This window comes from Lactuca saligna, chromosome 4 (assembly GCF_052625555.1).
Source record: "Lactuca saligna cultivar CGN05327 chromosome 4, ASM5262555v1, whole genome shotgun sequence".
In the NCBI taxonomy this organism is placed as follows: Eukaryota; Viridiplantae; Streptophyta; class Magnoliopsida; order Asterales; family Asteraceae; genus Lactuca; species Lactuca saligna.
This window is the reverse complement of record NC_136420.1, coordinates 200,331,394-200,403,482: the sequence shown is the minus strand read 5'-3', so window position 1 is coordinate 200,403,482 and position 72,089 is coordinate 200,331,394. Positions and strand designations below refer to the sequence as shown.

Sequence of the window (72,089 nt, the reverse complement as noted above, 5' to 3'; positions counted from 1 at the left end):
ATCTCTTTTGTCATATAAACGAATGCATCCTTTTTCAAGCTTTATGACAGCAGAGGCTGTATTTTCGTCAAACACCCAGTAAAACATAGATCGTAAAGATCCATCTGGATGATTCTGAAGTATAGGAATCTGTTTTACTTGATTGGTAGCAGGCCACATCATAGATTGAACAGGTTGATTGGTCTTGGGATCAAGTACACTTGGGTATAATTTAATAATCGACTCTGCAGTCTTCATTGAAGGAAAACCCTTAAGCACTTAATCTTCCAAGAAATGCTTGAATTGTGTAGCCTTGGGATTTTGAGAGGGATTTTCAAAAGGAGCCTTTGATAGTTCAGAAAGATCAAACCTGGTCTAAGAATGGAAGTCATGAGCATCTTTATATAGTTCTGTGTTGCCACTCTTCCATCTTACGATCCACATGTTTAAAGTGTCGTGGAAGCCCCATGAGATAATCCCCGACCTATCACCATATACATCTCTAAAGCGTTTTTCTTCAAGATATTTAACAGTGATTTTAGGTTGATCCCCAGGAGCATTTTGATCCGAGCTCCTTTTGAACAAGAGTTGACCTTTCTTAGCTGCTTTGGCCAATCTGGCATGCTTCAGAGCTACGGCATTGGGAGCTTGAACTAGCTCCACTTCAAAACGAACCACAACACGAGATGATTGAGTAGATTATGGAACAATAGGATGAGCTTGAGTGTGCAGATGAATCCTTGATTCATCAACAGATGTCTTGAACTTGTCACCAAGTTCCTCTTCCAGCTTTTTCTTCAAATCAAAGTAGCTTGAAGTGAGGAGATTAAAGTGAGTTTGGAGATCAGAAATTTTTTTAGTCTTTAAGGTCTCGTCCTCTTCTATTTGAAGAACTTGAGTCTTTAGCTTGGCATTTTCATTCAAAAGATCAGTTACTTCTATGTCGAGCACAATGTTCCTTTGATCAAGCACGTTTATTTTCTTCTGAAGCTCAACAATGGTGGGATTGTCTTCTCTTGAGTGACCTTCTCTAAAAGAAATTTCTTTAGCTCTGGGACAAGGCACTGAACCTTGTTCCTAAGTCAAATGCATGGCGAGCCTCACAGAGGCAGCATCATGATCTGGCTTGGGAGGAGAGACCTGTAGGAGCTGAAGAGCCACCAGCTTCAAACGTGGTGGTAGGTCCTTCAAAAATAGGTTTAGATGAGACAATGGCAGGAGTAGTTATCGATGGTGTTGGAAGGCCTGAAGATAGATCTGGAATAAGAATTATCTGTCTAGGATTGCGTCTTCTTCTTTTCAAGGGTGGTAGAATGGTCTGAGTTGTTGCATAATCACTTTCAACCGGATCAGTAGCTAGAGGAACACTAGAAAGGGGAGGAATCCTTGAAACTATCTCAACTGGAATGGAAGTTTCAGCCATTTGTTTGGATGCAGGAGGCGTTGTTTCGAGAACATCTTCGGTGTCCCGTATCTTCGTTGCTAAGTGAGCAACATCATAGATATTGTCAAGGAACGAGTCAAGGTTTTTATTCGACAAGAGGTCTTCATTGCTTCCAAAACATGTTCTTCAAAACATGTTCTTCTACCACAAGAGCATTCGCTGTAGCCCCTTTACTATAATCACTTTGAACTGGAACGGAAATCAAAACATGTTCTTCTACCACAAGAGCATCAGGAACTGTTGTTTCTTCTTTTTCTCTGTGATCTAACACAGTGATAACATCATCTTCTGAAATCACCCTCTCTGAATACGTAGGCTGAGAGGATACTTTTTCAGATGATCTGTGAGACTCAGATGCTTCATTTAGTTCAGCAAACTTTCCAGATTTCACAAGCAGAAACTTTCCTTAGAAGCAACCTTTCCCTTGCAATTCTGCTTGATCAGTCCAACCGTGTGAGGACCAAGAGATTTCATATCTAGCGTTTCTCCTTCTTTGAGAAAATCTGGTAACTGTATATCAATAAACATCTGGATAAACCTGGGATACATCAAAAACATATCCCGTGTCGTTGCATTGATGTTCACCACGAATTCGTCGAAGATAAACTTCGAGAAATTGAAGTCTATCCTTGCAACAAGTGATGCAATGGCTCCAGTGTTCCTCTGTGAGATCTCATCAGCACCAGACCTTCTGCAAGAAATGCAGCTCACAAAGATGTGAGCCAGAAATCTCCAGTAGGGTGGCAGAAGCTTCTTCACGGTAGGAGGAAACTTGCCTTCATAACCCATCTTTTTAAGAACCTTTTGGGCGTCTTCAATCCCAATCTCAATAGGAAAACCAGGTTGACCATCAATCAACAAAGCTTCTCTGATGATTTGTTCAGTTATTTAATTCTTGTATACCTTCACATTTGCTTCAATAGTAACTGCTCCATCATTATCCCTTTTCACCTTGGCAGTCATCTAGAATTGCCTGATGATGTTCTGATAGATGACAGGATTCACTGTGATAGCAGAAGCCAAACAACATTCCCTCAGCCTATGGGTCATCAACTTGAACTCTTCGTGTGCAACAGGAGGATCTGCCAATACGATAGCCAAATGGTGCATGTTTGCGAATTTCAGGTTAGCCATTTGATCTGCACTAAAACAGTCCAAATAAGAAAACAAAGATATTTAAACAATTAAAATTTTATAGTTTTATTAATTAAACAATTTAATTTTAGCCCCCAAAAAATATTTTGACCAAATGGAGTTTACGGTCAAACTGGGGTTTACGACTGTAAACCCGTGACCGTGAACTCATGGTCGGAAACAGAGTTTACGGCCGTAAGCTCCTTGGTCGTAAGTTCTAGCCGCAAGCTCCGAAAACTGTTTTTCTTCGATTGAAGCCCCAAATCCATCGATTTGTTCAATTAAACACATATTCATGGTCAATTTTGGCATACCTTCGAGATGCAACAAGCGAATTCACAAAAACTGGAAAAAAAAATCGAGAGGAGAGAGAGAGAGAGAGAGAGTTGGGTGGGTTTACGGCCGGAAACTTTGAGAACGGGGAGTGGAGAGTTTTCGACTGTAAATCCTTCCCTTTTTATACCATGATCGATTTTAGCAGTTATCCACACAGTGTAAGTCGTAGTCCAAATTCCAAAAATTTCAAAAACAAAACCTTTTGAGGATTAAAAATTAAAATTAAAATTAGCATAAACTAAAAAGTAAAAATAGAATAATTTATAAAATTTAAGAATCTATAAAAAGAAAATTTAGACAATTATAAAAAATATAAAAAAATAAAATAAAATAAAATAAAAGAAGACTAGACTTATCTCAACAAACACTGGAAATAATTTTGTGACACTGGGATCAAAGTTGTTAGATAGGCTTAATCCACTTGTCGGTACCTCTACCTTCATGTCTATATCTGGTCGATCGCCAGTATTGTGGTCCACTTACACACGAAAAATTTGTGATAAATTTGGACAAGCTAAGAATGACAAGAGATTTTGATCTTATGATCCTGAATATACTTCCTAAAGACCATTCATCTGACGACGACCAATGATATTGTTGTCCACCTAAATTGAGCAGCGACATCTACAGAAAACTTGTAAGTCTTCAATTTTTAATTGTACTAGAATGTGACAATCCGAAATTTCCATTCGGTCAAACCCTAAAAGTCAACCACTTCATGTCATAAGTCAATGTCATTATTTCTTATTTTTAAGAAAAATAAAGTTTGTTTGATTATTTTAATATTATTTTTTTAAGCGAACGGGTGTAAGAAAGTGTCGTCTCGGGTATTGATTTTTGAAAACCACAAACACTTCGCGTATTAGAAAAACCTAACCAAACTTTTAAGTTTGGGTTGAAAAATCATCCAAAAATCCGTAACTCATGCTTATACATGAGTTTACTCCCCATTTGTGTTTACTCCCCATTTATCAAAAGAGTAAACTCCAAAAATATTCTTTCAAGTATCATCCAAGTTTTTATTCCAAATCTTCAAACTAGTAAGTGTTTCTAGCCTTTCAAGTTGGTATATCACTTAATCTAGTGATTGTACATCCTTTAATCCATTCATTTATGTGTTTTGATTAGTTTTTCCAAAACACCAAGAACACACACTAGTGTTCTTGGACTTAAAGTTCATTTCAAGCTTCCCCAAATGTAAGTACTTCTATCCTAGAGTCATTTTAAGCTTGCTATACATGTTTATACCAAAGAAAAGTCCCAAGAACACCAAAATAAAGGTGTTCACAGGTTTGGGAGGTCCCAAAACCGTAAACACCAAGTATAGGGCCAAAATGGTGTGTTAAGGTGCTTAGATGCTTCATTATGCCTTAAGGACTTGTCTAGATTCATCCTTGATGAGTTTATCACCCAAAATTCACCAAAACCTTCCATTTTCATGTTTTTACGGTTTAGGGATGTCCTTAAAACTGTAAACACCTCAAATGTGGTGTAAATGTCCCAAAAATGGCCCATAGTTGTTCCTTATGGCTAAATCTAACCTAGACTAGTGTCGTGGTTGAGCTAAGGACTTGAAAACCCCAAATACCATAAACTCATGAGTTTAAGGTAGTAAACTCATGAGAAATGGTCCTTAGGCCGTAAACTCCATTTAGGAGTGTTTTGATGCCACACAACACTTCCTAAGGCTAATTCGTGAAGTAGGAATGCTTGGAATAGCCTAGAAGACTTCAAATCACCAAATGGTCAAAAGATTTGGAGTTTACGGCCGTAAACTCAAGAGTTTACGATCGTAAACTCAAGGGGTGTTGATCCTTAGAGAGTAAACTCATTTTAAGTGTTACCCTTGAACCCCAAACACACTAGCCTTTCCCTACATCACTTAGATGCAACCCTTGAGACTTTTAAACACTTGTATAAAGTGTTTAACATGTCCTAGAGTGTTTTAACTTTGTTTATTAGTTTTTTAAAGACTAATTGAGTATATACATATATCCTTATATGTTATTAGGATCTTTGTGCGTGTCTAAGTCTTCACTTGATACCAAGCACTTATCTGACACTTCTATCCGATCCACTTACCACAGGTGAGTTCATACCCCTTAACTAATGTTTTAAATGTTTTTAAATGTTTTATGGGGGGGATACTAGTAGAATCATGCTAATTATTGTATCAATCACATGTGATTAATAAGTAGAATTATGCTAGTTATTATATCAATCACATGTGATTAATATGCAGCATTCAAATGATTCACTTCACTTTAACCATTCTTACCAAACACGTTCTTCAAATGATTTTCTTAAATGTTTTATATGTTTAAAAATCCTTATTAAACGGATCATTACACACTGTATGATCCTATTTCAAACCATTTTACTCCGATCTGTTTTACTCCAAGCTGTTATCAAAACGTTTTACTTCAAACTGCTTTTACTTCAAACTGTCTTACTTCAAACTGTTTTTACTTCAAACTGTTTTATTGATTGACATAAAGTCAATCTTTTCTTAGATAATAATTATGTTCAAAGGTTTTACAAAACTTACTTTATGCTTTTATATTATAAACTGCATGCCTATATATGTATATTTATATGAGTAATGTTTAAAAGACTTAGGAAGGCTGTCCACCCTATTTCCTTTTCGCGCTTGAGATGTGGTCTGGTGGGATATCGGGTACCCATCCGAAGGTCATTTAAATATTAGTAATATATCATGTGTACATATGTAGTCATAAAGGTCCTTCCAGTTCATCGAATGCCCTTGAGTAGCAAGGGTATACATCCATGTCTATACGTACCAGTTAGATTACTAGTAAACTACCATGGGGGTAGTTTAGGAAGATACTAGAACTATTACTAGAACGCGATATCATACAACGTGTCAGTTCATTCATGAGTCAATACAGCTAGTACACACAATACATTACTATACATGCTAGGTAGAGAGCACGTACATTACAGCTAGAACATTACAGTACATTACTATACTTGCTAGGTAGAGAGCACGTACATTACAGCTAGTACACACAATACATTACTATACATGCTAGATAGAGAGAACACATTACAGCTAGCACACACAGAACATTACAGTACACTTTCATAGATACATATACATGAGTACACTTACACGAATCATTAGTACATTTTATATGTATAGATTCTGTTATATAATCCTCATACTTATCTTTACCTTGTGATTCAATCACATAATCGACGAGATAGATTGGATTAAATATCCTAGTACCAAAGGATACATTGCGGGATTAACCATTCCTAGAATCTCTGTAAGCTGCAGAGGTAAAAGCACATCCACGGATGTCAACGGTTGATACCATTACAGGTATACTTTAAGGGACTAACTATTCCTACACCCAGTTGTTAGCAACAGAGGTAAATGTACATCTACGGATGTCTTCAGTTAAAATGGTCAGTTACCCTAGTACCAAAGTGTAATAATAAGACTACATTCAGAGCAGTTAGGTCTTGGTAGAAGACTACATTCAGAACAGTTAAGTCTTGGTAGAAGACTACATTCAGAACAGATAAGTCTTGGTAGAAGACTACATTCAGAACAGTTAGGTCTTGGTATAAGACTACATTCAGAGCAGTTAGGTCTTGGTAGAAGACTACATTTAGAATAGTTAAGTCTTGGTAGAAGACTCTCTTTTATAGTAGTAGGAATCATAGGGATTTCTAGGGTTTTTCAAACGTTTACAGTTGTTTTACAAACATTTTCATACTTACAGTTCATTTACATTTTCAATACTTACCATTCATATACATACAAATACTTACATTTCAAATACATACAAGTATTTACATACAAATTAAGACACTAAAATACTTATGATCTCATCAGATTTAAAGCTGATACTCGCTTTCAAAATTACTTGTATCCTCCGGTCATCATAGACAGGTACCGATGCAAGGATAGGGAAGATGGAGCTCGTTGAAGATTCATCTTCCATTTTGATTTATGCTTTAGTGTTTATCAAAATTTGATAGAACACACTTGTATAATAATTCTATTATTAATGCAATGGATAATGTTGTTGCTTGTTTACTATTTTTCATTGTTGTGATACTGTACATGACGTCCTCCGCCCCAGAACGTGTCCACCATTCTTGATTTTGTGGTGTAACAGATTGGTGTCAGAGCATTGTTTATAGTGAATTAAGTATATCAACCCATAAAAGATATACTAACTACAAATACATAAGGGATTAAAAATACTCTGACCCAGAGTTTATACTTTAAATAATAAAATATTTAAGTAAGTATACGTGTTGCATTCATACTAAAATCAGTGTCACTAGGACAGTACAAAAGAATTACGATTGTTGGGCAACACAAGTGGGCTTAGAGACATATGGTCAAAACTGGGAAGATATAGCCTGATCACCTATATTATCCGAGAGTTGACTAGCATGTGCCTAAGTTTAATTGTGTGGTTGCAACAATGCTAAAATCTTACCAACCCTACCACAATGAGAACAATAGAACATAACATTAAAAATTTAAAATACTATAGGAGTATTTGGTGTTACTATAAGTACTTTATATTTGAGAATTAAAACGGGATCTTCATTACTAAGTTGATAGTTGCTAAGTGGATACACTAAGGCTATATGTAATTAGGATGTTATAGACTTAGAATCTGTGAAAATTTTGCCTTACCCCTATTCTGTGTGAATTTGGAATTAAGGTCACTTATTCGAAGGTCTATCCTGTTTAGATTACATATAACTGGTATGCACTTCACAAATAGCGATGTAACTAATGAATATTTTCTAACTAATTATCTAGATAGTCCATCTAATAATTATTTTCTTACCCCAAATCTCGCGTAGATAACATGGCTGGACTCCATCCCCACGGCAACTTGTTCCTTCCAAACGAAGTTATTGCTGGATGGTTTGAAGAAGAGCCAGAAAATGATCATCCTATCCTTGTGAATGATCACCATGATGAAGACCTTTCGGATGATGCTAACTCTGAACCCGAGGTTGAAGATCTACCCCAGGCAGCTCCCGTTCAAATTCCTAACCCTCGTCCGGCTTTTCATGGCCCGACGCCTCCATGGGTGGAATGTTTGGAAACATGGAGCCAAGGACAATATCAGCCCATGCCATTTGATGGTGATCGAAACCTTTATAACCTGAGCAATGGGGGCTCGGCAGACAGAAGCTTGCCAATCCTGGTCCGCAGAGTGGCCCGAAATGAGATTCAAGGCAGGACAGCCCTACATCAGATCACTGAAGTTGTCGCCAATGCGAGAATGCATACCCTCCGCACCATTCGTCTAGAAGATTCTCACGAGAGATTTGAGAGAAACCATGAAACCCTGCTACAGGCACTAGCTGAATCCCAAGCCGAAGTCATAGAACTCCGAGTATGACAGAAGGTGTACGAAAGACACCTACTCCATGTAGAATGTCAACTGGCTGAACTGAGAGTTCACCAGAGGGATTACCGTCGCCAGTAATAAATGTTTTATTTTATTTTCCTTGTTAAAAAGGAATGTTTTTTCTATCTATGCCAGATGTGGTATTTTCTATGAAATTATCTTGTACTGTAAGTACTTTAGTTAGGTCTTTATGATGTCAAGAACTATGTTCTCTGGATATGATGTAAGACCTTTACAAGGTCATTTTCCCGAATCTCTACATCGTGAATATCAAAGATATTGACAGTCGGCTAACTTCTGTGTCATTCCTTTATTCAAGTACTCTCATCATACTTTTATTGGATTCTATTTGAAACATGCTTTAGTCAAGTCATTGGACTATAGTGATTTATCTCCGGAGACATTTCCAAGTCTCTTTCAGTGGTTGGATCTTATTATTCACCAACCCACGATACCTTGGTTCGAACGTCAAACGTCTTGAGACCATTCTACGAACTTACTTCTACTCATTACTAGGACTGCATCATAGGGATGTAGGTCAAACCTTCGCGATCATACTTCCATTCCGTACTAGTACTGCATCATAGGGATGTAGGTCAAACTTTCAAGAACATAGTCGTACTCTTTACATGAACAATCTAAGTACATCAAGGGTCAACCAAACTCTCTCACAAAATCCTTATCTTTCGTATTACAGAATCATGTCGTCATCCGGAAGCAATCAGCCGAATGAAGAAACCTCCGCCTTTCCTATGAACGCCGCTACCTTTCAAACAGCAGTTATAGCTGCAGAGGTGGCTACCGTAACCGCGGTCCTTGCGCACCATAGCGGTATCAGCACAGACAATGCTGCTGATAGGAATGAAGTTTCCAATCGTGGTATCCATCCAGGGAGTTGTAAAACATTAAAAGTCACAGGCTCGCAAAGCCGAAAAGCAGAGAACAAGAAACGAAAGCGTCAAGACTGGAAAGAACGCAAGAGATCCCAAAAACTGGCTATACAACAGCAACAAGTGGAAACCCCTGCCGTTCCCATACCGAGCAGGCCATACGAGGGAAAACTCTCGAAGTGTGATAAGTGTAGTTTCCATCATCATGGGGCTTGCCATGAGATGCAATGTTGCAATTGCCTAAACATAGGGCACCATGCTCGTGGCTGTGGAGCACCGGCACGACCCATCACTCAAGTCCCTTTCATCGGGACTAACCCTACACACAAGATAAGTTATAACGTCGAACGATTTAAGAAGCAATTTTCAAAGTGGAGTAACGAGGAAGGAACTCGTGTCCACATAACACTGGCTAAACACCGAAATCCCGTCACCAAAGCTAGTACTAGCCAGTCATGCCACCAATGCGGTGAGATAAGGCACTTCAAGAAGGATTTCCCCATAGCAAAGAACTCTGGTGCAGATGGGAGAATTCTCAGGATCACAGCTGCAGGAGAGCCTACTCTGGAACCCCTCGTTATGTAATTTAGGAGTGTTATTGTAACAGACCTCTAAACTATCCAGAACTAGTGCAACTAGACTCTTACTTTTTGCGAGATTCTATCAGTATAGAGATCTTCGTGTTGCATATACTTGTCTTTTGTAGTATACCTTATTCGCAGCAATGGTCTTGTTGTACGTCTAAAGTATTGTAACTCTGCTCATGGTTGCACGGTTGTGTTTTGTCTGTAAACGTCTTATGTTCAAATCTAATGTCTTTAAGTTCCAATGTGATTTCGACAATATCATACAAATCGATTCAATTTGATCCTCACGAAAACAGCTTCGTACGTACATCTCTTTCTTCTAGATCACTTTTCCAGCAAAGCCGTCATATCAGAACACCGAAGTACTCATGCCAGGAGTACCTCTTAGTTATTTTCTTTCCGAAGAAATCCCCGAAGTACCACTCGTGTCTTACATCAAGTTTAATCCAAGGATTCATGCGATTGAATCTATCACTGAGGAAGGTATACATAAGAGTGATATATAATCAAGCTTCTACAGGTTTAGAATTGATGATTCCACTTTAACTTCTTTTCCCCAATGGGATGTGAGCTTAAGTAAGAATCAGTTATTCGACTACCTTTTCAATCTTAATTATATACCACTCGTATACCCGAAGTTGTGATTGTGAAACCACGTATGAATTCTAATATGAACCTCAGGACGGAGAACTGCTTAAGCCTATGAGTAATCGCATCGTCATGCGAACAAACTTAGAACCCAGTACGACTCCCGTAAACAGATCACCCTATAGTTTAAACACCTACGGAGATACAAGAACAGTCTGGACAACTTAGCGAACTACACAGAAATAGAATTAGAAGACTAGGTTTCTCATCCTAGAGAACCCCGGTCATATTCTCCCAGAGATCGACGGATTGCATCGTATGTGCCTCGAATATCGAGGACTCTGTCAAGATTTTCATAGAAATCGTTATCTCTGCCTCGCATAGATGAAATGGTTGAACAAACGCAATGAAAGAATTACTTCCAGGAATGGATATGAGATCCGAATATCACCAGTTCGAGTGTTAGGGAAAGATGTCCGGAAGACTATCTCCTGAACTCGATGCGGACACTTTGAGTCCGTAGTGATACCTTTCGGATAGGACCAATACGCCAATGGTTTTTATGAGCTGAATGAATAGGGTTACATCTTTCTTACTTGGATCAGTTCATCATTTCTCCATGGAATGAATTACTTATCTACCCTTGTAGTAAGAAGAAAACCCATGGAAACATTTCCTACAGAGGAACTTTTAGCGAAGTTCCCTAGGCACGAGTTTTGGAAATTGAAAAGTCAAATTTCTATGACACACTATTAGTAATGTGGGAAATTTTGAGTACTCTTTCAATTTGTCAAAGCCGATGAGCACTTATCGACACTAGAGACGTCGATAGACATTCGCCAAATTCTAGGTCTTACAGACCTACTGTCATAGTTCATCCAGAACCCCTCGCAAATCACCGGAAACCATACGACCTTGACCCAGCAAGGAGTGACCCTTGACTGGGAAGTTAAACAAGAAAAGGAAACCTTGGAGATTCCAAGTGAGAGACCAAGTTCTTTAGGAAGTCTTACTCTCGGAACAGCTTAATACGCTTCGTAAAGAGTGAAAAGCTAAATCCAAGATAGATAGGACCTCCGAGATTCTTACCAGGATCGGTCCTATACCTGCACAAACTAGACCTACTCTGCGAACTCAGTAACGTACATTTTACTTTTCGCGTCTTGACCTAGAAACCATACCTTTCCGATAGGACTCTTGTAAGTCCATTCGTTGAGATCCTCGCCTTCGTATTTGAACCGCAGTGACCCTCGACCGAGTGGTCAAGCGGACGAAGCAACACGATCGCCCGTTAGTGAATGTTCGTTGGGATACCAACTGAGGACCCGATTTCACTTGGGAGCGCTAGAACTAATCGATTAGGAAGTTTCCTCCTCTCGACTCGATCATTCATACCTACTTCCTTACCAAAATTCTAATTTCAGGACGAAATTTCCTTAACAGGGGGATGATGTGACAACCCGAAATTTCCATTCGGTCAAACCCTAAAAGTCAACCACTTTGTGTCATAAGTCAATGTCATTATTTCTTATTTTTAAGAAAAATAAAGTTCGTTTGATTATTTTAATATTATTTTTTTAAACGAACGGGTGTAAGAAAGTGTTGTCTCGGGTATTGATTTTTCAAAACCGCGAACACTTCGCGTATTAGAAACACCTAACCAAACTTTTAAGTTTGGGTCGAAAAATCATCCAAAAAGCCGTAAACTCATGCTTATACATGAGTTTACTCCCCATTTGTGTTTACTCCCCATTTATCAAAAGAGTAAACTCCAAAAATATTCTTTCAAGTATCATCCAAGTTTTTATTCCAAATCTTCAAACTAGTAAGTGTTTCTAGCCTTTCAAGTTGGTATATCACTTAATCTAGTGATTGTACATCCTTTAATCCATTCATTTATGTGTTTTGATTAGTTTTTCCAAAACACCAAGAACACACACTAGTGTTCTTGGACTTAAAGTTCATTTCAAGCTTCCCCAAATGTAAGTACTTCTATCCTAGAGTCATTTTAAGCTTGCTATACATGTTTATACCAAAGAAAGGTCCCAAGAACACCAAAATAAAGGCGTTCACAGGTTTGGGAGGTCCCAAAACCGTAAACACCAAGTATAGGGCCAAAATGGTGTGTTAAGGTGCTTAGATGCTTCATTATGCCTTAAGGACTTGTCTAGATTCATCCTTGATGAGTTTATCACCCAAAATTCACCAAAACCTTCCATTTTCATGTGTTTACGGTTTAGGGATGTCTTAAAACCGTAAACACCTCAAATGTGGTGTAAATGTCCCAAAAATGGCCCATAATTGTCGCTTATGGCTAAATCTAACCTACACTAGTGCCATGGTTGAGCTAAGGACTTGAAAACCCCAAATACCATAAAATTTGGAGTTTAAGGTAGTAAACTCATGAGTTTAAGGTAGTAAACTCATGAGAAATGGTCCTTAGACTGTAAACTCCATTTAGGAGTGTTTTGATGCCACACAACACTTCCTAAGGCTAATTCGTGAAGTAGGAATGCTTGGAATAGCCTACAAGACTTCAAATCACCAAATGGTCAAAAGATTTGGAGTTTACGACCGTAAACTCAAGGGGTGCTGATCCTTAGAGAGTAAACTCATTTTAAGAGTTACCCTTGAACCCCAAACACACTAGCCTTTCCCTACAGCACTTAGATGCAACCCTTGAGACTTTTAAACACTTGTATAAAGTGTTTAACATGTCCTAGAGTGTTTTAACTTTGTTTATTAGTTGGTTAAAGACTAATTGAGTATATACATATATCCTTATATGTTATTAGGATCTTTGTGCGTCTCTAAGTCTTCACTTGACACCAAGCACTTATCCGACACTTCTTTCCGATCCGCTTACCACAGGTGAGTTCATACCCCTTAACTAATGTTTTAAATGTTTTTAAATGTTTTATGGGGGGGGGGGGGGGAGATACAAGTAGAATCATGCTAATTATTGTATCAATCACATGTGATTAATAAGTAGAATTATGCTAGGTATTATATCAATCACATGTGATTAATATGCAACATTCAAATGATTCACTTCACTTTAACCATTCTTACCAAACAGGTTCCTCAAATGATTTTCTTAAATGTTTTATATGTTTAAAAATCCTTATTAAACGGTTCATTACACACTGTATGATCCTATTTCAAACTATTTTACTCCGATCTGTTTTACTCCAAGCTGTTATCAAAACGTTTTACTTCAAACTATCTTACTTCAAACTGATTTATTGATTGACATCAAGTCAATCTTTTCTTAGTTAATAATTATGTTCAAAGGTTTTACAAAACTTACTTTATGCTTTTATATTATAAATTGCATGCCTATATATGTATATTTATATGAGTAATGTTTAAAAGACTTAGGAAGGCTATCCACCCTATTTCCTTTTCGCGCTTGAGATGTGGTCTGGTGGGATATCGGGTACCTGTCCGAAGGTCGTTTAAATATTAGTTATATATCATGTGTACATCTGTAGTAATAAAGGTCCTTCCAGTTCATCCAATTCCCTTGAGTAGCAAGGGTATACATCCATGTCTATACGTACCAGTTAGATTACTAGTAAACTACTATGGGGGTAGTTTAGGAAGATACTAGAACTATTACTAGAACACGATATCATACAATGTGTCAGTTCATTCATCAGTCAATAAACTAGTACACACAATACATTACTATACATGCTAGGTAGAGAGCACGTACATTACAGCTAGAACATTACAATACATTACTATACTTGCTAGGTAGAGAGCACGTACATTGCAGCTAGTACACACAATACATTACTATACGTGCTAGATAGAGAGAACACATTACAGCTAGCACACGCAGAACATTACAGTACACTTTCATAGATACATATACATGAGTACACTTACACGAATCACTAGCACATTTTATATGTATAGATTCTGTTATATAATCCTCATACTTATCTTTACCTTGTGATTCAATCACATAATCGACGAGATAGATTGGATTAAATATCCTAGTACCAAAGGATACATTGTGGGATTAACCATTCCTAGAATCTCTGTAAGCTACAGAGGTAAAAGCCCATCCACGGATGTCAACGGTTGATACCATTACAGGTATACTTTAAGGGACTAACTATTCCTACACCCAGCTGTTAGCAATAGAGGTAAATGTACATCTACGGATGTCTTCAGTTAACATGGTCAGTTACCCTAGTACCAAAGGGTAATAATAAGACTACATTCAGAGCAGTTAGGTCTTGGTAGAAGTCTACATTCAGAACAGTTATGTCTTGGTAGAAGACTACATTCAGAACAGATAAGTCTTTGTAGAAGACTACATTCAGAACAGTTAGGTCTTGGTATAAGACTACATTCAGAGCAGTTAGGTCTTGGTAGAAGACTACATTTAGAACAGTTAAGTCTTGGTAGAAGACTCTCTTTTAAAGTAGTATGAATCATAAGGATTTCTAGGGTTTTTCAAACGTTTATAGTTGTTTTACAAACATTTTCATACTTACATTTCATTTTCATTTTCAATACTTACCATTCGTATACATACAAATACTTATATTTCAAATACATACAAGTATTTACATACAAATTAAGACACTAAAATACTTATGATCTCACCAGCTTTAAAGCTGATACTCGCTTTCAAAATTACTTGTATCCTCAGGTCATCATAGACAGGTACCGATGCAAGGACTAGGGAAGATGGAACTCATTGAAGATTCATCTTTCATTTTGATTTATGCTTTAGTGTTTATCAAAATTTGACAGAACACACTTGTATAATAATTCTATTATTAATGCAATGGATAATGTTGTTGTTTGTTTACTACTTTTCATTGTTGTGATACTGTACATGACGTCCTCTGCCCCAGAACGGTGTGACATAGAACATGTTTCCCACTTCCTGATATTCTCCAGTAATCAAGGACTTCCAGAATACTCCTTACATCGGGTGAGCAGACAATTATTAAGAGAGAAGATAGATTTAGAATGCATATGCTATACACCCAGGTCGGATCTCTTCCAATCACGCAGAGAGTGAAACATATGACTAACTGAAGTTTTAGAGGGATTGAGAAGAAGAATGATGCATATACTATGTACCAGGTCGGATTGTAAGTCACGCAAAAGAGACAATATATGGCTAACAAATAGAAAGAATTGCACAGATAGAAGACGTAGAGAGATAGAGTTGCATATGTTACAGTCGAGGTCGGATCTCTCGATCGCGCAGAGGAGGAAACATATGAATAACAGATAGACAGAAAGAAAATAATCTTCTACATAACTAATTTATCGGAATTCCCCAGTCACTCCATCAATACCGCATTTAAGGACAAAATCCATACATCGAGGAAAAGTCAATCCACAGTTCTAGATACGGGTTCTTTTAATGTGACCACTAGATTCCCCTATATATCTCCCTGCTCAACCTATCCGAGCGTCATATTGTCAGACTAAATAGATCTAACTTGATCAAGATTTGTCAAGTCTTTGAATTCCTTAAGTTCAACTCTGCCTAGTCAAGTCCATTTAGAATCTTTCGTGCCTACCAACGCATCGAACACAGAGCGTAGACAATTTAGTTTTGGTATGTTACGCAAATTTAGATTGCTTGTTATCACTTGATAATATCACTTCCTGTTACATCACCTACAAGCAAAACTATTAGCAACATACTTTGATTTTCTGATTTTTTTAATGTTTTTAATTTTTTGAAATTTTCAATTTTGTTTGGTTTTTGTTTATTTCTCCCCTTAAATTTGTGCATAGGTGAGAATGAAATCACTAAAATGCGCAAATTTAAACTAACCTAACCTAAAACAAAAACTTAATCCTCAAAACGAATCATTTTCAAAGATCCCACAAGCACATCGAATTGAGCTTTGTTAAAAGGCTTAGTGAACATATCCGCTGCATTATTAGCAGTGGGAACCTGTTCCAGCCGAATGAGCGAACGCTCATAACAGTCTCTGATAAAACGAATTTCGATATCAATGTGCTTGGTTTTGGAATGTTGAATAGGATTTTTAGCAATTTGAATTGTAGCCTCATTATCATAGTAGATGGGGGTTTCTAGATAATTCAAACTGTAATCCAACAGTTGATGTTGGATCCAGATAACTTGAGAGCAACAAGCAGATGCAACAACATATTCCGCTTCTACTGTTGAGATTGAGACAATATGCTATTTCTTACACTGCCATGACACCAGCCTGTCTCCAAGAAATTGACACCCTCCTGAGGTAGATTTCTTGTCAAGCTCACAGCCTTCATAATTACTGTCAGAAAAAGCATATAAATCAAATTCTGAATTTTCGGATACCAAAGACCCAATTTTGGTCTACCTTTGATATACCAAAAAATTCTTTTGACGGCAATAAGATGTGAAAGTTTAGGATTCGCCTGATAACGTGCGCATTGACAAACTGCAAACATGTTTTCTGGACGGCTTGCAATAAGATACATCAACAATCAGATCATCGATCTGTAGTGTGTCTGATCTACGATTCGCCATCAGTATCTGGATTCAGCAGGGGTCTGTCGGCAAACGGCGTCGATGCAGGTTTTGCATCCTTAAACGCGAACTTCTCAAGAATATCCTCTACATACTTAGGTTGATGGAGCAGGATTCAGGTTGAATTTTGTTTGACCTGAAGCCCCAGAAACATGGTCATCTCACCCAATGAACTCATCTCAAACCTCTTTTTCATAACACCTTCAAACTCTTTGCATAGTTGTGGACTGGTAGACCCGAAGATAATGTCATCAATGTAGATCTGGACTAGAATCTGATCATTACCCACATGCTTGATGAACAAAGTTTGATCGATAGTGCCACGAGATTATCCATGCTAGAGTAAGTGCTTTCTAAGAGTGGCATACCACGCTCGAGGAGCTTGATGTGACCCATACAACGCCTTGTCCAACTTGTAGACATGATTAGGAAACTTCGAGTTAATAAACCCAGGGGCTGATCAACATAGATTTCTTCCTTCACCTTGCAATACAAGAAAGTTGTCTTGACATCCATTTGGTAAACCATGAAGTTCAAGTAGGAAGCATATGCAAGGAAGATACGAATAGCCTCCAAGCGAGCCACTGGAGCATAAACCTCAGTATAATCAAGACCCTCGATCTGTCAAAATCCCAGGTCATCACTTCTTCTCGATGCAAGTGTACAATCATGCCAGTGCCTTTCCACGGTCCTCGGAAGTACCTGAAACATATAACACATAACATGGTAAGCATAAATGCTTAGTGAGTTACCCAAAATACCACACACAACTCATTAGACACTCGAGGCTGTAACTCAATAAGACCCTCTGGTCAATGTGTCTCAGTGGGACCCTCTGGCCCCATAATTCAGGTTGGATCCTCTGATCCCTCTACTCAATACTCAAATAAACATAATATACATATCGCAAGCAATAATAGAATATCTTAGTACAAATAACATGATATCTTAAACACATAGTATGCACATAAGACCCTCCGATCACACGTAGGTTACCACTCAAGGTAAGTATAGTGAGAAGACTCACCTCATGACTAGTAGTAAATAGATACACACTTGATAATCCGAACTAGCCTTCACCTAACACATTAAACGAGCATCCCAATCAATAACACATTTTTACTCTTTCCAACTATAACCCTCTGTACTCATCCTCTAACCCTTGGGATGGGTAAAAGACCCTTTTACCACTTCAAATCTCCTAAAAGTTCTTAACTGACCCAACCACAAAGTCACCAGACCAGATTGACCTGACTCGTCGAGTTCACCTATGTGACTCGCCAAGTCTAATCGTATTTCATACTGTTCTCACCGGGATTCACTCAGCTCATCGATTTGACCCCCAACTCAATGAGTTATCTCTGGGTCCATGGTACTGGGTCGAACCCGATCCGTCTCGTCGAGTCGTCTCATAGACTCGTTGAGTCATCTCCATTGCATCACTCATATGGTCTTCTGGGGTCAGATCTGGAACTCTAACTCATGGATCTAGCCTTCTAGCATCCAAAAGTCACATAAAGGTCTGAACGTGGGGTTCATGCATGGTGTATATTGCTCTATATACCATTATGAATCCATTAAAGCTTCATAGCTTCAAAACTTCAAGGTTACTCAATCATGGATTTCTACTTTCTGGTTCTCTGGTCCTCACAAGGTCCAAATCAATAGAACAACTCGAAAAAGGGTTTGGATGCACCCAAAACCCCATCACAAATGGTGATACAAGCCTTAACTTCACAACCAAAGGAAATCGATTCAATCACAAAGAAGGTAAGAGCTTATACCATATCTAAAGCTTGAAATGAAGATGAAACTGATCCACAAACTCTCCTCTGAGATCCTTGCAACACCCTTTATCTTCTTCTCAAATAAATGACCTCAAATTAGCCTCTTTCCCTCACTTTCTCACAAATGACTCTAGGGTTTCTCTCAAGGGATGAATGGCACCGATAAGGGTGTCAAGGAGGCTATAAGTGCCTTTAAATAGGCCTAGGCCCGAGAAATTTAGTGTTTCTATCTCCAGTGCTGACTCGTTGAGTCAGGTCATCAACTTGTCGAGTCCATTCATTAATCCTAGTCATCAGTCGCGACCCTACTCGACGAGTTCAGGCACCAACTCGTCGAGTCCATCCAAAATTCTAAACTATTGAAATAATATACCTAGAAAGTTGGATGTTACATAGAGTACGTAGTAGCAAATGAGGCATCAAAGGAAGCGGCTTGGTTGAAGAATTTCATTGGAAATCTCGGAGTAGTCCCAACCATTCAAGAGCCAATATAACTAGTTTTTCATAATGAAGGTGCGGCTTCTTTGACCAAAGAACCGAAAGACCATTGCAGGTTTAAGCATATCGACAAAAAGTAACACTACATCAAACATAGGGTTGAAGAATGGCATCTCCTGGTAAAATGAGTATCACTATAAGAAAATCTTGAAGATTCATTGATAAAGGCTTTGAGCAGAGTCAAGCACAACCAACATGCTAAGAGCATTGGCTTAAGAGATTATATTAGTTTTAGTAGTTAGTTGATAGTTTTGATTTTTTTTAACAAAATAAATGTAATTTATTTTAAGGAATGAATAATAGAGAATTATTTATAAGTATCATACTGCCTTCTAAAATTATTTATTCTTCTGTTTCACTTTTCATGCTTTACTTCATGAATGATTTGATTATTCAAATTCCACAACTGCTCATATTTTTGGAAGTGAGTAGTGAATTAAGAATGTCATGAATAGATTGTAGATTTTCTGTAGAGATTATACATTACAACATGATTGTACAATATTCACGAGTAGTTAGAAAATGGAGATTTTGAGTATTGGACAAACCCACACATAGAGATTATTTCATAGATTCAATCATGAGCAATTATAAGAAGATAATATATTATATTCTTCAAATGGAGATATATAAGTTGTGATTTACAAATTGGTTGTACATTGGTATTGCAAAATACATCAATAACATGATGTTATAAAATGCAGTGTCATGTATGATTTGGTAAGTAAAGGTCATTGTTATATAGTCAAAATTTATTTGTTCATTTTTCTCTAACAGAAAAAAGCGATATCTTTGGGCCCCTCAGTAATTTGGGTTGACAATATAATGTTGGTCCCAGGCAGGATTGAATTGATGTGTTCAATTAGTAGTCTGATGACGTCATCACAATTCGGGAAATCAAGAAATAGAATCTTGGACATTGAGATTGATTATAATTTATGTCTCATGTCCATACGATATCTTGAAGAACGAAAGAATAGTTGATCACTTATCTTAGGACCAATGTATGATTAGATCAGAGTTCGACAGATGCTTCAAAAGCACACTCTGTTATCTGATTTGAAGTTATACTTACAATGATAGTTATAGACTTATCCATGTGGGAAACTATTGGATTAAGGTTTCTAAGATCATAACTAAATTGGTATATACTTGAATTAGAAGCAAAGTCCTTTTTGGGTGGTCCTCATAACTAGTAATGACATTTGGAGATAGATGTTGATTTATTGATTTATTATATGATTAATAGATTGTAATAAATGATTTGTTAATATATTATCTGATTAAGGGATTGGATAATTACCTAATTTGAAATATTATTATTATATTCAAATTAGGATTCTTAGGGTTCCTTGTATAAGCTATAAATAGGATCCTTGGAACTCCCATTTTTGTCCACTCCTATTGCCAAGAAAATAGCTGAATTTTCTCCCCTCCCTCCTCTTATCTACTAGTTGCTGGGTTTTTGGTACAAACCATTGGAGGCACAAAGCTTTTCATTCTTGCTTTCCAATGTTTTCAAGAAGAATATTGGTGTGTTTATTTGCTACAACAATTAAAATGTATGTAACCCTAATCCTATGTATATTTTGATTATAATAGGTTAGCATTAGGGTTGTTGATGTTCATAATTTATTGTTATCAATTAGAGAAATCTATATCATCATCAAATTGGAGGCACCAAGCTTTTCACTTTGTATGTATTTTAATAACCTATAAAACCTATCAAGTGTAACCTCAGTACCGATAGGACCTTCGATTGTTTAATGCATCAAAAACCATACATACCTGGTGATACCTCTAGTTAGAAATCTATATCATCATTGAATGCATCTTCATCTATAAAATTTGCCAAGTTTCCTTAGCTTCTATTTCAACCTCCAATATTCGATTTCCCTCTAAGTCATCAATATTTAGCATATCCGACATCCAATTATTGTATCTTTGCCATCAATGTGTGTGTGTGTGTCTATATATATATATATATATATATATATATATAGGATTCAGATCCAATTCTGTTTAAAGTTGAATTAGTGGCTAGAAATAAAGGGGATGTGAGGGTGGAACGGTGATGAGAGGACGATGTACATCGGATCTGAGAAGGTATAAGAAGAAATGGGTTTTTGGGTAAGGCTTGGCAGGTTAGGTCTTCATAGGGTAAACAAATTATTTTAAAACTAAAATTTTTAAATTTTATTAAAAAATTAAATAGGGATAACTGAGTCATCTATAAGTATAAGTTTTTTTGGTAACAAAGCTAACCGAAATGACAATTCATATAAGGTTTTAAAACCATAAAAACTAATTATGTAAAGTTTATGATAATACTAAAACCACTAAGACCAATTACAAAAAAAAAAAATATAAGTTATAATAAATTGATTACTTATTTTAATATCAAATAAAGTTTGAAACTATAAAAGTTACAAACTCCAAAGAATGTTCCAAACAATTTGAAATATTTTATGCTAATAAAATACTTTATATCATTATGAAGTTTTTGTAAGTTTGTTGTCCACAATTTACTACCTACTTTTAAATATCATGAATTACCTTTTTCACAAATCTTTGAACAAATTTTCAAAAATATAAAAATGAATTCATTATATATATATATATATATATATATATATATATATATATATATATATATATATATATATATATATGGTGGGTGATGGGTGCGGTGGTGTTGGCGGGTGGTAGTGATATGTGGTGGAGGCAGGTCGTTGTGATTGGTGGATGGTGATTGGTTGTTGTTTGTGGTGGTGACAGTGTGTGATGGTGGTGGCGGGTGGTGGTGGTGGATGGTGGTAATGGGTTGTTGGTTGTGGTGATAGGTGGTTGGTAGTTGTGGTGGGTGGTGGTGGTTGGTGGTTGTAGGTAGTGGTGATGGGTGGTAGGTAATGTTGTGAGTGGTGTTGTTTGGGTGGTAAATGGTGTAAGTTAGTGTGTTTTTTTAATTGTTTTTAATTATTTTTTGATTTATATGAATATTATTTTATAGTTTTTGATTTAATTACAAAAATAGCATCTTGAAAATTAAAGAATGGTTTTTGTTTTTAAATGTCGTTGCAATAAAAAAGGTTGAGAATTGGGGAATCATTTTCAGCCACTCATTTATTTTTGTCGCAAAAGCCTCCGTCGTACCAGCGGAAATGGAAAATGAATAGACATGTGTTTTACAACAAAACATATTTTTTCTTAAACTATACTAATCATTACCTTAATATATACAAAAATGTAGTTTTTTTTTTTCTGATTTTTTTTTTTTTTTTAATTTTTAAGAAGCTATTTTTATCGAAAAATAATTTTAAATATACTAAAATTCATAATTATTTATTTTCTACAAATAGACATCCATATTGATATAGTTTAAAGATAAAATATTTTTATTTTTTATTTTTAGCTATTGTTATTCATAAGTGAATAAAAATGCATTAGATTTTATTAGAGTACATTTGTTATTCATTTATGAATAAAAAGTATGATTAATTTTTTTACAATTTAAGTATCATTCATATATGAATATAGCATATAATAAACATAATATATTCATATTTAAATATTAGACGATTCATTCACTTGTGAATATTAACATAGTATATTCATTTGTAAATATTAGATGATATATTCACTTATGAATATTAAATGATATTTTCATATGTGAATAATACATAATATTACATGGTATATCACATATGAATATTACAAAGTGTATTCACTTGTGAATATTAGATGATATATTCACTTATGAATATTACACAATATATTCACATATTAATATTACAAGGTATATTCACTTGTGAATATATTCACTTATGAATATTAGAATGTATTTTCACAAATATATATATATATATATATATATATATATATATATATATATATATATATATATAATTTTATATGTTATTCACATATGAATAACATACAGACTTGCATATTTGTTTTGTGTTTTTAATAATCATATACTGATTCAGGTGAGAAAACATATTCATATGTGAATATAACGTGGTAAGTTAGTTTATGCATTTCATCAAACAATTGGAGTGCATACAAGTTAACTATGTTAAAAACATGATACTTCCGATTCAAGTTATCAATTCCAAATCATCACATACTTCTGATTTCGACTTTAGATGCGACATCCTATGTCTGATTGATTTCTCATTTTGATTTTGATTTCTGAAAATCTGATTGGGAACCTATGAGTACCGATTCTGAGTCCTTCAATGTCGACTGTGACTGCGAGTCCAGAACTCCAATTCCAACTGAGTTCGTTTGCGAATCTGGGAAATTCCAGTTCCAAATCTGTTATGAACTTTAACAAATGCTTGCAAGCTACGAACATTTAGAGTATTCAACAAAGAAATCGATGAATTTGGGTTGCGAATCTGTCTTGAATGGCGAACATCCCAGCCACGAATATCGATGATTGATTGATACTGGATAACATTGATGATGGTTTAGTTGAAGAAATCTGGATGATTGTTGAAGGCTGCAGGAGAAATTTTGATGATGAACGAACTGTTATCGAATTCTCTATAGTTACGTATTTAAGATTGAAGGTTATTAACATATTTATAAGTTTGCCATCGTGTTTTTATACTTAGATTAAATGAGTGGCTGTGAATGATTTCCTCATTCTCATTCTCAATCTTTTTTATTTTCTCAATTGAACTTACCTCTCTCTCTCTCTCTCTCTCTCTCTCTCTTTCTCTCTCTCTCTCTCTCTCTCTCTCTCTATATATATATATATATATATATATATATATATATATATATATATATATATATATATATATATATATATATATACTTCCAATCGATCACCACCATTTGCAAAGCACGAAAACCCTACACTTACACGTCAATTGAGTGTTTTTTTTTCTCGGTTTGAGGCAGCTCATGCACCTACAACTTAGACCATTTCCAACCCACTTCCATTTTTCCTCCAAAAAATGGAATAAAAAATGGGGTAAATTGTAGTTCATTTCCAACCTAACTTTATTTTTTACCTCATTTTTACCCCTAAAAAATATATTTCATTCTTATAATTTATATAAATTGTCAAACACACTCTTCTATTAATTTGATTTTAACAAATATACAATCTTTATTTTTTTTTCATTACGATAATATTAAATAAATAAGATTATATTTATAATACGTAATTGTAAGTTTTTATAAAATACGTTGTGTTTTAAAATTTCAATATGTATTTAAAATTTAATATGAATTTGATAAACAAAAAACAAACTTTATATTTATAATTAATTAATATAATTTAATATACAACACAATATTATAAGTATTAAATATTACATTTAAATAATAATTAATAGATAAAAAAATGTATAAATATATAAAATGAGGGATTAAAACCGACAACTCAAAGTTCATCCTTATTTTGGAGGAAATAAATAGTATAACACACTATATTTGATGTTATACTATTCATTTCCCCTATATTAGGGGAATAAATGGGGTAGTGTTTGGAGAGGAATTGGGGAAGAAATAGAAGAAAAAATGAAAACGGAAAAGTGAGTTGGAGATACTAAAACGATTTATACAATTTATTCTAAGTAAAAAGAGAGTTTCGAAATTAAATACACAAATGTTGTAACATCAACAAACCTATAGATAATCAAGAGTTCTGAAATTGTGCTTTTACCACTTCATACCATGTTTAGGCACTTACTAGCAATATATAACATTTATTCACAAAACTATCAACAAATTTATCTTGTTGCATGAATTTATAAAATATGATAACAAGACTTATATTTGGTTGTATATATTAATAAGAAATCAACATCGCATAGTTTTGTTGCATAAATAAAACAACATCACCATCGCCATTATTATTATTACTATCATTTTATTATTTTGGACTTTTAGCTTTGATTTTGTCATAAGTGTCAAGAAAGTATCATAGATGTTTGCAAATTGTTCTCCGATTTTAAAACAAATTCTTAGGTTGTATTTGACATGTAACGTTTGGGAACTTCTGGCTTTTGGCTTGTAGCTTATAAGGAAAAGCTTTAAAAAAAACATTTCGTTCGACGATATGAACGTTTAACTTTTAGCCCAAACAAAACGCTCCAAAATCAAAAGCTACATGGAGAAACTTTCAGCAAAACTCTCTAAAATGAAACGCTACTTGTTACTAGTTACCCCTTATCCGATAACTGTTACTCGTTACCAGTTAGTTTTACCGAATACGCCTTAAACGTAAAAAGTGTTATAACCAAATCGCTCAATCTTAGTTCAACTTTTGTCCAACTTTAGATATTTCTTCTTATATCTTATTACAACTAAAATTACATTCTAAATAAGTTACGGATTAATTTATGATTTTATATACACACATTACATCATTTTAATAAATAATGAATCATAATAAACAATAATTAATTTAAACTAACCTATATAGAATCTGGTTTTCATGTATGCCGGTTACACCATTTCATATAAAAATCAAACATAGCTTGATAATAAGATTTAGAACAATGGAAATAACTAAAGTATCCAACAATTAGAAAACGTTTTCACTAGAAGGGCCAAAAGTGCACAAATAAAAAACTAGAGGGTAAAAAAATGTTGATATAGTAAAATACAGGGTCAATTAGTAATCCTTTTCATTTAAAGGGTCAAAAGTGAAAAACTAAAAAGTCAAAGGGCAACAAATCGTTGATATAGAAATAGTACAGGGACCATTTTCATTTTGTGGGTCACCTCTTGAATGGTACTGTAATACTGTTGTATTGTCTCCCTCGCATAAAACAGAGAAGATTTTGACTCTCGAATCTCGATTCAATTAAATCCGAATCATACGCCATTGCCATATAACGTAAGGTACGCACAAATATTCTCCAATTCTTTATCATCTTCACCGTCGATTCGATTTGGTACGTACAATTGCTTATCTATGCGTGATTGCTTCATTCGAGGGTGAACAAACTAAAGCTTTTTTGTCTGTGATTTGTTTAGTATACGATGTTAGATCTTACCTGCTTCTTCTTATGTCCAGTTACCTAATTTGTTTACAGAATTACTGTTTGTGTTCTTAGTCCGCTTTCCAATTTCTTCATTTTCCAAACTCTAATGAATATCTGATTGCAAAAAACTTCGCTTCATTTTTATCAATCGCTGTTTAGAAATTTGATCCCCCGTTGTTGTTTTGTGGTTTCTTATAGTTTATTGTTGGACATTTGAGGTAGGCGATTGTACATGAACATGGGAGATAGATACGAGTACATAACAGCTTAGGGTTGATCTTTAGACTATAATCAGCTTTTAAATGATGCCTTTTCATATCACTAAAGTTTATAGATCTAAACTAAACTACGTATTTCTTATCTACTAGTAAATGTAGTGGAGGACCATATTCATTGTAGCTGTTAGACTGAAATTTCAATTGTGATATGTTCATCATGGAGTATCTATCAGTTATTGTCTGATTGCCCAATTTGTGTCGTATGTATGTTTAACTATTTACATATATGTAAATGAATTTTTTTTTTCTTCAAAATTTGGTATCTTTATATTTGTCAGTATAGATTTGAGCATAGAGGGACATTGATGACAAAATTGTAAGCTTTCTTAGTATTTCTTTAAGTTGAGATCTCTAATAATTGATAAACAAACATTAAGACTATTTTTGTATGTTGTAGTTTGTGGATACAAAAAAGGAAGGTATCAAGGTAACCTTATTACTAGATACCTTAATACATGGTTGTAGTAAGTAGCCTCAACTAACTTTTGGTTGCAATTAATATGAAACTATAAAATTAGGGATATGCATCTTTTTAGGACCACAATTTTTGTAAAAGTCACAAGTGAAGATTTAGATAGAAAACTAGGAGTCTTTAACCTATTAGTTATTATAAATGGATAATTTATGAAGTTTGATGACTATGCATATACATATATAGCATATTTTCTGTAACTTTTACAACTTTCCTGATAAGAACACTTAACTTGTTATATATAATCTTTGATTATTTTTCCTCAACTGAGACTCTCTCTATCTTTTCTTTAACAGAATTAAAAAGCTTCATCCTTTCACAATGTTGTTCTCTTCTAAGATCACCATATAAACCAAGAGCTGCATCCACATAAACACAAAAATGGAATCTTCATCTTCCCAAACAAATGGACTAAAACACTACCCTTTAACCCCTCTAAGACTCTTACGTGGTGTAGCATGTTTAATCGTTTACCTTTCAACAGCCTTCATGTTTTTAGTCTATTTTACCCCTCCATTTGCAGCTTTCCTACGCCTATTCAGCATACACTACAGCAGAAAAGCATCATCCTTTCTTTTTGGGCTGTGGTTAGCTTTATGGCCTTTTTTATTTGAAAAGATTAACAAAACAAAAGTGATATTTTCTGGAGAAAGGGTCCCAGAAAAAGAACGTGTTCTTGTTATTGCAAATCATAGAACAGAAGTTGATTGGATGTATCTTTGGGATCTTGCATTGAGAAAAGGGTGTCTTGGATGCATTCGATATGTGCTTAAAAGAAGCTTGATGAAGTTGCCTATTTTTGGTTGGGGGTTTCATGTTTTTGAGTTTATTTCAGTTGAAAGAAAGTGGGAAGTTGATGAAAGTATTATGCATAAAATGCTTTCGACTTTTACTGATCCTTTGGACCCGTTGTGGCTTGCGGTTTTTCCAGAAGGAACTGATTTTACGTAATTACTCTTTTACCCTTTTCTATTATTATTTATACTTTTTGGGTTAGTGTTGTAAATTCGTAATCGACTAGTTATCACTGTTGTTTTAAAAAGGGTTAATCTTATAAAAGACGTTATATTTTGTGTTTTTTCCAGATTAAATCATAACTTTTTTTTTCATGAAAAAGACCTTGTATTTTTTCATTTTTCTGATTTGCCCTTTTAGTCATTTTTCTCTAAAAAAGTTGTGAAATGTGAGGGATTTTTTGAGAAAAACTAAAAAAGTTGAGGGTTTATTTGGAAGCATTTAGAAGGTTGGGGATTTTTTTTTTGGAAAAAAAATACAAAGTTGAGGGCTTTTTTGTAAAAAATGAAAAATACAATGTCTTTTTCAGGAAAAAATAAAATTTGAGGTTTAATCCGGAAAAATATAAAGGTTTTTTTTTTAGATTAAACCTATTTTTTTTCCTGAAAAAGACCTTGCATATTTTTCATTTTTTTCGATTTGGCCATTTTAGTCATTTTTTCCCAAAAAAGTTGTAAAATGTGAGGGCTTATTCGGGAAAAACTAAAAAAGTTGACGATTAATTCGGAAACAATTAAAAGATTGAGGGTTTTTTTCCGAAAAAATGAAAAGGTACAAGGTTTTTCAGGAAAAAAATAAAGATAATATTTAATCCAGAAAAAAACACAAAATATAAAATCTTTTATAAAATTAACCATTTCTCATGCCTCAAAAAAAAAAAAAAATTCCAAAACATATGTTAAACCGCCATTTCTTTGTATATTGGTTATGTTACGAACATAAAAAAGAATTACGAAAATTATTTCTTGGTAAATTTTTACGTTATTTTTTTTTTGTTAAATGCAGGGAACAAAAGTCAATAAACGGTCAACGTTTTGCTGTTGAAAATGGATTACCAGTACTCAAGAATGTATTGCTTCCCAAAACCAGAGGCTTTCATGCTTGTGTGGAAATTTTAAGGGGATCTCTAGATGCAGGTTACCCATCTTCATCTTCATCATTTTCTAGTCAAATATTAAAATAAATAAAACCACTCAAAACGACGTAGTTTTGGGAACATATGTTTTTATGCAAACCAATTACATTTTCTAACTCGAAACTCAAAATTTCGTTTTTTGAATGATTTTACACCGGACCTTATATTTATAACAACAACATAACATATACCGTGTTATATCTTTACAAAAATGACCATATTACCCTTATCTCATACAGTATACGACGTGACAATTGCGTACAAGAACCGGTGCCCGACTTTCACAGACAACGTATTCGGAGTCGAGCCATCCGAAGTCCACCTTCACGTCCGTCGAATCCCTTTAGACCAAATCCCATCTTCAGAAACCGAATGCAACACTTGGCTTTTAAACACATTTCAACTCAAAGACCAATTACTTTCGGATTTCATATCCCAAGGCCATTTTCCTAATGAAGGAACCGAAGGAGAACTTTCTACACTAAAGTGCCTTATTAATTGCTTAATAGTCTTAGCCATCACTTCAGTATTCACATATCTTGCGTTTTTTTCGTCTGTTTGGGTCAAAGTGTATATTGGTATGTCGTGCGCGTATCTTACGTATGCTACCGCTTATGGATTTCGTCCGACACCGGTTTTTGAATGTTTTAGAAAAAAGAAATCCTCGTAGGGAAGAGGAGTTGCGATTTTATTTTATTTTGATTGGTAAAAAATAAATTTAGGTGTACATTTCTTTTTTTGGTAATTGTAAATTTGGGGTTGTTTTGAGTTTAAACTTATATTCTAATGAAGATGTTGTTTTCTTTATGCATGTTTGTATTTCTGATTTTAAGTTATTTTAAAAAGTTGATGATATTTTGTTGGAGTTTTTTTATAATTTATTGCAAATGGTTATAGAAATATATATTGACAAAAGAAATCATCAAGAACGTAGAAGAACGAAAACCCAAACTGGCATGAATGTAGAATGTTGATCCTAAAATGACTTGATAAAAATGAAATGATTTGTTTTGTATGATATTTGTAGAATATATCAACGAGTACACTTTTGGTTCCTCCTATCAATGTGGGATAATGGGAAATTCTCAACTTGCTATAATTTCCAACAATCTCCAACCAAATTAAAAAGTTTCCTTTCACTCATATAGATTATGCCAATTGAGTTTCGCGAATATAAAACCCTCATTTTATTTGGGCAAACAAGAGAGACCAATTTAATGGTATTCTTATAGGTTTAAACCAAGAATATTTAAACCTCTTTGGTTTACCCCCACACATAACCTACCATCTTTGCATTCTCAAAGAGCGCGAATATGGCTATGCGTCATATACCTTTTCATGATCCTTTAGAAGATAAACCAATGATCTTCATTTGAGGTTACACCACCTTTAGAAACCATGTTACACCCGATTGCATCCAACCCGAAACGGATATGCGCTTCTTCCTATCTCTATCTTATGCATAAACAAGCCGCAATCTTCGTTCTTTATCTTTATGACACCTACCCTCACAACAAAAAGTAACACAACAAAAAACCTTACTTTAGCGACGACAAAAAAACGTCCCAATTGATGCCTAATATCGTCGCTAATACCTTTAGCGACGACATGTCGCTAAAGGGTTGTTGTTATTACCTCGTAGCATATTCAATTGTCGTCACAATTAACGTCGTCTCTAATAGCTGTCGTCGCTAAAAGTCTCGGGTGTTACTATTAGTGTCGCCTCTATTGATATTTCGATCACGGTGAATGTCTTCCTTAAAGGTGTCGCCGATAATGCTTTTATTTTTAAACAATTTATATATGATATTAGTTTATATATTATAAAATGCAGATTTGATAAAAATATATAAATTAATACATACCACATTACATAAAATATGAAATAACATAAAACAATACATATCAAATTACGTAAAACATAAAATATACAGTATTATATGAATTATCTAATAAATCCAAAATAAACATTAAATATATCATCTACAAACTATCTAATAAATCCAAAATAACATCATCCATAACATAAAACAAAAAATAATAGATATCTTTGTCTTCCCCATTGTTGTTTTCTCCATCGTTGTTCTCCTCGTTGTTGACTTGGTTCTTAAATGAGCGGATAATATTTCCAATTACCGTCACAAACGCTTGATTTTGGAGAAAAGTGTTAACATCCACATCCTACAAAGTAAATATATAAGTTAAAATATCAAACTAAAAAAACAAATTATTATTACTTAACAATTAAGTCACAAACACATTAAGTCATTAACAATTTAACAAACTATTAAACCATCAAATCAATTAAGTCTTTAACAATTTAACAAACTATCAAACCACCAAATCAATTAAGTCTTTAACAATTTAACAAACTACCAAACTACCAAAATACCAAATTCATAACAAATGAATTAACCACTTAACAAATAAGCAAGTATCCAACTACCAAAATTACTATAAATGGATCAAGTTCTTAACATAGCAAAGCTACCAAATTCTTTAAGAGTTTAGTAAGTACCTATGTTTGTTGCAATGTTTGTGATTGTGAATGTCATTGGGATTGAACACTTGTACTCGCTGCAAAAGGAGGTTTAGGCCCAATGCCTCTCACGTGTCCCTTTCAAGCACTTAACACCTTCTCAAATATTATGATACAATCAATGGAGTTCGGATCACCACCAGAGTCTATAAAGTAACCTCACCAAATAAAGCATTTTGTATTTTACGAAGATTGTCAATAAACTTTAAAACTAACAAAAAAAAATCTACTTCATTTTTAAGTAATAAATTGCATATTGGTCTTCAACTAACAGATCAACAAATTCCCCTTGTTTATTCACATGCCCATGGTGAAATGCTTTAGGTCTATTCAAATTCTATTTATCATTACAAAATATGTTATGCTTGAATAAATATTAAAAAATATGTTATAACTGAATAAAAATTATTGTAACTTAGTTCTTAAAACAAGTACTACTATAGTTGTACGTCCCTCCACGATTCTTAACTACTTGTTTCTTTCAACATTCTTTGTTTTCACTGGATTGTTTTTTATGCTTATATGGTAAAAAGTGGTCAATAACATCACTCCAATGTTGCGGATCCATACCATTGGGGGCTCGAGCCCATGCTACATCCATATCCTCTTGCAAATCAATAAAAAGAGTTTTTGCACAATGTTTGTGGCCTCTATACCGCACACATGTTCGATTGTTCAGTGATGCCCAATAAATTGAATCCATGTAATCATTTGAAATTGCTCCAAAATCAAGCCATGTCAACAAAAAAATAAAGAAGTTAAAAATAAATCAAAATTAAATATATTCTTTTAAATAATTTACCAAAGATACTGGAATGTGCCATTCCTTTCAGTTTTAGAAACTTCTCTCCATGTGTCTTATCCAAAGCGATGTCATGCCACATATAGCTCCCAACCTCTATGACATATGCTCCAAGAAGGTTTATTTCTAACCCTAATTTTATTCAAGCTTGCCTTTCTGGTTCGTACGTCGTGAATCAGGGTGTACGCATGACATACTCATGCGTGAGGAACACAAGATTCACATGCGTATGCTCAGCGTACTCAGCATGTATGCAACGCATATGCTGTTCAGACCAAAACCCTAGTTATGAGGGTTTGCACCCTATATAATTCCCTTTATGGCTCCAAGACCTTCACCCTCATTAGCCTCCACCTAAAAATCATCGCTCTAGTTAATCCTAAATGTGAAGAGTGCATCTTAAGCACATTTGTGTATTTTTGTGGGATTCTTGAAGAAGAAGAAGAAGAAGGTAGTGGAAGGACATTGGAATTTGGAAGAAGCTTGGATATGGGATTCTCTCGTTGATAGCAACCTCCAGGAGGTAAAAAGCTTGAAGCTTGATCATCTTTTCTTATGAATCTAGTTATTCCTCCATTTATGGCATTTTTGGTCCCCCAACCTTTATGATTCTTAAGCATAGCATGCTCTTGATCAAATAAGTAGTCCTTTCAGACCCAATGATGGGTACTGAGTCATAAAAATGAGATCTTGATGCTTAGTGCTTCCCCATGCATGCTCTAAAAGGTCTTTAGGTGTTAAGAATTTAAGATTGTTGGTATTAAGCTCTTATTTGGCATGCAAAGTCATAAAGTTGGAAACTTTATGACTCTCAATGGTATTTTGGTCTTGGATATGCAATTAGAATGTAAGAGCTTAACGCATTAAGCTATTATTAAGGAAAAGGACTTCAGTTCATACGTCGTATGTAACCCTACGTATGCCGCGCATACGGGGTCAATTTCCCGATCGTGGTCAAGGCTTGTGTACGCCCAACGTACAAGGTGAGTACGTCCCGTATACTCAGATGATTTGACTCGTTGACCTTGACCTTTAACCAGAGTTTTGACCAAGTTTGACATATGGGTATGTTCTTTATTTTGAACTATTAACTGAGATTAGGTCCTTTGCTTTAGTTAGGTGATCGTTGAGTTGATTTTTCATAGTAGAGATTTATTCGGCTTATATTTAGACTGAGAGGTGAGTTTTCCTCATTGTACTTGTGGGTCGAAGACACCAATGCCAGCCCACTGGGTTATGTATCTTGGTATAAAGGATGTTGCTATACAGTAGTGCTATTAGATCTGCCTGATTATTTGTTGACTGGTCATGTGATTATCTATTGTTGAATATATGTTCATCTGTTATGTTATATGTCAACATAGTGTGGTTGGTTTGAGGTTGTAATGCTTTGTACGATAGCTAACAAAGCCGAGAGCAATCCAAACATAAGTTGTGGGTCTTGAGAGTAAGTCAGACGTATGTTATATGCTCGAGAGCAATCCATATATAAGCTGTGGTGTAACATCCCAATTTTCAAGGCCAAAACTTCATTTGATATATAACGATCTAGAAAAACAATTACAAGAAAACATCATCGTGTCACATCATATCATAAAATCATAATCACATGTCTCAAAAACATCTCATGAAATAATAATAATTTCATAGTACAATCCCAAGAATCTCATGATGCGGAAATCCTGTGTGTTTGTGTGTGATGTGCTACTACCATACCGGCTCCTTCCCCTTCTATGAAGAGGTACCTGAAAACAGAATGGAAAGCTACAAGCACAAAGCTTAGTGAGTCCCCCCATCATACCACATACCATACATAACACATACTACATAACATAACTGGGTACTAACTACTCCTTCGGTCCTATCGACCGGTACTTTGCCTATCATATCCAGGTGTCGGCCCCCCCTTTGGTCCTACCGACTGGTAGCTTGCCTAGCATATCAGGGTGCTGGCCTACCCCTTCGGTCCTTTCGACCGATATTGTGGACTATTTCACCCCTACACTAACACATAGCATCCTAGTGCATAAATATACAAGTCATATACTGTCTAACTTATTTGGGTGCTGACATACCCCTTCGATCCTATCGATCGGTATTGGGGTCTACCCTACCCCTCTATCCCATATCATATAACATCATAGCATACTAGTGTTGGATAAGGTGTCTCAGTCCATAACTATATTTGGTATGAACTTGATCCGATTTAGCATGGTCCATTTGGGTTGCACTTCATCAGAACAATTTGGACTTTTGAGAAGAGGATATGTATGATTTATTAATATTTTATAAGTTATGATATATTAATATGAAATCATATTATTTAATTAGTTGATCAACTGACTCTCTCTACCTTTTTTTTAAACATAATTAAAAAGCTTCAGCCTTTCATAATGTTGTTCTCTTCTAAGATCACCATATAAACCAAGAGCTGTATCCACATAAACACAAAAATGGAATCTTCATCTTCCCAAACAAATGGACTAAAACACTACCATTTAACCCCTCTAAGACTCTTACGTGGTGTAGCATGTTTAATCATTTACCTTTCAACAGCCTTCATGTTTTTAGTCTATTTTACCCCTCCATTTGCAGCTATCCTACACCTTTTCAGCATACACTACAGTAGAAAAGCATCATCCTTTCTTTTTGGGCTTTGGTTAGCTTTATGGTCTTTTTTATTTGAAAAGATTAACAAAACAAAAGTGATATTTTCTGGAGCAAGGGTCCCAAAAAAAGAACGTGTTCTTGTTATTGCAAATCATAGAACAGAAGTTGATTGGATGTATCTTTGGGATCTTGCATTGTGAAAAGGGTGTCTTGGATGCATTCGATATGTTCTTAAAAGAAGCTTGATGAAGTTGCCTATTTTTGGTTGGGGTTTCATGTTTTTGAGCTTATTTCAGTTGAAAGAAAGTGGGAAGTTGATGAAAGTATTATGCATAAAATGCTTTCGACTTTTACTAATCCACTGGACCCGTTGTGGCTTGCGGTTTTTCCTGAAGAAACTGACTTTACGTAATTACTCTTTTCCCCTTTTCTTTTCTTTTATTTGCTTTTTGGGTTAATGTCGTAAATTCGTAATCCACTATATATCACTATTGTTTTAAAACGGGTTAATCTTGTAAAAGACGTTATATTTTGTGTTTTTTCTGGATTAAACCTTAACTGTATTTTTTTTTCATGAACAAGACCTTGTATTTTTTCATTTTTATTTTCCGATTTTCCCTTTTAGTCATTTTTCTCTAAAAAAGTTGTAAAATGTGAGGGTTTTTTCGAGAAAAACTAAAAAAGTTGACGGTTTATTTGGAAACGTTTAGAAGTTTGAGGTTTTTTTTTTGGAAAAAGAAAATACAACGTTGAGGGCTTTTTTGTAAAAAATGAAAAATACAATGTCTTTTTCAGGAAAAATAAAATTTGAGGTTTAATCCGGTAAAAAAACACAAAATATATTGTCTTTTTTTGATTAACCCTATTTTTTTCCTGAAAAGGACATTGCATATTTTTCATGTTTTTAGATTTGGCCATTTTAGTCATTTTTTTCCCAAAGAAGTTGTAAAATGTGATGGGCTTATTCGGGAAAAACTAAAAAAGTTTAGGATTTATTCGGAAACAGTTAAAAGATTGAGGTTTTTTTATGAAAAAATGAAAAAAATACAAGTTTTTTAGGAAAGAAATAAAGATAATATTTAATCCAGAAAAAACATAAAATATAAAGTCTCTATAAAATTAACCATTTCTTATGCTAAAAAAAATTCAAAAAAATATTTGTTAAACCGCCATTTCTTTGTATATTGGTTATGTTACGAACATAAAAGGGAATTATGAAAATTATTTCTTGATAAATTTTTATGTTATTTTTTTCGTTAAATGCAGGGAACAAAGTCAATAAACAGTCAACAATTTGTTGTTGAAAATGGATTACCTGTACTCACATCAATCTTGAGCAACCCTGCTGTAGAAACCTCCTTGCCCCGCAGCCGAACAGAGGGTCGGTCCCTGCAAGGCCCTCTAATCATGAATAACCAGCTCTCTCCCACTTGGGGTTCGAACCCTGACCAGTTGTCGCTCGCAATCAATCATGGCCCCATTGGCCCCCAACCTGTCCATTCCGACAATCACCTTCAGTCCTCGTAACGGTATCGGAACTAGATCTACACGGAACCTCTCGGCCAGCACATTCAAAACACAACCCCGATATACCCTCGCCGCACTAAGGGTGCAATCATCAGCAATCTCCACCTCAAGCGGGGAATCCAAGGTCCCCAGCACATTCCTAAACTTCTTGCTAAGGGCAAGAGACACAAACGACCGGGTAACATCCGAATCAAACAAGACATGAGCAGTCATACCATTTGGCAAAAAGGTCCCTAAAAAACATAATACATACATACATATATATATATATATATATGTGTGTGTGTGTGTGTGTGTGTGTTTGTGTGTGTGTGTGTGTATATATATAATCACTACAATTAGATAAATATAAAACTGAGAAAAATGCACATGTACCGGCCACAATGTCCGGTGCTGCCCGAGGCTCCTCGGTAGTCAGCTAAAATGCACGACTCTTCACGCTAGAGCTTTCGCCTTAGCAGGGCGGCCATCAGTGATACTCAGTGTGGTGGGCGCGGGTGTCGCCACTGATCCTCCTCCTCCCTGCATCCTAGGACATTCAGCCCGCTTGTGGCCGGTCTGGTTGCAATGAAAACATATCAAACCCTTTTTGGGGCAGTCCCTGCTCACATGGCCCGACTGACCACAAGTACAACACACCGTGCCCTGACCCCTACATACTCCTCCATGTGATCTCCCACACTTGGCACACCGGCCCCAGCCCTGTTGGCCCCTACCCGAAGAATCAGAGGTCTTAGGCTTCTTAGCTTGAGCCCCTGTTGTGTGTACCTGCTCAGTCTTCCGCTTCATGCGAGACTCCAACTCCATCTCCCTCTTACGTGCCTTCTCCACCATATCATTCAGGGTTTTGCACCCTGTAAAGATCATGAACTCCCGAATATCATCCCTCAACTTGGAATGATACCGGGTCCGCCTCATCTCCTCATCGGTAGCATACTGTGGAATCAATAAAGCTCGCTCCCGAAACTTGGCTGTGATCTTCGCCACAGTCTCGGTGGTCTACTGCAACCCATGAAACTCCCGCACCAGTCGTTGCACCTCAATAGGTGGTGCAAAATCCAAATCAAATCGCCGTAAAAACTCGGCCCACGACATCTCGACCACTCCGGTTGGCCCCTCCTGACTAGTAACCTCACCCCATCAATCTTGGGCCCTATCCCTCAGCATACAAGAAGCAAACCCAACCTTTGCCGCAACAGGGCAGGAACTCGTGCGCTAGGCATTCACGATATCCTCTATCTAGCGCCGACGGACTATGGGGTCCCTGACCCCAAAAAACTCCGGCGCCCCGCATGCCTTGAACTCTCGAAACGAGGGAGTTCGGGCCCCAACCTGGCCCACAGCAATCTCAGCCCTAAATGATCGGAGTCTCTCCTCCATGAGATCCATAATACCTTCCTTGAGCGTCCCAAAGATGACTGGGGTCACCTAACATCGGTTGCAGTGAGCTCGCGCATCCTCTCATCAATGACATCGGTAGTGTCTCTTGATCCCGCCCCGAATCCAGATCCTGATCCCCCAGCTCCAAATCGTGTCACCACCATGCTGAAGTGAAATTAATAATAATAATAATAATAATAATAATAATAATAATAATAATAAAAATTGCAGTGATCAAGATTACTATATAAGGGGTCTTCCCACACCGATCCTCCTTGAAGTCGTCAGATCCAACATTGGTTCGGGTACAAGTCTTGTGCTTCCAGTAGTACGGGCCCAATACTACCTTCCACACCTACCTGTACCTTTCCCCATTGCTCTATTGATAACTCCAATTTGTCCCTCCACCAAACCATATTCCACACCTACCCCACATACTAATCTCAGGTTGACCTAAGATTTGCGCTATTAATATCAACTAGACCAATCATAACAGGTTGCCCTTATGCATGCAAATTGTACATAGAAAAGGATCAAATAGGCTTTCGAATAAGAGACTCTACCCTAGAACCACAACCAAACAAGAAAAAGGAAATAAGGCCAAATCAATCATTCTGAGGCTATAACCTCCTAACCGTATACAATTTTAAAAACATACACATAGCAAGTTCCATATAATCAATAAGGCTCAATTATCAGTATAACATGGCTTAACATATTGGGGAACTACATATTTGGCTGAGCTGATCACGCGCGTCGCACTCTTATATTTCTCTTCCATTTGTAAACTCTTTTAAGTTACTTTTGAAAACAATTTTTTTTACCATTTCCTCAGTTTGAGTCCTGACACACCCAAAAGTGTGCCCAAATCCCTCAAACCAAGACTCTGATACCAACTTGTAACAACCTAATTTTTACAAAGAAAATTTTCATTTTTCAATAAGTAAAACCATTTGCATAAACCATAAATTTCCAAAAACATCTATTTTCAAATTCACATTCACTACATCATTATATTCTTTTAAAACATTAGAGTGTCCCGAAACACATTAATAAAGGAGATATAAAGTACATGTCACGTCATCATGACTTGTCCTTGCCCTTGAGCTCAGATGTACCTGAAACAAATTCACAAACGGTAAGCTTGAAAGCTTAGTGAGTTCCCTAGAGCACACCCACACACAATCACGTATAACATATCATACTAGCTAAATAGCTATCCAAGACACATAAACCATATATGGAAATCACATAAGGAAGCCTTGGAAACCCTCCAAGGTCTTAGTCCAGTGCCACGGGAACCCCCTCGAGGTCTTTGACCTAGGATGCCAAGGAAAGCCTCCAGGGTCTTACACCTAAGTGCCTCGGGAACCCCCCAAGGTCTCACACACAAACATATCACATAGCACACCAAATCACAAAATTTCTAACACATGTATCATTATCACGGAATGGGCCGGCCTTGGTGCCTTAGACCCATTGGTATGGTGAGGGACTCACCTCAATCTGCTGAATACAAACACTGCCCTCCTAACAGTCCGCAATCCCCCGAGTTGGACAATAATAATGGTAATATAATCAATATTAGAACTTTAAATTAACCAAGGGGAAACCAACCTCCAAACCCCTCCCCAAGGCCCAATTACCCTTTTCTTACCAATGGGCCCCAAAGTCCAAATCTAATATCCTTAATGGGCCTCTTAGCCCAATAAGGCCAACCATTGCATCCATGGCCCATACAAATGAAAAATTCCATAATTCATAGAATACAACCAAGCCTTATACCCAAATGAGGCCCATATGCTTAAAGGACAAAACAGATTAAGGCCCAACTGCTACTGCGTAGGCCCAACGTACCATCTTGGTACGCACAGCATACTGAGGGTTTGGGGGCTACGCGACGCGTACAACTGGTTACGCCCAGCGTACAACCAGTTTAACCACTTTCTCCATTAAGTGCTTAATGCTTGGTTTCCTCAAGACCAAAAGTCAGATCTGTTGGATTAGATGTCTAAGCCTATAACTATTATTGGTATGTACTTGACCCGAGAGTAGCATAGTCCATTTGGGTTGCATATCATCAGGGCAATTTGTTAGGATGGACTTTTGAGAGAAGATGTTGGATATGATTTATTAATATATTATAAGTTATAATATATTAATATGAAATCATGTGTTTTAATAAGTATTGATCAAGAATTAATTTGGATTTAATTTAGTGATCAAAATAGACTAACTAACTTTATGGGGACTAATATGTGTTGGGCTTATGATCCATGTTGGACCAAGTTTATCTATGGATACATAAAGAGTTGGGCCACATGAACCATGGATCATAAGACCCATGGGTATGGATTTGGGTTATATCCATGACCCTAGAAATCCCACATATAAATACATACTTCATTGCCCAAAATCGCTACTAGTGCATTCTTGGAGTTCATGGTGGCTTTTGGGTAAATGGAGATTCTCTCTCAAGTTCATCCTTTGTTCATGATGTGTTCTGATTCCACTTGAGGCTTCCACACTATTGGGGCTAAGCTCTTAAGGCTAGATACATCAGGACTTCAAGCTCCACAATAAGGTATGTTATCCTAACTAGATTCTTGTGTTATATATGATAATTGTATGCTAGTTATAGGTAATACCTTGGAAAGTTTATATTTTCATGTATAATAGAGAAAACATAGAACCAAGGTATTTAGGGTTGCATGAACACCTTAGGAGTGTTAGAATGCTCAAAACCCAACAGTGGTATCAGAGCCTAGGCTTGTTTTCAATTATACTTGATGCAAAGTGCTGAAAAATGCTGAAAAAATCGATTTTCTAGCTATCTGGGAACTAGACTCGCCAAGTCCACTGATCAACTCGCCAAGTCCATGAAGAAAATCGTCCTACTCATCAAGTAGGTTCATACACTCGATGAGTAGGAGCCCCTAACAACATATTTTCGACTTTTAAGGCTAGAATTGGACTAGAATCATTGCCTTAAGCTGTTTTTGAACCTATAAACCTGTTTTTGATGTGGTAATGATCATTCTAATCCAACTCAAAAGATAATCGTCAAAAGTTTCATGTTTTGTATTAGTTTAATGATTAGGCTAATTACATGAAAATTGCTTGATTTGAATTGCCTTCTTCATATGAGTTTAATCAAGATTATGAATATTGCTAGACATGTTTGTGATAGTTGTTTTCAATCCAAATTAATCTAAAAGTTATTCATAATATATATTTTTGTAACTTGTCCTCAAGTTATATGAAATCTCTCATTAAAAAGTTATTAAAACCATAGGTTAAGAAACATGAAGAGTCTTTTTGTCATAAATAGTTTTATGAACTCCATAACTTATCCTCAAGTTATGGATGTTCAAGAGTCTCTTCATTAATGTTTTTTTAGAACCTTAATTAAACTCATAAGTTATGAAAATCCAAGACTTTTGAAATAGTTTCAAAACTTGCCCTCAAGTTTTGGAATTTGTAAAGTTACTCCTCATATATACTTTACTTCCAAATTGAACCTTAGAATTTTAAAAGTTTAAAATTGAACTCTTATACTATTATTATAATTTTAATTATATAGATATGTATAAGATAAAGTCAGTCTTACCATTAGTAGGCCTTATTCACGAAGTTGGTCTATAAGGACACTACCTATAAAATGGCAGTTTAATGGGTGTCCACTCTCACCCACTGCTTCCTTGACTGGTGGAGGGTCGTTAGCCGAAAAGGTGGGATAGGATCTTAATCCTCATTAAAAGTATAATGAAATTATAAAGTAACTATACTTAATAATTCCCAATCTTAGTTACTTTAGGAAAATATGAAAATGGTGTTAACCCATGAAATTACACTTTGTACCTTATCAAGTCGTTAGTGGACACTAATAAGGACTAGTAAGAGTGGCAAAGGGTGACTTAAGTTTTATCATAGATCGGTGAAGCGCGTGTGGTTAACCGGCACATCGATTAGGTGATAAAATTAAGAGCACCAAGTCAATTTGCATGGTTATTCACACCTTATTTGTGATCCTCGGCATCCCAGTCACAAACTTGAGAGGGCATAATCAAGATTCAAACATGCCATTGAAAGTTCAATGTATCTCAACAAATGTAGGAGTTTCAAATCCAATTAAAACTTAATTACATTTCGTTTTTGATAGCTTCATTTTATTTACTTCTTTTTATAGTTTATTTTAGTACATTTCATTCGCGTTTTAGTTAACTTTCATGCATATTTTCCCTTTTGTTATTTTTATGACCATTTCGGGGTACTTTCTAGTTTCTTGAGCATTATTGCAGATTTTCTTGGAAACTAGCGGGGCGGCACTCTTGGGAGGCGATTGGGCTTGAAGGGAATTGGAGATTTCATGCTTGATGGCTATGAAGGTGATTCATGGGGTGGACTTGTCAATTGCTTGAAGGCTTGGAAGAATTGAGCTTTAAATTTGAAAGATGCGGGAGAATTCTTGAGTATGCAAGATCAATATTTGGGAGTTTGCGGAAGTTTTGAGTGATGTGGAAAGATAAATTGGGCTCAAATTGAAGAAACATTGAATAAAAATGGGCTAGAAGCTGATTGGACTCGAACTGGGCCAACGGATTAGCTGTGGGGGCCCAAGACTTGAAGAAGCCTAAAATTCCCGTCAGTACCCGCAGCCCGCGTGGATTCCTGACAAGGGTAATTTCGGGATTTTGCTTAGAGCTCTATATTGGGAAGGTTGGTGTGCCTCTTTAGCATAATCTTGGAGATCCGATTTTGAGCTTTTCTCTCTGGAGTTTGGAGTGCTTTTGAAGGCCAAGAACACCTCAAGAACATCTTCTTTTCACCTCTTGAATCTTGTCAAATGTTTGGTACAATCTTATCTAACTTTGTTCATTTGAGTTTAACCATGCTTGGCTAAACAAATCTTGGTTGACTTTTTGTTGAATCCTTTGAACTTTTGTTGGATGTCGAAGAATCTATGAACTTGTTCTTGAATCTTTATGGAAATGTATTGTGTTTCATCATATTATCATTACTAGTATGTTTTTATTCATGAGTTTAAATATGTTTGTGGTGATTAGTTGGCTAATTTCTTGATTAAGTAAATGATCCTCAAATTAGCAAGCAACAAATGATTTTTGTGTTGTTTTTGCTTCACACAATCATAAAAACAATTCCTCCAACATGGTAGTGAAAGCAATTGACTCCTCTTGGATTTGGTGATTTTTTGGTTCTTAATGCTAGTTGACTTTCACTAATTACATGCTATTTGGAATTAGTGACTTTGACTAAGTTAATTGTTATGAGCTTCTCTAGCCATTTCAACAATTAAGAAAAGTCTAGGTAATCTCAAGCTCCTTGGATTACTATAACCAAATTAAGGATTTAAATCAAAGTATTACACTATTGGATTCTAATGATATGTTCATCAAAAGTCAAAGTGAGGAAACTTTAAGTCAACCATCTCTCCCTTATTGATTTTACATCAAACTCTTATTTTTGTTGCATTTGTCTATTTAAATAATAGTTAACTCTAGTTTGTTTCAGGTATTTCAAAACACCAAAACCCCCCATTTTATTTTTATTGTCATTTTACAAGTATTTTTACAAAGAGATTTTTCATATAGTTATAAATTGAACCAATCTCCGTGGATTCGATCCCTTTACCACTATACACTATTTTAGTGTGTAATATTTAGGGTTATTATTTGTGTTGGCCTCGACAACCACCAAATTTTTGGCGCCGTTGCCGGGGATTGGTTTTGATTTAATCAGTTTGTTTCTCTATGCCTGGATCTCATTGTGCAGGTACTCTAGTTTAATACTCAAAAATTGAAGAAAGAAGTGTGGTTCGGGAATGAACACTCCTAGTATTGAAGATAAACTTTCTGAGCTAGCTCAGTTAGTTATGATGATTGAAAATGATCAAACTGTGCAGCCCACACCTCTTCTTTGTGATTTTTGTGCCCAAAATGGACATCATTCCGACATGTGTCCATATTTACAAGGAGAATGGGAAGAAGTGCAAGAGAAGGGAAGCTACTACTGGTCAAACCAATGGAGTTATGATCAACCTCAACATGATCAATGGTGGGACAACAACCAATCTTGGGGATACAACCAATACCAAAGCCCATACCAAGCTTGGAGTAACGACCGATACCAACAACCTCCACAGTTCCAACATCCATATCCTTCACCTCCTCAACAACCTGAAACGCCAAGCATGTCCTTAGAGGATATTGTGAAGAGCATTGCCACATCTACCCAAAATTTCCAGGAAACAACGCAAGCTAGCCTCAAAAGCTTAGAGCAACAAATAACACAACTTGCTCAAACAATAAGTATAATGGAAGATCAAGACAAACTACCATCTGAAGAGAGCCCATGTGTCATTCCTTTGAAAGATGAGAAAAGTTTTGATGGCCCAAGAGTGTTATATGGAGAAGAGGAAGAAGGCGTAGAAATGGAAGAGGCTATCAAGGAGGAAGAAAAAAATGAGAAAGATGTCAATGAAACTATAGAGGAAGTGTTCGGTGTTAACAAAAGAGAGGTTGAGCCACCCACTACCATTGAGAAACTAATTCCAGTGGTAGACGAACCACAAGAGCCAAAAACGATAAATCTATTGGACCCTTTAAATGATACATATCCCAACAAGGAAGAGACCCAACCGGTCACCAACTCGACCACCATGTCAAAGAGGGAAGAGTTGGTCACCTTACTGAAAAGGTACAAGGAAGAATATGGTTGGATGATTGCTATTATCAAAGGTTTAAGTCCGGTATGGTTCTCCCGTAAAAAGAAAGTTAAATACAAGAAAAGAGTCCAATGGAGGTTTGGAAATTAAAAAATGTTGACACGGGGAAAGTTTTCAAGGTTAATGGACATCGTTTGAAGTCATTCTATGAAGGTTTTGATTCAAATGTCCAAGATGTCGTCCATTTGGATGCCCCAAAGTGTTAAAGTGGAGTTTGGAGGTGTCTCGCCAAAGACGTTAAAGAAGGGCATTTTTGGGAAGCATTGTGTTTTCGTCTTTTATAAACCGAATAAAATGATTTTGAATATTTTTTTTTTGTTTTGAAAATGTTCATTTTTGAAAAATTTTAAGCTTTATTCTCACATTTGGTCCAAACCTTTTATTGTGTTTTTGAAACCGGGACTTTGTGGGAATCATTTAGGCCAAAAATCAAGTTTTTTGAAAAATTTCAAATTTTAAGGTGCAGGAAGTCACGCGGCCCGCGTAAGACTTTGTGCGGCCATCGTGCGGGTTACACGCGGCCCGCGCAGATTTCCGATTTTTTGCCATTTTCAAGCTTCAGGTCCCGCGGCCTCCATGTGGCCAACCCGCGACCCGCGTGAAAGGTCAGAAGAATCAGTGGGATTTTGAGAAAACTAGACACGGCCAACACGCGGCCCGCGCCCTGCCCGCACTGCATACAAAAACTCGATTTCCCAGAGATCTACCGGTCGGAATCCTGCGAGACCACCGCCATTCTTCACCATTTTTCCTCCTCTACAAACCCCTATGATCTACCCAACCATCCAATTTAGGTCATTTCTGCCCTTTCCTTAAGCATTGAGGACAATGCTTGTTCTTAAGCTTGGGGTGGGGCATTTCCCTTATCTTTTACTTTTTCATGCATTTTTAGTTAGGTTGCATAACATTTTAGTATTAAGCTAATTTTCATTCATTTTTTTATTTATTTAAAATTTCAAAAAGATTTTATTTTCTTCTTTTCCACTTTTTATTTTTGCATAACATTTAGCTTAAGGCATTAGCATTCATGCATTTTTGTTGTCTGTTTATTCTCACCTCTCTTGGATGCCATGGAACAGGTTCACAGTTATTGAATCATTATTGGTCCAGAATCTTGTTGCTATCTCACCCATCGAACTGGGACCACTAGCTGCAGTTTGGGATTTCATACTTGGGAACAGATGCTGGTAGCTTAAAGGGGTAAGTGATCATGGCCAGGTAGTTTCATGAAAAATTATGCATACAATACTAACAACTGTAGGATATACTATAGCAATGGGTGTTCTTAGCCTTGCGGTCACTACCGCGGAGAGGATCACACTTGATCATGTTTGAACTGTTAGGATGAAGCATTGGTGCTTGTCCCTGAGTAAAATCCATATCCGGTCTCTTTACATCACCGTATCTTTTTGCGATTTTCTTAAAATTTTAGAGAGTCTTTTAGTCCACATTTGGACATTTTCATTATCTTTGAAAAACCACAAGTTTGAAAAGGAGCTTACATTACATCTTTATGCTCCACACATGGTCATTTTCACACTTAGGCCATTCGGATTATATCATTACCCTTTCGGTTCCACTAACACACCTTTGGGAACCAAATTTTGAGTCAAAGGGTTCTCTCATAAAAAAAACAAAAAAAAAAACAAAAACAAAATGAAGCACGCAAATTTTCAGTTGCAACTATCTTAGATAGGTGGCCGGTTCAATTATTGAACAAATTTCCCAACATCTTGGTCACCCGATGTTTGATATTCATTTGTATAGGTCTGTTTTATTGTATATAGATCGAGTTGTTATTTTTTTTCTTTCTCACAAATTGGTGATGTTAGAGAGACTGTCGAGTCGGATACTACGGGAGGTTTGGGCCAACACTAAGTGAACTGATTCCTACAACGGTTCCCGAGCGATTAAACCTAGTTACACATGAGAGAAACCGGCAGATGTGAGATAAGAGTGTGCACTTAAAGAAGAGCTCCACCCGAGCCCATCCAGTTGCTTTCTCCCTACTACAGATGTTCTTCATTGTATGCATGTTCCATTGAGGCTGCGACTGCTCATCCCTCCTTACTCACCTAAAGGAGTTGTCCTGACTGTGGTTTATGGTTCCATTGTCATCGGATGAAAAAGCTGTGAGATAGCAGCGAAATCAATTCTGACCATGTTGACTAATGTCGAACAGGTTCCATGGTTCTATCCATTCTTTTTATTTATAGGGTAGTTCATCCCAAGTTCATTTAGTCTTGTCTTACTTGAGGACAAGTAAGGTTTAAGCTTGGGGTGATTTGATAGCTTCATTTTATTTACTTCTTTTTATAGTTTATTTTAGTACATTTCATTCGCATTTTAGTTAACTTTCATGCATATTTTCCCTTTTGTTATTTTTATGACCATTTCGGGGTACTTTCTAGTTTCTTGAGCATTATTGCAGATTTTCTTGGAAACTAGCGGGGCGACACTCTTGGGAGGCGATTGGGCTTGAAGGGAATTAAAGATTTCATGCTTGATGGCTATGAAGGTGATTCATGGGGTGGACTTGTCAATTGCTTGAAGGCTTGGAAGAATTGAGCTTTAAATTTGAAAGATGCGGGAGAATTCTTGAGTATGCAAGATCAATATTTGGGAGTTTGCGGAAGTTTTGAGTGATGTGGAAAGATAAATTGGGCTCAAATTGAAGAAACATTGAATAAAAATGGGCTAGAAGCTGATTGGACTCGAACTGGGCCAACGGATTAGCTGTGGGGGCCCAAGACTTGAAGAAGCCTAAAATTTCCGTCAGTACCCGCGGCCCGCGTAAGATTCCCCGCGGCCCGCGTGGATTCCTGACAAGGGTAATTTCGGGATTTTGCTTAGAGCTCTATATTGGGAAGGTTGGTGTGCCTCTTTAGCATAATCTTGGAGATCCGATTTTGAGCTTTTCTCTCTGGAGTTTGGAGTGCTTTTGAAGGCCAAGAACACCTCAAGAACATCTTCTTTTCACCTCTTGAATCTTGTCAAATGTTTGGTACCATCTTATCTAACTTTGTTCATTTGAGTTTAACCATGCTTGGCTAAACAAATCTTGGTTGAATTTTTGTTGGATCCTTTGAACTTTTGTTGGATTTTGAAGAATCTATGAACTTGTTCTTGAATCTTTATGGAAATGTATTGTGTTTCATCATATTATCATTACTAGTATGTTTTTATTCATGAGTTTAAATATGTTTGTGGTGATTAGTTGGCTAATTTCTTGATTAAGTAAATGATCCTCAAATTAGCAAGCAAAAAGTGATTTTTGTGTTGTTTTTGCTTCACACAATCATAAAAACAATTCCTCCAACACGGTAGTGAAAGCAATTGACTCCTCTTGGATTTGGTGATTTTTTGGTTCTTAATGCTAGTTGACTTTCACTAATTACATGCTATTTGGAATTAGTGACTTTGACTAAGGAAATTGTTATGAGCTTCTCTAGCCATTTCAACAATTAAGAAAAGTCTAGGTAATCTCAAGCTCCTTGGATTACTATAACCAAATTAAGGATTTAAATCAAAGTATTACACTATTGGATTCTAATGATATGTTCATCAAAAGTCAAAGTGAGGAAACTTTAAGTCAACCATCTCTCCCTTATTGATTTTACATCAAACTCTTATTTTTGTTGCATTTGTCTATTTAAATCATAGTTAACTCTAGTTTGTTTCAGGTATTTCAAAACACCAAAACCCCCCATTTTATTTTTATTGTCATTTTACAAGTATTTTTACAAAGAGATTTTTCATAGAGTTATAAATTGAACCAATCTCCGTGGATTCGATCCCTTTACCACTATACATTATTTTAGTGTGTAATATTTAGGGTTATTATTTGTGTTGGCCTCGACAACCACCAGTTTTTCATGGTGGAAATTGGTAAATCGTCATTTACCTACCTTCAAATATTTTATAGCTTGGATCACGACATCCCTCTTCCTAGTTATAAAATAGTTTGTTGGGTCCTAGCCTTAATATTTCATATTGGGTGTTATATTAAGGACTTTAAATAAACTAAATTTGAATTTCTCCCATTATATATGCCTCGTTAAGACATCCATGGTCTTCCCAAATCCTTAGGAACAAGCTTTCCTAATGAAGATGATATCCCAAATGACAATCAAGGTGAAGGATCAATCCCTTTGTTGTGAATTAATGGGAATTGAAGTCATGCTTCACTTCCTCCACCTCCTCCTTCTATCCTCCTTATCCCTCAAGTTTAAATACTTAAAAAAAATTCTAAGTCACTCAATCCCTATTGGCAAGCTGGGAGATTCGGGTGTCGAAGTCTCGAGGCAGCTGACTGTTGACTTGGTTCTTCAGTCACTCCCTGATGACAGATCACGACATGACCCTTAGTGATCATACCTATTTTTTGATAATGCTAAATGAACAATGATTTGGGGGCATTAATAAAGTAAATTAGATTGGAAGATCTACTTCCAAACCCAGTTGGACATTGAAAACGGTGACATTGGAAGTCCAGAAAAGCTTTCTCTTCCTAATGGAAAGGGATCGGCCATGGTCAAGTCACTTGACCTAATGGTAAAGAGAATGACTAAGTTTGAGATTATCTCGTGTAACATTTCCAAAGAGCCGATATGTTTCTTTTGCCAAAAGAAGGGGCGTTGGTTGCGAAGCTGCTAAATATACCTGAAAGTTCATAAGGATGGTGAAAGTCAAAATTTCGACTTTGCTTCATATAGAAGTCCATTATCTAACTATATTAAGTTCCTTTTTGGAGATTCTTAAGACATAATGTAATCTAATTACATTTTGGTGTCAAAGGATGCTTAAAGTAAAGAGTATGCTGATTTTGATCGCAAAGATGGATTTCGATCGCATGGTTCGATGATCAGAATTTTGAACTGCTGTTTAAGAGTTATGATATATTGCTTAAGAATAGATAAGAACATAGTTTTCATATGTATTTGCATTGTAAGGATAAGATTTTTTCCGCAACTATTTTAAAATAAAAGAAAATTTTTTTGATTTTATTTATTTTAAATATCCTTACAATGGCATTTGTGAAAATTGTTATTTATATGTTTCCATTGATAAGCAATATTGGAAGATGGATTTGATTCTTTCATTTGTGGTAGTGTCATAATTTACCAAATAAGGAATAAATTCTCATCACCCAAGTTTCAGGTGGATAGAAACTTAGAATCGTGCAAGTTGTATTGTAGGATGAATGAGAATTTTCATTTTTGGGAAATTAAGACTAAGTCTTTATTCACATGTATATGTGAGTCAAGTGAAGGATTGGGTACACTTAGTTGTGTGCTGGTCAAGTCCACCACAAAGAATGATAAGGCTATTCGTCATGATTTACTAAAGTTTAGTAAATATGGTTATGCTTACAAGTTTAAGTATAATTCTGGATCATTGGAAGAGTTATAATGATAGGCAAAACGAATGAGAAGAATCAAATTTGGCAGAAGGATAAAAGTTTCTCAAATCTGAAAAGATGGGAGAGTACTTTAGTATCATGTTTTATGATTATCTTAGTGATTAGAAAAACCATATCACAATTGATCCTCTAAGGACACCTTACTGCATTTGTTTGGCTAAGGAGAGGAATCATGAATTGTTGAAATGGTTAAATCAAAAGATAAATCATACGTCGTTCCAAAATCAAGTCTTAGAGTCATACTCTAAGATTGTAACTTGAGTGATATAATTTTAAGAAAGGTTTCTAACACTTATCAAATGTAAAGTAACATGTTTCTTACTCTTATACATTTGGGATTGGTAGGTTGTGATGTTTTGGATAAGACAAAGACCAACTAAGATCAATTGTGTGAAGTGTTAATCTTGATAAGAATTCTCACCAACACTTGAATATTTGTGTGTCAAGGAATGGCTCTTGACAAAGAGAATCTTATATGTCAAGAGGACAATGGGAGTCTTAAAAGAACTTGAGATAGTTTCAAGAACTAATCAAGAGTATTGTTAATCACTAGCCCACAACTTCGGGTTTGTATGTAACGACCCAATTTTCACGTCCGAAAATTTCGTTTGAAAACATTACTTTAGAAAACATTAGCAATTAAAAACATTGTTTGATAAAACCATAACATAACGTAAACCATGTCTAAAAGCCAAACCATACAAACCATCAAAATATCAGAGTACAAATCCCAGTGAATCTCGTAAATGCGGAAACCAGAGTGTGTGCATGATGTGCCGCTACCGCGCCAGCTCCTTCCCTTTCGGAGAAGAGATACCTGAAACCAAAACTGTAAAACGTAAGCACAAAGCTTAGTGAGTTCCCCCAACGTACCACATACCATACAAACACATAACATACATACTGCCAGGCTATTCTGGGGTGCCTGACTACCCGGTACGACCATTCTGGGGTGCCGACCTACCTATACGGCCATTCTGGGGTGCCTTCCTACCCGTATCCAGCCATTCTGGGGTGCTGACTACCCATGTCAAGCCATTCTGGGGTGCTGACTACCCATCGGTCCTAACAACCGATCCTCAGGTACTGGTCCCCTCCTACTACCTCTATCGCATAATATAACATGCCAACACACAAACATTTCATCACATACTGTCAGACATTTTTGGGGTGTCTGACTACCCTGCGGTCCTAACAACCGAACTCTACTACTATCGCATATAACGTATCATGCTAGCATATAACATATCAGGTAGTAGCAAACCTAGATGATATCACAAAGACAATCATCTACCATACGTCTCCTACTGGTGGGCCGGCATTGTGGCCTTAGACCCACCACTACTGGAAGGTAACTCACCTCAAAGTAGCTGCTGAACTGATTGGGAACTGACTGACTGCTGCTGCTGCTGCTCCGGAAATCCTCCGGCTGCGATTCCCACAACATACTCAATCAAACACTCCTAACTGTCCTTTGGGTAAAATGACCATTTTACCCCAGGTCTAGCCCTAAGTCAAAGTCAGAGTCAACTTTCAGTTGACCCGACTCGCCGAGTTGGCTCACCAACTCGCTGAGTTCCTATCCAGACGATTGTCCTGAGTCCCTGATTCTACTCGTCGAGTTAGGCTATGACTCAACGAGTTCTTCTTCTAAACTGACATTGAAGTTCTTCGTCCTACTCACCGAGTTGTATGAACAACTCGTCGAGTTCATCTTCATCCGATGAACACTCATGCTTAGACTCGCCGAGTTGTATGAACAACTCGCCGAGTCTGTTCTTGATCTATGAAGATTGCCTTGGACTCGCCGAGTACCTCCATAGATGAGTTCAGCTTCCGACTCATTGAGTCACACCCCATGACTCACTGCTCACTCGACACTACGAAAAAGGGACAAATTCAGTGACTCGCGAGCAGACTCGCCGAGTCACATGAACGACTCGCCGATTCGTTGCCATGCACCCATTAACTACACCGATTTACTCGATTCCAGTCCATGCCATTCACAAATCTGGGCTTCTAGGACACGAATCACACGTATAGTTTGCAACTTTACATGTAGATATTCACCAATATGGATTTTAGGGCTCAAAGTGCACCAAAAGGGGTAGATCTAGGGCTTTCATGTAATATGACCCCATAAAGGCATTAGATCCAAGCTCCAGGGACTAAATCATGCCTAGATCTAAAGGCTAACAACTTATTACAACCCACAATGCACAAACAAGCTTGGGGAATGGCTCAATAAGGACTTCCATGAAGCTAAAAGAGACTACAAGCTTGAAAACAGAGGGGAAACGAGCTATACCTCAAGGAAAACGTTGAGATGACACAAAGATGCCTGGCCTCCTTCTCCTCTTCTTGATCTACTCTTCTTTCTCCTCAAAATCTTCAAGAACACACCAAAACACTTCAATCTCTCAAGGAAATAAGGGTATAAATGATGTTGGGAGCTCTGAGGGTGAATAGGGGCTGGCAAGGGGCGGATATGAGGTTTAAATAGGGTGCAAACCCCAGAAACTTAGGGTTTCATCCAACAGCGGTGACTCGCCGAGTCCAGGATATGGAATCGCCGAGTCGCCAACTTAAACGGGTCCTGGGTCTCGTCCCTACTCGGCGAGTCGGACCTATGATTCGCCGAGTCCAAGGCTAAAATGGGAAATACTCAAATAAGATTTACATACTAGGAACCAGGTGCTACAAATCTCCCCCACTTATTTTAGACTTTGTCCTCGAAGTCTGCTTCTCGATCCTGAAACAGCTCGGGGTAATGCTCCATCATCTCGTCCATCGGCTCCCAAGTCCATTCCGAACCCTTGCGGTGCTGCCATTTCACCTTCACTAGTTCTACCCTCTTGTTCCTCAAATCCTTCGACTTCATGTCGAGTATTGTGACTGGGCGCTCAATGTAATTCAAGCTGTCATCAACCTGAATATCCTCCAATAGTACTACCGCTGAATCGTCCACTAGGTACTTCTGCCGCTGAGAAACATGGAAAGTGTTGTGGATCTGACTGAGCTTGGCTGGCAGATCCAGCCTATACGCCACCTTTCCCACCCGGGCTACAACCCTGAACGGTCCGATGAATCTTGGGCCCAACTTGCCCCGCTTCCTGAATCGAATGACGCCTTTGCAAGGCGACACTTTCAGGAGAACCATATCCCCGACTTAGAACTCCAAGTCGGATCGACGCTTGTCGGCGTAACTTTTCTGCCGACTCTGAGCAGTCTAAAGTCTGCTCCGAACCTGCTGGATCCTCTCGGTCGTCTCGAGCACCACCTCGGTGCTTCCTATGACTCTCTGGCCAACTTCACCCCAGCATATCAGGGTTCTGCATATCCGCCCGTACAACATCTCAAATGGTGGTCGGTCAATACTCGTGTGGTAGCTGTTGTTGTATGAGAACTCAGCCAAGGGAAGATAGGTATCCCAGCTACCACCGAAATCTAACACACACTCCCGCAACATGTCCTCCAATTTCTCGGCCGATATGCTCTCACCGAAATCTAACACACACCACCAAAATCTAACACACTCGCGTGGTCGGTCAATACCCCGTGCCGCGCCACGATATCCCTGATATAGATATCGGCCAATTTCTCGGCCGATATGCTCTCCTGAATCGAAATAAAGTGAGCACTCTTGGTCAGTCAGTCCACGATGACCCAAATTGAATCCACTCCACGCGCGGTCCTGGGAAGCTTTGTAATAAAATCCATGGTGATATCTTCCCATTTCCACAGTGGAATGTCCAATGGCTGCATCTTACCATGCGGTCTCTGATGTTCGGCCTTGACCTTCCTGCAGGTCAAGCACCGCTCAATGTACCATGCCACATCCCGCTTCATGCAGGGCCACCAATAGTCCAGACGGAGATCCCTATACATCTTCGTCGCCCCGGGATGAATAGAGAATCGGGACTTGTGCGCCTCATCCATCAAAATCTGGCGGACGCCCCCGTGATACGGCACCCACACCCTATGGTGTAGTGTCAATAGACCCCGGCTATCATAATCAAAGGAGGAAACCTGACCCACCACGCGCTCGCTCTTCCGATGCTCCTCCTTGATAGCCTCCTGTTGAGACTCCCGAATTCGCTCCAATAGGGGAGTCACTACGGTCATCCTCATGCATACGTCCCTGATCGGCACCGCCTTGTGGCTAAGCGCATCGGCCACCACGTTGGCCTTCCCCGGGTGGTAAAGGATCTCACAATCATAATCCTTCACCACATCCAACCACCGACACTGCCTCATGTTCAGATTTGGCTGGTCCATGAGATACCTCAGACTCTTGTGGTCCGTGTAGATAGTACAACGAACCCCGTAGAGGTAATGTTGCCAAATCTTGAGGGCGAAGACCATAGCCCCCAACTCCAAATCGTGCGTCGGGTAGTTCGCCTCATGAGGCTTGAGCTGCCTCGAAGCGTAGGCAATGACATGCCCCCTCTGCATCAGAACTGCGCCCAACCCTGAAATGGACGCATCACAGTAAACCACAAAATCCTCTACGCCCTCTGGCAGGGCTAGGATCGGCGCCTCACACAATTTCTGTCTCAGCATCTCAAATGCAGCCTGCTGCTCGGGTCCCCACCGAAAGACCACGGCTTTCTTCGTCAGCCACATCAGGGGTACGGCTATCTTGGAGAAATCCTGGATAAATCTCCGATAGTAGACCGCTAATCCCAGGAAACTCCGAATCTCGGATGGAGACTTCGGAACCTCCCATCTCGTCACGGCCTCGACCTTGGCCGGATCGACCAGAATCCCGTTCTGGTTGACGAGGTGGCCAAGAAATTGCACCTCGCGCAGCCAGAAATCACACTTGGAGAACTTGGCATACAAGCTCTCCCTCCTCAGGGTCTCCAACACCTCCCTCAGATGCTCCTCATGCTCCTCCTGAGTCTTGGAATAAACCAAGATGTCATCGATAAAGACTATCACAGACCGATCCAGCATCAGTCTGCAAACGCGGTTTATGAGGTCCATGAACGCGACAGGAGCATTGGTGAGCCCAAACGGCATCACCACAAACTCATAGTGGCCATAGCGCATCCGACACGCGGTCTTCTGCGTATCCTCCTCCCTGACCCTCATCTGATGATAACCCGAACGCAAGTCAATCTTGGAGAACCAAGATGCTCCCTGAAGCTGGTCAAAGAGGTCATCAATCCTCGGGAGTGGGTAACGGTTCTTCATCGTCACCTTGTTCAACTCCCGGTAATCTATACACATCCGATGCGACCCATCCTTTTTCTTCACAAATAGATTCGGGGCTCCCCAAGGCGAACTGCTCGGACGAATGAATCCCTTTCCTAGCAGCTCCTGCAGCTGCGTAGACAACTCCTGCATCTCAGGAGGAGCCAACCGATACGGTGCTTTGGCTATCGGAGCCGCACCGGGAATAAGGTCAATCCTGAACTCCACCTGTCGCTCCGAAGGTATCCCAGGTAGCTCCTCCGGGAAAACATCTGCAAAATCTCGAACCACCGGAACCTCGCTCACAGTCGCCTTACCAGTCTCCCGGGTATCCATCACATACGCGACATATCCCGCGCATCCCTGCTGAAGATAGGCCTAGCCCTCGCTGCTGAACATACAGTGGGTCCACACTACGACCTTTCACCATGAATCACTAACTCTCCCCCGCTTGGGGTCCTGACCCGCACTAGCTGCTGCGTGCAGTCTATCACCGCCCCATTAGGGCTCAACCAATCCATGCTAATAATCACCTTGTTCCCAAGCAATGGAATGGGAACCAAGTCTACCAAGTAACGCTCCTCAAACAGTCGCAGAACGCAATCTCAAAACACCATCGATGCTCGCACCGATCGATCATCAGCAATCTCTACTTCTAAAGGGCAATCTAACTCGTCTGAAGTCTCATGAAACCTCTTGCTAAGCACAAGAGAAACGAACGATCGGGATGCACCCGAGTCGAACAATACCTGAACTGGGATGCCGTTCACATGGAACGATCCTAATGCATATATATACACACGGAGCACATATCAATATCATGACATCATAAAACAAAGATAGAGGGAAAGAATCATACCCGTCACCACATCGGGTGCGGCGCGTGGCTCCTCGGTAGTCAGCTGGAATGCTCGGCTCCTCACCACCAGAGCCTCTGCCTTGCCCTGCCCGTCATCCGTGATCTGCAGGGTCGCTAGAGCTGGCACCTTCACCGGCGCTGAAACTGTCAACTGGGGGCAATTGGCCTTCTTGTGGCCCCTCTGGTTGCAGTGGAAACATAGCAACTCTGATGTCTGAATAACTGCTGCCGGAGCAGTGCAATCCCTACTGAAGTGCCCAGACTTGCCGCACTTGTAGCAGCCTGATGATCCCATCCTGCAAGCCCCCTCGTGCGGCCTGCCGCACTTCCTGCAGCGGCCCGGTCCTGACTGGCCTTTCGGCCTACCATCTAATCCCTTGGGCTTCTTCCCCGAAGCCCCTCCTGCCTGTCCCTCCTCTAATTTCTGTTTCCGGATGTGCTCCAAATCTATCTCCCTCTCCCTCGCCCTGGCGATCATAGAGTCCAAGGTAGGGCAAGCCGAAAAGCTAACATGCTCCCGGATGTCAGCTCGAAGCATATCATGATAATGAGTCCTCCTCATATCCTCATCACCAGCATAATGGGGCACCAACAAAGCCCTCTCCCGAAACTTGGCGGTGATCTCCGCCACAGTCTCCATCGTCTGTCTCATATCCAGAAACTCCCTGGCCAGCTGCTGAAGCTCGACAACCGGCGCAAACTCTGCCCTGAACCTGGTCACAAAGTCTGACCAGGTCATAGCCTCGATAGCTGAGGCTCCCAACGAGTCACCCACTGACTCCCACCAATCCCGGGCTCGGTCCCTTAAACACCCCGCCGCATATCTCACCTTCGACCCCTTGGGGCAGAAGCTAGTCAACTGTGAAGACTCGATGTCTGCAATCCATCGCATGGCAGCAATGGGGTCCTTTACCCCATGGAAATCCGGCGCACCACTGCCCCTGAAGTCCTTGAAGGACAGCATGTGTGACCCCGACTGGCCAGATGCCAAATCACTCCTGAATGCCCGCAGGCGATCCTCCATCAACTCCATGATCCCTTCCTTGATCGACCCGAAGATAATGGGAGTCGACTCAAGGATACCCCTGGTGATCTCTGACGCGATGAACTCACGTAGTCCCTCATCTACCAGCTCGGAACCTGATCCCGAACCTGACCCCTCTCCAGAACCGCCGTCCACCGGCCTCGATCGAAGTACCACCATTCTGCAATACATCACAACAATCATTAGATATACTGATGCTCCCTGAGGGATCATAGCTACTTACAAGTTCCCTGGTCTTGTCTTGGCCTTCCTTGGTTCGGGTACGGATCCTCTGCTTTCAGTAGTACGAGCCCATACTACCTTCCACATCTATCCGTACCTTCTTCAAGGACTACCACGACTCCACCAGATCCCTTACACTAAGGCTGGTTACTACTATACTCATCCCAGGCTCGCCCTAGGGAAATCTCCGGCTCTACTCGATCCAATCCTCAACTGCTGCAGGCCTCCTTGGAATGCCAATTAGCCATCACCCGAACACCATCACATGCGACGAGACTCAGATAATCCTTCGAGTACCCGACTCGTCCCTACAACGGTTGGACTCAAACAAGAGCTGCGCAGTAGGATCAAATCCGGTACTCTAAGATTATTCAATTCTGATCACATGTGATGTGATGTATTCGCCTAATTGATAATTCCTATTATTCGGAGTCCCACGTAGCACGAAGCAAGCAGCATTCGGACAAGGGAAACGACTTCAAACAATTCCGCTCTCATAGAGAGGAACTGAACTAGCACACCGTGTTAGCTCATACTACCAGGCATACCCTAACAGGCTACCCTACCGCTGTCTACACTATACAAGCATGCAATTCACATATAGGTGGAACACATAAGGCAGGCACATAAGGCACCATTCCTAGATCCTTAATCCTATTCTAGCATGCTGTTCTACAAAAGCTGATAAACATAACATAAAATGGTATGGGTACTTTGGGGAATACTTACTTGAGCTCGGTCGGTCGTGCACATCACACACACTTTTGTTCTTTCTTAAACTCTTTCCCCTTGTTAGAAATCATTTTCTTTTAAAAAATTCTTTTAATCCCTAGATTTGAGTTCAGACACCCCCGAAGGTGAGTCCAAATCCCTCAAACCAGGGCTCTGATACCAACTTGTAACGACCCAATTTTCATGTCCGAAAATTTCGTTCGAAAACATTACTTTAGAAAACATTAGCAATTAAAAACATTGTTTGATCAAACCATAACATAACGTAAACCATGTCTAAAAGCCAAACCATATAACCCATCAAAATATCAGAGTACAAATCCCAGTGAATCTCGTAAATGCGGAAACCAGAGTGTGTGCATGATGTGCCGCTACTGCGCCAGCTCCTTCCCCTTCAGAGTAGAGGTACCTGAAACCAAAACTGTAAAACGTAAGCACAAAGCTTAGTGAGTTCCCCCAACGTACCACATACCATACAAACACATAACATACATACTGCCAGGCTATTCTAGGGTGCCTGACTACCCGGTACGGCCATTTTGGGGTGCCGACCTACCCATACGTCCTACCCGTGTCAAGCCATTCTGGGGTGCTGACTACCCATGTCAATCCATTTTGGTGTGCTGACTACCCATCGGTCCTAACAACCGATCCTCGGGGACTGGTCCCCTCCTACTACCTCTATCGCATAACATAACAAGCCAACATAAAAACATATCATCACATACTGTCAGACATTTCCGGGGTGTCTGACTACCCTGCGGTCCTAACAACCGAACTCTACTACTATCGCATATAACGTATCATGCTAGCATATAACATATCAGGTAGTAGCAAACCTAGATGATATCACAAAGACAATCATCTACCATACGTCTCCTACTGGTGGGCCGGCATTGTGGCCTTAGACCCACCACTACTGGAAGGTAACTCACCTCAAAGTAGCTGCTGAACTGATCGGGAACTGACTGACTGCTACTGCTGTTGCTCCGGAAATCCTCTGGCTGTAATTCCCACAACATACTCAATCAAACACTCCTAACTGTCCTTTGGGTAAAATGACCATTTTACCCCAGATCTAGCCCTAAGTCAAAGTCAGAGTCAACTTTCAATTGACCCGACTCGCCGAGTTGGCTCACCAACTTGCCGAGTCCCTATCCAAACGATTGTCCTGAGTCCCTGATTCTACTCGTCGAGTTAGGCTATGACTCGACGAGTTCTTCTTCTAAACTGACATTGGAGTTCTTCGTCCTACTCACCGAGCTGTATGAACAACTCGTCGAGTTCATCTTCATCCGATGAACACTCATGCTTAGACTCGCCGAGTTGTATGAAAAACTTGCAGAGTCTGTTCTTGATCTATGAAGATTGCCTTGGACTCGCCGAGTCAGGGCATTGACTCGCCGAGTACCTCCATAGATGAGTTCAGCTTCCGACTCACTGAGTCACACCCCATGACTCACTGCTCACTCGACACTATGAAAAAGGGACAAATTCGGTGACTCGTGAGCAGACTCGCCGAGTCACATGAACGACTCGCCGAGTCGTTGCCATGCACCCATTAACTACACCGATTTACTCGATTCCAGTCCATGCCATTCACAGATCTGGGCTTCTAGAACATGAATCACACGTAAATTTTCCAACTTTACGTGTAGATATTCACCAATATGGATTTTAGGGCTCAAAGTGCACCAAAAGGGGTAGATCTAGGGCTTTCATGTAATATGACCCCATAAAGGCATTAGATCCAAGCTCCAAGGACTAAATCATGCCTAGATCTAAAGGCTAACAACTTATTACAACCCACAATGCACAAACAAGCTTGGGGAATGGCTCAAGAAGGACTTCCATGAAGCTAAAAGAGACTACAAGCTTGAAAACAGAGCGGAAACGAGCTATACCTCAAGGAAAACGTTGAGATGACACAAAGATGCCTGGCCTCCTTCTCCTCTTCTTGATCTACTCTTCTTTCTCCTCAAAATATTCAAGAACACACCAAAACACTTCAATCTCTCAAGGAAATAAGGGTATAAATGATGTTGGGAGCTCTGAGGGTGAATGGGGGCTGGCAAGGGGAGGATATGAGGTTTAACTAGGGTGCAAACCCTAGAAACTTAGGGTTTCATCCAACAGCGGTGACTCGCCGAGTCCAGGATATGGACTCGCCGAGTCGCCAACTTAAACGTGTCCTGGGTCTCGTCCCTACTCGGCGAGTCGGACCTATGACTCGCCGAGTCCAAGGCTAAAATGGGAAATACTCAAATAAGATTTACATACCAGGAACCAGGTGCTACATTGTAACCTATCGTGTTGACACATTCTTATTTATGTGACCATTCTAGTTAAAGTTGTCCATGCATGTGAATTCTAAGAGTTCTCAATTGTTTGCATAACAACCTGGAAGCAATGGTAGGTCCTTGTGCTGCCAGATGGCAAGAAATTAAGATTGAACAAGTTCAGTCCATATGAGTTTAGATTTGTCACTAATTTTGTCTTGTGATTAAGGTTATGACAAATTCACATGGATAGGAACACTTACACTATAAAGTCTAAGTGTCATAAGGTTTCTCTTCGATTCATAAAAATGATGGTAAGGAAACTCTTCACTAAGTAGATTTTGAGTAGATAGCAATTGTGAAAATGACAAAAGGTCTAAACATTACGATTATGGCATCCCTCTTCATAAATGTTTAGACACACATGTGAGTTATCTAAGGAAATGTGTATGTTTTTGATAAAGTCTTATAAAAGCATCTTATATCAGAAATCTAAACTTTGGTAAGAAAGTCAATAAAGTATTGATTTCTAGAAGTCCAGTTGATTTCTAGGTACATGTTAAAGCTAGTGGGAGCATAAGTGTTATGCTAGTAAGATAATAATCATTATGCTAGTGGGAGCATGATTATTATGTTAAGAATTACAAGTTAGTAATGTTAATTATAGAAAACAAAAGGTTCAATTCACTTTGAAAAGTTGTTTTACTATAATTAAGGGAGAGGATTTTATACTTCATTCCAATTCTACAAGCTTAGATTGAGATTTTAATCAACTTTAGTCAATGATATACATATATATATATATATATATATATATATATATATATATATATATATATATATATATATATATATATATATATATATATGTTATGTTGGAATGGTTCAACATAAGGAAATTCTATATATGTTGCATTCTCAGAATTCATTTATGACTACGACATCCCTCTTCATAGTTCAAATTTTGAGAACATGGCAAATTAAAATTTTATAGCATGAATCGTATCACATATGATTTGGGTATAGGATCGATTACATATGTTATAATATTTATCCATTCTAAATTTTCCAAATGCTTGGGGCATTGAGAGGGGAAAAGGTCTAGTATTGGATATGACTAAACTGATTAAGCAATTGTCGCGGATAATCTAAGGTTTACCAAAGATTGATTGCTAAGGGACAATTGGAAGTATAGAGCTAGGACCATATTGACATATTCTGAAAAGAGGCAACTCTTGTTCAGAAGTGATAATCAAAATGGGAATATGGAAATGTTTGAATTTGAAAAGAGGCAACTCTTCTTTGAATCTGTGTAAGATTAGAGTACTTAGTGCAAAGAAGGATGTTCAAAGGAATGTACTTTGAATTTAAGATTTCGTTTCCATGGAATTGCTCTCTATTGGAATACTTTGTAAATGTCTGTTGCCAAGTCTTTGTGACTTTTGTGCATAGTCATTGCAAAGGGATCATGGCATATAAGTTTAGAATCTAACATATTATAGTAAATGGCAAGAGTTTGGCATTCTTACATTTACTATAAGGATTTGGGATTGTGAAATAGAATCATTGGAATTATGTTCAATTGATCTATTTCACAAAGTAAAGATCATAGACAAACGTAGTATGCATACTTGGTGTATGGCATGACTATTGTTTGGACAAACATAATGGGCATGCTTGGAGCATGGCATGGCTATTGTTTTCAATTCAAGTATAAAGTTGATAAATTGAAACATAAATAATGAGTAATCCATATGGTGCTTAGATAAATGTGTTTTTATTTACACTCAAAGTGTTGGGCCATATAAGATTAGTATTATTCGTGTGTTTTACTTTACGTGTTTTGACTTCCAGAATAATTGGGTCATTCTTCCCGAATGACTGAGTTATTCAAACCATCCACAGTCAGTCATATATTGGAAGTAGGTATGAATCAAGATTGTCATGAATTTGGCTTGTACGATTTGTCTAAGGTGCATTAGACATAGAAATGGTTGCTACAACATTCATGAGTGCTCCTGGAATAAGATTCGAGTATTGGATTAAACCCACGCTCATTTGAATCACTTCATGGATTTTATCACGAGTGAATCATGAGACGATAATATCTTATATTCTTCAAACCTAGATATATGAGTTGTTACTATGAGTTGGTTATACATTGATTGCACGAAAACACATTCGGTAACTCGATATTATAAAATGTGCCTTTGTGTATGATTCAACAAGTAGTAGAACAAGCCATATGAGTCGAAGTTTATCCATTCCTTTTACCTTATAAGGATAAAAGCGATATCTGTGGGCCCCTCGATGATTTAGTGATGACACCTTTAAGTGCATGGCCAAGCCTGGACTGATTTGATTTGTTCAATTAGTCAGTTGTCATAAATCGAAAATCAGGAAACAACAAATGGACCGATAGAATGATTATAATCCATGTATTAGTCCATATGATATCTAGAATGGAGGAATATATGATCACTTATCTAATGGAGGCATCATTTGATTTGTTCACAGTTCGACAGCGGCTTTAAGAGCTATGATTGCTAATCGGGTTATGAAATTGTACTTGCAATAATAGTTTTAGACTTATCCAAGTAGGAGACTGTTGGATTAGATGTCTAAGCCCATAACTACTATTGGTATGTACTTGACCTGAGAGTAGCATGGTCCATTTGAGTTGCATATCATCAAGGCAATTTGTTAGGATGGACTTTTGAGAGAAGATGTTGGATATGATTTATAAATATATTATAAGTTATAATATATTAATATGAAATCAAGTGTTTTAATTAGTATTGATCAAGAATTAATTTGGAATTAATTTAGTGATCAAAAGAGACTAATTAAATCCATGGGGACTAATTATGTTAATTAGTTATATTTATATGTGTTGGGCTTATGATCCATGTTGGACCAAGTTTATGTATTGATACATAAAGAGTTGGGCCACATGAACCATGGATCATAAGACCCATGGGTATGGATTTGGGTTATCTCCATGACCCTAGAAATCCCACATATAAATACATACTTCATTGCCCAAAATCGCTACTAGTGCATTCTTGGAGTTCATGGTGGCTTTTGGGTACATGGAGATTCTCTCTCAAGTTCATCCTTTGTTCATGATGTGTTGTGATTCCACTTCAGGCTTCCACACTATTGGGGCTAAGTTCTTAAGGCTAGATACATCAGGACGTCAAGCTCCACAATAAGGTATGTTATCCTAACTAGATTCTTGTATTATATATGATAATTTTATGCTAGTTATAGGTAATACCTTGGAAAGTTCATATTTACATGTATAATAGAGAAAACATAGATCCAAGATATTTAGGGTTGCATGAACATCTTAGGAGTGTTAGAATGCTCAAAACCCAACAAGATCTAGGTCTGTTAAAACGTCCTAAGGCATAAAGTTGCCAACTTTATGCCCTTGCATGCCTCAAAATCGTCCAACGCTTCCATTAAGACCTTTTCAAGGTTCTTAATCCTTGCATGAGGCCTAAAAATCCATCAAGGTCCCATTTTTATGTTTTTAAACGACCAAGGGACCTCAGATCTGTCATCCTCATCTTATGGAGGTGCTTAACTCATCAAAAGAGGTCCAAAAACCAACCAAATGGGCAAAACTAGAAAACCCTAGCTAGATCTAATTATTTAGATGGAAAGGTGCAAGCTTTTTACCTCCAGAAGCTTTGTAAGGTGAGTTTGATGCAGGATCTTGAAGCACCTATACGATCCAAGCTTACTTGACCACCTTTTCTTTTTACAATGAACACTAAAAGATCACAAATGCACTCTTTTAAGATCAAGAATGATCTCACAATGTTCTTTGGGGGTACAAGGACACTCTAAGGCTATGGAGGCTCTCTGGGGTTAAGTTCAAGGGACTTAAGATAATTTAAATAGGCCTCATGTCCGAAGATTAGGGTTTTGGCTCTCTGACGCCTACGCCTGGCTTACCCTTACGTACGCCCATCGTACATGAGGCTCCTCCGCGATTAATCATGCAGAGTACGCTAAGCGTACACATAGGTACGCCCAGCGTACTCGAGGGACCAAATACGTTGCGTACTCGAGGGACCAAATACGCTCATAAATGAAATTTTGAGGGTTTCCAAGACATACCATATTAGGGTGTTACATGTTTCCTTTTTCACATCATCATGTCAACCTCATGAATAGAAAATTTGTCAACATTGACGTAGTCTACGAACGCCACATTACCATGAAAATATTTTCTTCTGGGTGATTTAGTGAAAATCCCTCCATAATTAACTCGCATTATAAATATATTCCGTAACATCCCTATAATAACACAAACTAAATTGTTAAGCTTTCCCAAAACTAAAAAAAATACAAGACCCCTTATCGGGTTTGAAACGAGGGCTTATGCTTTACCATGTCATTACTTTATCACACTACTATGTTAAAAGAAAAAGGCTTTGTTCATGGAATTTCTAAATGGGTCAAATGAGTTTCAACAACAAATGTAATAACACAACACAACTTATTGTACTTTTTCTTTGAATCAAGTCAGTGGTTGGTTCTCAGATGGTCCAACTAGCCCAACTTATAGGTTTAGACATGTTTTTTGTTTTGTTTTGTTTTTTTTTTTTCGTTTAAACTGTTGTGCCATGATTTGATGTCGATGATTCAACTGCAGATAAAGAAAATGTTTTTTTAGGGAGAGGGGTTCATTGTAATTATAGGTTAGGGATGTATTCTGAAACCCACTGTTTTCAAAACCAGACCGGACCGGCCAGTTGAACCGATTCAACCGGGAACCGGTCAGGCAACCGGTTCTTTAGGACAAAAAACCGTCTAAAAACAAACCAGTAAAAACCACTGGCTCAACCAAAAACTGGTAACGAACCGGACTGATCAAACCAGAGAAAACCGGACTGACAAAAAAATTATAAAACTTTATACTTGATAAAACCAAATAGGACACACCTTTTATGGGAGGTCGATGCTCTGGTTTGTGAACCATTTAGACTTTTAGCTTCCGTTCCTTTTATAAAGCTTTCAAGGCTTCGAAATTATACTTTTAGGCGATGTGGGATATAGCCTCTAAACAATCATTTGGTTTCATCTCACTTTTAAATGACTACCAATAGTTCTTTTATTTTTTTGTTCAAATGTTTCAAAATCACCTAACATATTTTTTATTTTTAGTTTTTACGTTACCTTGATAATATATTTTAAAAAACTCAAATATAAACTATTAGAACTTGGTTTTTGTTGTTCATTTTAAAAGTTTAAAATTCATGATATTATATATATATATATATATATATATATATATATATATATATATATATATATATATATATATATATATATATATATATATATATAGGGCTGTAAACGAACTGAACGTTCGGCGAACCGTTCGTAAACTGTTCGGCGGGAAGTTCGTTTATGTTCGTTTATTTAATAAATGAACGAACATGAACAAAAATTATCGTTCGTTTAGTTAAATGAACGAACATGAACAATGGTCTCGTTCGTTCATTTATGTTCGTGAACGTTCGTTTATGATGTTCATTTACGTTCGTTTATGTTCGTTCGTTTAAGTTTATTTATATTCATCTATATTCAATTATTTTTTATTATATTGCTATATTATATGTTCGTTTATATTCATATATGTTCAATTGTGTGTGTGTGTTTTTTTTTTTTTTTTTTTTTTTATCTTTGTTTAGCATATTCCCGAACATAAATGAACGAACATGAACAAAGTAATTTGTTAAACGAACAAACATGAACAAGGAAATCCCGTTCGTTTATCCGTTTGTGTTCGTTTGGTTCGTTTACAACCCCTATATATATATATATATATATATATATATATATATATATATATATATATATATATATATATATATATATATATATATATAAAACGTCGTCCGGTTCAACCAGTCGAACCACTTGAACCATCGACCCAGTAAAACGACCGATCCGGTTTTCAAAACATTACCGAAACCATAGTCATAATTACTAAGACCATTGGCATGAAGAATAATAAGTGGAAAAGACGGATTTTACACCTCATGTGAGGGCTTCGTAATGGAGTTCAGTAGACACTAACATGGGTAGGGATAAAAGATGACTGCGTTTTGAAATCCACATATTTGTTTTTCATCAAATTTTCAAAACTTGGACTATACATAATGGGTTAAACTAGACTACTATTTCTATAATTTACTCTAAATTTTTCGTATTACAAATAAAACGTTATCAAAATGTTTATATACAAATATGTTTTTTTTTTTTTTTTTTTTTTTTTTTTTTTTTTTTTTTTTTTTTATGTTATAAAAACTAAGTTCTTTTACGACGAAAAACAGAAAAGGGAATCCCCTAAAACGCTGCCACACTATAAACTTCCACGAACCTAAATGCAAACCCACACTCTCCCACTATCTCTCTACACATATACACAATCTTTGCGTGCCTTCATCATCGTCTTCTTCTCTTTCTTCAATGGAGGTTAATATCCGAGGCGGATTCTCTCTTCTTCTTCTCGCTATCTTCCTTTCAGGTATATTCATTCTCAAAAACAATTGTCGATTACATTCTTTTTTTCAACTTCTGCCGCTTACTTCGCATTGTTCTGAATGCAATGCAGCTGTTTGTTTGATCGTTAAACTTAATTTCCTCTCTATTGAACTTTCGCGAGCTATTAGCTGCTAGTATCAATCGTTTCGACTTCGTATTTCTGCTATTTTACACATTCTGATCATTGATCATATTGTCTACCGCTGCAGTAATCTGAAATATCTTATAAAATCACTGATTTACGAATTTCTGTTGATGCGAACTAGTTCTTGCAACACAATCAGGCCTTTTAATATCGATCGCAGCTATTTGATTCATAGATTTGTTAATAATGCGCGCGAGTTACGATTTTACTTTGTTTGTATCTTCGGTGATCAATGTCGTGATCAAAATCGATTGTGTTCTGAGATGTAACTAGATATGATTCGTGATTTGCAGGAGATGAGGTTTCAGCAGCCGTGTTTAGGTTACAAAACAACTGTAGCTATACAATTTGGCCGGGGACGCTCTCCGGCAATGATGGTGCTGCCTTAGGCGACGGCGGATTCTCATTATCACCTGGCGCCTCTGTCGAGTTCTCTGCTATGCCAGGCTGGTCGGGCCGGTTCTGGGCCCGAACCGGTTGCACTTTCGACGAATTCGGAAACGGTAACTGCCAAACCGGCGATTGCGGCAGTACTCTCAAATGCAACGGCGGTGGTGCACCACCGGTTTCCTTAGCCGAATTCACCATCGGCGGCGGCATCAGTAACAGCGACAAGGACTTTTACGACGTCAGTCTAGTGGACGGGTACAATGTGGGCATCGGCATAAGGCCAACAGGTGGCGCCGGAGACTGTCTCTACGCCGGTTGCATAGACGACCTGAACGTCAAATGTCCGGCGGAGCTGAGAGTTGTCGACAACAATGGTGCGGTGGTGGCTTGTAGGAGCGCGTGCGATGCCTTCAAAGGAGCTGAGTTCTGTTGCACTGGGGAGCATGCAACTCCGGCGACATGTGCTCCGACGCAGTTCTCGGAGATGTTCAAAGAGGCGTGCCCGAGTGCTTACAGCTATGCATATGATGATGCTTCCAGTACGTTCACTTGTTCCGGGTCGGATTATCTGGTAACATTCTGTCCAACAACTAGGTTTTGATATCAGAGATGATTAATTACCAATTTTTGATTTTAGAAACAAAATCATTGAGATTGATGATGACTTGAAAATCTTACTCTTTTTTGTGTCAGATTTTTAATCAGATGAATACTTGATTAGTTTATGTAGGATTTCAGTCTGCAATTGGTACTTATTGTTTTCTTTTTTTTCAATAATAAATATCTGTGATATTGGTATTATACTATTATTAATAGTTAATTAATTAGGTTTGCCTTGATTTAAATTTTAAATTTTATCTCTCTTCTTAGAAAACACAAATTATCCACCGACCTATTGTACTTGCAATGTCTTGATTTTTGAAATTTTAGATAATTTTAATAATAGAAAAAATTATGACGTATTATTAAAGTGTTGTTTCTTTTTTTGAATTAAGAAACTTAATATGTACATTAGTGCATTACTTAACCCATAAACAATTGTTGCCTTTTTAATGATATCGTTTCATATTATTGAAACTGTATTTGTTGCATTTACCCAAGACTATATTTAGAAAATGCATAAAAATGCCTACCAGTTAACATTAACTAAGATCAAATAATACAAAAGCAACTAGAGTTCAACAAAAACAGCAATCTTTATAACATTACGTAAACGTAAATGCTAGGGTTACTTTTTTTTTTAAATGGGTTTAAGGGTTAAAGCTTATGTGAGTGTTATTTTGCCTTACTTATTTTTTATTCTCGTGAAACTCCCCTAGCATTAAAATTAATGGAACATTATTTGTTGAAATAATGTGTAAAAATGTAACATAACACGAACCCAAACCGATTAACCTAATACGGATTTGGTATTGTTCGAGTATTAATCGGTCTGGTTCAGCTGTTATCCGAACAACATTCGCAATATGATTAACGACTTAATATAACTGAAAAGAACCAAATAAATTGTATTATGATTCTATAATCCGAATAACACTTACAATATGATTATAAACAATGCATTTTTTTTATTATTTTTGTAACTTATGATTTCATAACAAAACTTTTAAAGAAATAAATTTGTTGATTAAAAATAATGAAAGTATACATAATTGTTTCAAATGTGCAAAAAATTGTCAAAATTTGTATACTAAGCATGCACAATAAGGACAAACATATAATTTTAGGCTTACATGTAAACATGAATTATATATTTGGTATTCTTTTGTTCCCAAATTAACGGACCAAATATTCGATATACACAAAAAATGATTTCACTTTTTTCTTTAACTTTAGTGTAAACACAAATTAACTATTCTTAAGATATAAGAACGTAAAATCCAAACAACAAAATCAGACAAATCGGACAAATACCAAAGATGTTATGACCGTTCAAAGTTGCATAAATTTCTGCAAACTTACTGAAACAGAAAACTCAGCTTCAATACCCCATGTTTAAGGGAGTATATCTCATCTCCATATCTTCCTATTCTAATAAAAGAATACTTGTATTCTCCTTTTGATATGTGTCATCTTATTAGGACTCCTAATTAATGCATATTTTATTCTTCTTTTGTTATGTGTTACTCTCTTATTTCTCCTAATTAATAAATATCATTTGTCAACCTATTGATTCTCCATTTTAAATTTCAAAATTTAAATTTCTCACTTTAATTACAATAAACTAATAACATTAGAATAAAAATTAAAGTAAATTAACACAAATTATAAAATGATATAATTTCACATATTTATTTAAATCAATGATTATAATTTTATATAACTAAAAAATCTCTTGATTAATAATTTATTTAAAATAATTGATTAATAATTTTGAATTTTTATTATAAAAGTTTAATTAATTTTGTAACTGTGGTTCCCACGAGTTATAAACTAGTTGAAAATATAATCAAAAATAGCATATAAATGATGTAAACGGTAGTTTAAATTGTGGATTACAAGCTGGAAAACAAATCAAACAAATCGGACAAATAACGAAAACGTTATAACAGTTCAAAATTGGCTAAATTTTTGTAAACATGTTGAAACAGGAAACTCAACTTCAATGCCTCATGTTTAGGGGCATGTATCTCATTGGATATATAAACAAAAATGTCATATAAACTGTGTAAATAGTAGTTTAAATTGTGAACTACAAGCTGAAAAAAATCATGCAAATCAGGAAAATAACGAAGATGCTATGACGGTTTGCCTAAATTTTTACAAACGTACTAAAATGTTGGGTCGGGTATTTAGAAACGAATAATCTCTTATTTAGGTAACCCAGACTGAAAAACCGTGAACCGAATACACATAATATAGATACCTAAAACCCGAACTAAATTACTTATTCAGGCCAAGTTCGGTTCAGGTTTTAATTCGATTCTAGCTTTTGGTCCAACCGTTCATCCCTAGTTGAAACATCCATCATGTAAGCTATTTATAATAACCATTTCAGAATAAAATTTTCAACTTTTGGAAAGTTTAATGTGAAGAATATAGTCTCCAAAAGTTCAGTTTTAACATAATATATTAATTCACCATGCTATAACAATCGATTCAAAATCATAAGATAAAATATTAGTCTTTACACATGCATAAAAGGTCTTCTAAATGTCAAAGCTTCTTCAAAAATCATTCACCCTCTAATATATTAATCTGGATATCTACTAAAATAAATATGTTACGGTTCGAAAGCATAGTTAGCATTATCAGGATCAACGTTTTAAGGATATTAGATATACACAATAATTTGAATCTAAAGACAATCCCCTAAAAGGGTTTTCAAAACTCATAATATTAGTACGTTTCAAACATTTAGGGAAAAGCATTTAAAGTATTTTAATTGTTAAACATCATTAAATTTAAGATTTTTTATTCAAAAAATTTATGTAAGATACAATACATTCATGTGCTTATAATCCTAAAACTCAAGTTGGTCTTAAAGTCTAAATTTCACAATGATGTATGAAAATTAAGGGTCATATATATATATATATATATATATATATATATATATATATATATATATATATATATTAGAACATATCATACTATACACTTTCAATATCCATTCAAATCACCATTCAAACTAGTGAGTCATCACACTAGACCACACATGGGCTAGAAAATCCATATGTACATGTGACGGGGTTCTATATGTCATCACAAACTCTTTCAAAGTTCCAAATTCATATACCTTGTAAGTGTCACATAAAGTATTAACACATCCTATATTAATGCATATGAGTGTGTTTAAAGGCAATTCCAAAGTATCAAAGTTTTTCCTTATTTTTTGAAAATGTTTTATAAAACTTATGGATGCACATGTTGAAAGATCTAATATACCCAAGAATCATATTAGAATAATATTGTTAATTAACATATGATCCTAAAGGTCTCACTAACAACAAATTGATACAATTGATTGTTTATTAGAAATTGATTTTAATAAACATTCATGAACTCTTATAATACATTGGGAAGATAGTTATTTCATGGAAATAATTATTTTACAATTACAAGTAACACATTATTTCATATGGTATGAATTAACATGTCATGCACACCATTTTGGACCAGAAAAATCATTTTGTCTTTTACCAAAAAATTAAGTTTTATATCTTATACAAGAGTTTATAAAATTTGAAAGATTTTTATTCTTTTATTTCTTTCCAAACCCATGGTTTGCTAGGAGACAAGGGTAAGGCTTTTGATTTGTTTACTCAAATTATCATTCCCTAAGAATACATGCATGGACATGCTAATTAGCTAGGGACATGTTGACCAAAAAATAGTAAGATCTCTTGGTTAAGGACCTTGCTTTAAGACCTTAAGAGAGGCTTTTGTTTTTTGGTTATTCTACACTTACAATTGTCGAATTCAAGCTCTCTCCTTCTCTTACTCTCTCATGCTTTGAGTCTTGAAGATTAAGTTACTTGCATTTTACTCTCTTGGATCAAATACTTGGGTATTTGTTTCCAAACTTAATAGCTTACAAAGAACTAGCATTCTACATCAAGTTGGTGCATTGTTGGTGTCTCAAAGGTTCAACCATCTTCATCAAAACTCAAGCATTCCAAGAGGACTCAAGGGACAACAAAGGTTGTTATCATCTTCTTTATTCTATGTTTGTGTTTTTATCTTTTCATTACTTACAAGATGATCATTGGTAGGTTGTAACAAGCTTATTAAGTTTGAAATTTAAAGTTTTTTGTTT

The 72,089-nt window shown here is 37.1% G+C and overlaps 2 protein-coding genes and 1 pseudogene across 3 annotated transcripts; all 3 read left to right on the top strand.

Annotated features, from left to right (window-relative positions):
- The first annotated feature begins 25,929 nt into the window (after positions 1-25,929).
- LOC145043243 (putative 1-acyl-sn-glycerol-3-phosphate acyltransferase 5) lies at positions 25,930-29,674 on the top strand. 2 transcript variants are annotated; one of them, XM_078991826.1, is made up of 4 exons: positions 25,930-26,044; positions 27,234-27,884; positions 28,738-28,868; positions 29,107-29,674. In XM_078991826.1, the coding sequence occupies exons 2-4, from the start codon at positions 27,319-27,321 to the stop codon at positions 29,535-29,537; spliced, it is 1,128 nt and encodes a 375-aa protein (XP_078847952.1). In that variant the 5' UTR covers positions 25,930-26,044; positions 27,234-27,318; the 3' UTR covers positions 29,538-29,674. The 2 variants fall into 2 exon arrangements, with proteins under 2 accessions (XP_078847952.1, XP_078847953.1); XM_078991827.1 differs by having other exon boundaries at positions 25,930-26,097.
- Positions 29,675-34,582: 4,908 nt separating this feature from the next.
- On the top strand, positions 34,583-35,230 carry LOC145040435 (putative 1-acyl-sn-glycerol-3-phosphate acyltransferase 4 pseudogene; annotated as a pseudogene).
- Positions 35,231-66,602: 31,372 nt separating this feature from the next.
- LOC145038992 (pathogenesis-related thaumatin-like protein 3.5) lies at positions 66,603-68,264 on the top strand. Its single transcript, XM_078987164.1, has 2 exons — positions 66,603-66,778; positions 67,234-68,264. Exons 1-2 carry the CDS (start codon positions 66,721-66,723, stop codon positions 67,929-67,931), a joined length of 756 nt encoding a protein of 251 aa, XP_078843290.1. The 5' UTR covers positions 66,603-66,720; the 3' UTR covers positions 67,932-68,264.
- The last annotated feature ends 3,825 nt before the right edge of the window (positions 68,265-72,089 follow it).

Coding starts and splice junctions, on each gene's coding strand:
- LOC145043243 (XM_078991826.1), top strand. CDS start 27,319: ATGGAATCTTCATCTTCCCAAACAAATGGACTAAAACACTACCCTTTA. Junction 27,885..28,737: donor CCAGAAGGAACTGATTTTAC/GTAATTACTCTT, acceptor TGTTAAATGCAG/GGAACAAAAGTCAATAAACG. Junction 28,869..29,106: donor AAGGGGATCTCTAGATGCAG/GTTACCCATCTT, acceptor TATCTCATACAG/TATACGACGTGACAATTGCG.
- LOC145038992 (XM_078987164.1), top strand. CDS start 66,721: ATGGAGGTTAATATCCGAGGCGGATTCTCTCTTCTTCTTCTCGCTATC. Junction 66,779..67,233: donor TCTCGCTATCTTCCTTTCAG/GTATATTCATTC, acceptor CGTGATTTGCAG/GAGATGAGGTTTCAGCAGCC.